The sequence below is a fragment of the Ruditapes philippinarum genome, unplaced genomic scaffold (genome assembly GCF_026571515.1).
Source record: "Ruditapes philippinarum isolate M1 unplaced genomic scaffold, ASM2657151v2 ctg2719_1_1_1_1, whole genome shotgun sequence".
In the NCBI taxonomy this organism is placed as follows: domain Eukaryota; kingdom Metazoa; phylum Mollusca; class Bivalvia; order Venerida; family Veneridae; genus Ruditapes; species Ruditapes philippinarum.
In genome coordinates this window covers 15436-87524 of record NW_026852935.1, presented here as the reverse complement: position 1 = coordinate 87524, position 72089 = coordinate 15436, and the positions used below count along the sequence as shown (strand labels likewise).

Genomic DNA, 72089 nt, shown 5'->3' with positions numbered 1-72089 from the left:
ATAAATAACACATCGCACAATGTTTAACATTGAAATCAACACAGTTTATTATAGTGTATACAGTGTTTTACAAAACATTGAGAATAGTTTTTAAAAGGACATATGAAGATCGCAATACACATTAAAATTTAAAAATGTTTGTGACTAGCTTTTAGGACAAACAAAGTTGAGTATTGTATAAAGTTATAGATATTATTCAAACATTCGCAAATGGGTTAAATGCGTTGATCATAGGATCATTAATCAATTACTGTATGTGTATTTAAATTCGCGGAAGCAAATTTTCGCGGAAAGGTCCACTTTGGGGGTCTATACAAATATTCGCGCTATTTTGAATTCGCGGATGTGACTGACGAATCATAAATTCGCGTAGATCACACAGATTAAAAAAGGCAAAATTACTGTAATCATCGTGGGAGTTCACAGTTATTTTCAATACCAGGTTTCAAACAATACGTTATTGTACAGAAAAAATATATTGTCTAGCGGACAGATTATAGCAAACAAAAGAATGCCCGTTAACGTACATAATTTTTCACAGTTTGCGTCATCATAAACGTCTTGACATCTGAACAGATCATGTTTTGGTTTTTCTGAACAAACTATTAAAAACAACACATACATAAACGATTTTAAATGATGAATAACTTTGAAAACAAATCACAATTACTCTGTTAATATTTAAATAAAAAGTCTAAAAGCATATCACACGCTGATATACATTGTTTTATAGAAGCGCGAAAATATGACTATTAAGAAATTATTGATGTAGAAATATTCACGCTAATAACATGAATTTGCGAATCGAATGTCACTGTGAAAATTGCGAAAATTTGAAGCCCGCGAATATTTCTACACATACAGTATTATGCTCCCCGAAAAATTTCGGGGGGGCATATAGTCGCTGGGTTGTCCGTCCGTCCGTCAGTCCGTCCGGGTTGTCCGTCCGTCCGTCAGTCCGTCCGTACGTACGTCCCGAATTCGGTTTCCGATCAATAACTAAAGAACGCTTAGGCCTAGGAACTTCAAACTTGGTATGGTAATTGGTCATGACCAGCAGATGACCCCTATTGATTTTGGGGTCAAGGGGTCAAGGTCACATTGACCTTGTAGGTAAAAACGGTTTCCGATCAATAACTAAAGAACGCTTAGGCCTAGGACATTCAAACTTGGTATGGTGATTGGTCATGACCAGCAGATGACCCCTATTGATTTTGGGGTCAAGTGGTCAAAGGTCAAGGTCACATTGACCTTGTAGGGAAAAATGGTTTCCGATCAATAACTAAAGAACGCTTAGGCCTAGGAACTTCAAACTTGGTATGGTGATTGGACATGACCAGCAGATGACCCCTGTTGATTTTAACGTCAAGGGGTCAAAGGTCAAGGTCATATTGACCTTGTAGGTAAAAACGGCTTCCGATCAATAACTAAAGAACGCTTAGGCCTAGGAACTTCAAACTTGGTATGGTGATTGGTCATTGGAGAATATAGTCGTCGGTTTGTTCGTCCGTCCGTCAGTCAGTCCTTCGTCCGTCAGTTCGTCCGTACGTACGTCCCGAATTCGTGCCCATAACTTTGTTATTTGAAGTCGGATTTTAAAACTATTTCACAGAAATGATCACCATATTTAGACGACGTATCGCGCGCAACATTTGGGTCGCTACTTTGAAGGTCAAGGTCACAGCATGTCCTTGAAGCAAAATAGTGTCCGGTCCATAACTTCATTATTTGAAGTCGGATTTTAAAACTATTTCACAGAAATGACTACCATATTGAGACGACGTGTTGCGCGCAACATTTCGGTCGTTACTTTGAATGTCAAGGGCACAGCATGACCTTGCAGAAAAATCATGTCCGGCCCATAACTTCGTTATTTGTAGTCAGATTTTAAAACTATTTCACAGAAATTATCACCATATTGAGATGACGTGACGCGCGCAGCATTTGGGTCGCTACCTTGAAGGTCAATGTCTCAGCATGACCTTGCAGCAAAATCGTCTCGGGCCCATAACTTCATTACTTGAAGTCGGATTTAACAACTATTTCTCAGAGATAATCACCATATTGAATCGACGTGTCGCGTGAAACATTTGGGTCGCTACCTTGAAGGTTAAGATTACAGCATGACCTTGCAGCAAAATCATGTCTGGCTCATAACTTTGTTATTTGAAGTCAGATTTTACAACTATTTCACAGAAATGATCACCATATTGAGACAATGTGTCGTGCACAACATTTGTTTTTAATTACACTTTGAACTTTGTCTGTGACATAACTCTCACATTACACGAGGTATACCTTCCTGTGTCCAAAACCTATTCGGGGAGCATCACCCGGTTCAACCGGCTCTTGTTTTTGTTATATTTCATGGAAAAAGTATGAAGTTTGTTATCATAAGATAAAAGATATAATATTCGAAATGCAGGAAATAAGTCATGAAATGTGAAAAAGATTAGTCGCATTTTAAGTGAGAGGAAAGGATGTTGAGTCGCTTTTCTAAGAAATAGTGATATTGGTTATTCTAGATGTATCACGACTGTACATCAGCTCTCATCTAAAGTGTATATTTGCCTTATTGTCTAAAGAATGGATTTATCATATTAAAGAAAAAGATTAAATTTTAAATGTGACAAATTATCCCATCTGATATATGAATTTTAACGTACGAGTATATAAATGTCGTTTAATTATTTGATTATTATAGTTATGATTAATCTCAATCTTTTACAGTACCCTTCAAAGGTATGTCCTGAAGGAGCAGATATTATAAATGTAATTATAAATGTAAGAATATAACTTATGTGGCAGTTTTATTTGTTTATTTGTTGTTGTTGTTGTTATTTTTTCTTCTTCTTCCTTCTTCTGTTGTTGTTGTTTTTTTTATAATCAAATATCGTATGCATTCTCCTTTACTACTTACCAGTATTTTGTGTAGTATTTTCTTTGACCACATTGCAGTTGAAAATGGTAACTTTGTTTACATGCTTTTCGTTTATCAATTTCTTGTATATAGTATTCCTAAATTATGTCTTTTTCATGTCTTTTTCATGTATACCTGCGTAAAAATGAGTCATTTAGGTTGTCCTTTCATCCTTATATTACCTTTGTAAAATAGTTTTCCTATATTTTGTCTTTTCCGTGTATACCTGCGTAAAAGGAGTACTTTATGCTGTCCTTTCATCTTAATATTACCTTCGTAGAATAGTTAACCTATATTTTGTCCTCCGTTTTAATAATATATAACCCTCGTAAAATAGTAGCCCTTTATGTGGTCCTTCAATGTCTTTATTACGTGTGCGTAATAGTATTGCTTTATTTTAATGGTGTAGAATAATTGTATATTGCCATTTTTTCCATTTAAAATCAACAAAAACATTGCATTTGAAAATATGTTTTATCAAGTTATATTAACTACCTTGCAAATAAGGTTATGTTCCCTTAAATATGTGTTTGATACTAGTAGTCTGTATCACATTTACTATCAATTTTTCATCAAGTAAGTATGTCTGTACACAATGGCTACAGAGGCTTCAAATGTAACGCAAAGTGTTCATAAATGGATAGTGCAACACTGGTAATTGATATTAAAGATTTACTCGCTAATATAGTAATGTCTCAGAACGTTTTGATACTTCCGATTCATGCTCATCGTCGGATACCCACGGCCGAACCATTAACATGATTGCATGTTATGTAACATGTTTATCAATCGTGGGTATCCGACGATGATTCATGCTATGGACTTCGAAAAATCTATGAGATTTCACTCGCTGGTAACGCACGTGTTCCAATAATTTCTTAATTTTCACGCTAGCATGGCCTACTTTTCACATAATGTTAAAGCTATCGATACAATTTCTGTCTAATAAATAAGACAATGTCATTTATCAAATAGCATATTGCAAGTCAGATAAAACTGCGTTTAGGTTTTCATTTTCCTAAAATTAACCATAATAATGTTCACTGGCTGGATCATAAAACTGTAACTTTGAAGATGAATGGAAATCCAGTGTAATGTTACTGTACATGATGACCGAAAATTTTCAACATTATCAGTTAGTTACTCGTGTTGGGCGATCTTTCACGTTTACGTTTTCATTAAAAATGCAAACCTAGTTCAGCGTTTGTGTCACATAAATAGTACAATACACCTGCTTTTAATAAGAACTTCACAAGTTAACAAAGATCTTTCTTTAATTATTTAAAAAAACAAAGCACACACACTCACAATTGTGAAATATATGGGATAAGTTGTAATTATTTAACATCCGAAACACTTGTTAATAATTATATTACTTTTGAAGGGGTTTTAAACATTCAAAAGTGTAGCTCCAACAATTTACATAAAATATATCGTATGTGTTTTTAATGCTAAATATGGTATGAATTCAAACTATTCATTTGTCTGTAATGAAGAATAATAATTCTGAAAAATTATTTTTCTTTGGAGAATATTTTTATTATCCATTATCTAGTGGTTTCGATGCAATCTATTTTAATGGAAAAGATGCGTATCCAAAATGATTGTAACTAGTGATGGAAATCGGATGCTCTTTTGAATTTGAGTGTTTTAAACTGAAGCTGTAATATATCTTACTTTTTTTCAATTACTTTAATGAAATCCGTTTCATCTTTTATAAATCTTCAGATCACTTAACAAATAAACACAGTAAGACATGAAATTTTTACAACAATGTGCATTTTAATTCCCTACATCATTAGTTTCTAGGCAAATTGTACATTTGGGATTTCCCGTAAATAATAGCCGTTCAGAACTAACGAGATGACAAAACAGATAATTAACTCGTATATTAAGACATTAGTCTTGTTTGTTTGGCAACGTTCAAGGAAATCTGCTCCCGTGAGTTTTATTCTCCAGCAACGCCAAAATCTACTTTATTTTGTCTCGGCACTTGGCACTTAGACATTTTCTAGATGTAGTGAAGTACCGTGTTATGTGACTTTTATCTTTAAGGTTTCCATTTTCATTAAAATTGCATAACCTAGTTCAGCGTTAGTGTCAAATCAATTACACGACACACCTGCATTTAATATAGAACTTCACATGTCTAAAAGTATATGATAATTCCTTTCTTGATTTAACAAAATCCCAAATATATGGGAATAGCTGCAATTGTTTCACACATAAGAATGGAACATTATCACAGTAACTTGTTAATCGTTTGCTCTCGAACGTTCTCCATCAATTCGATACATAAAAAAAAAATTTTTGTGTTATCAATGCCAAATAAGTTACCTAAAATTTACCCTCTTCCTTTGTCTTTATGTATTCGGTGATATTATTTATCATATTAGAATATAAATGCCTTTAATTTTACTAAGTGTATGAGATACAAAATAGCTGAATCCAATAAGATTGCCCTCTCTCTCTTTGCAATATTTTTTTTCATTAACAACTAAAACTTTAATAAACTTCTTTTTTCTACTTGTCATTAAACTGGTTGATCTCATATAAATCATTGTTTACAATAGCAATAGATAAATACACAAATACATTTATTTTAGGCAGGAGAATGTAAACTTTAATACCTAGAATCATTTGTTTCCTCACAAATTGTACATATGGGATCGTTCGTGAATAATACCAGTTTATAACAAATGAGACGAATTTACTCGTCTATTTAGGCATCGGTCATGTTTGTATGCCAAGTTTAGATAAAATCTGCTCCACATTTTTGTTCAACAGCAATGATAAAAAGCTACTTTATTTGTCTCGGCACGTGGCATTAAGTTGTTGATTTGTCTTTTTGCGCCGGAAATCGACTAATGAAATTTTAAAGACACATAGAGACATAATCAGATAAGTTTTTTGCAAGTTTATCTTTGGAGTTGTGCATACACATATGAGTATTTCAAGAGGGGAATATCCATAATGAGCGATGAAAACATGTGATAGTCAGATATTGAATTAGACTGAAACAAAATGAAATGTTTATTATGGAAGGCCAACAAAGATTTTACTCATGTTCGATTTACTTTATGTTGTCTTTTTTTCGAGAGAATCCATTCTGCCTTATGGTTTTCAAGTGGTAATTTTTACTTATTATTTCCTGTGTAAATTAAAATTTACGTATTTTGCATGTGAAAATTCATTATATTATAAAATATTTTCCAACATCGGTCTCCATCTAAGATAAATGTACATGTACATTAAACTGGTTGTTCCTATATTAATCATTGACGTTTACAATAGCCACAAATAAATAAACTAATACATTCATTTAAGGCCAAACAATGCAAACCAATTCCTTACATTATTACTTTCCCAAAATACTGTACATATCGGATAGTTTGAGTATTTGATTATTTTTTATTTTATCATATCTTGTATATATACAAGTGAAGTGTACAGGGATCTGTCTATAGATCGGAACACCATATTTACTAACACATTAGCACTTTAAAGACCGTAAGTAAATCATAGTTGAGTATGTTAAACTACTTAAGCTGAACTCATTCTTTCAACAATGTCAATGTGGATATAAAATTCTATATGTTATCATCCATCAATGTCTTGTGACAAAGAACAGACAATATCCCGAACACGCTAGAAGAATTTTCATTAAGTTGACAATAAAAAGCAATAAATCTTGTAAGCAATAAAATGTATGCTTTGTATTTAAATGATTTATTGTTATTGCTAATGCTGTGGTAGGGAAGATAATTGTCTAGAACATTACGCGTTTTAGTGTCCTTTAGTGCATTTTCTTATTTTCTTTTAAAATACCATTTAAATCGTATAAAACTTACTTTTGTAGGCTTGTCATGCTTTAATTTCCATTGCATAAGTTCGATTGTGAAAGGATAACGGTCAAGTGCCTTTCCTTTGAAATATCATATTTTTGTAGAGTAATGGTGAGGGGAAGGGATGTTTATCTCTGTAGATTCATTTCAAGATTGCTGTTAGTTAATGTATTTTTTCCATTTGGTTTTCAATAGATTTCAGTCTGGCAAAAATTGGGGTTATGTTTTATTTATATGACAAATATACTCATATATTTGACATTATTGTTTCCAAATACGAGTTGTGTGGGTGTGTTCATGATTGTGACTTGTATCAATGTGTTGAAGATTTTTAATACGTTCATAGATGTGTTGCTTGCAAGTTCCCCTCTCCTATTGTTCATTGAAATTTTACATTTTATCATTGATTGAATTAAATTAAACATAAATTTCGAACTTTAAAGTTATTTTTTTTTATATATAGAATTATTTTACCCCCGAAATATCATATTAATTTTATGATTTTGTTTATCTTATTTGAAAATAAACAGCTGAGGGAAATGGTCCACTTTATCATCATCTTTTTTGTTCTTGAAAAATTGAATTTTATAGGAGACAGTTTACGAAATCTAAAATTTTATTTAACCTCGGCTTAAAAACATTGAATGTTTTTTTGCTTTTATTTCTTTGTGTACAGAACTGTCAAGTTAAGTAGCACTGAAGGGTTTATTGAGAGAAATCCGTGACTTAGTACTATTCAACTAAAGCACTGCAAATATTTGTACATATTATATGTAATCATTAAAATTTATTCATTTAATTTTTATTGAAAAATTTGACTTAGACTTTATAGAAATTTTTTTTATTACCTCTCTTTATTTACATAAAATGTTAAATTCGGTAATATCTTTATAAATAACGCTTTTTGGAACTTACAAAATTGATAAATCTTGATTTGAGCATCAGCTTTATGATATAAAACCATAAAAAATTGTGTTACAGGATCATCAAGTATGATGTTTTGACTGCGTCTCAAATCATTAATTACGCGTAGACACCACCCGCATGGCATCCAATCAGATATGGTGTTAAGATTGATGAAAGCTAATTAAATGCCTTGATGTTCGTAACAGATAAAATTAGATACACTTATTAATTTTATGAGCTCCTAAAGTTTTGTCGGCAGTTGTCCCGGTGCAATATGTGCTTTTGAGTGTATTTTCACACGTTTCTTTGATATTAAGGTTGAGATGTATTTATGACATTCTAAATATTGATGCTTTGCGTTTTACTTTTTATATTTTAAACCTCATGTATTAATTAAAACGCCCGTATACATTTTGTTGTTTCAGGAAAAACTGAACAGTTTGTATATATAAGTACATTATCTTTTCTTTTTACAGGGTGATTTGCTCAGAACTCTTCATAAATGTTGAAATTATTACAATTATCTTTTGTCTAAATGGAGATAATCCCTAGGTATACATAAATGATAATAAGTTCAGTATATTCAATTTCCAATCGATTTTCACTCTTAGAAACTTTAATGAAAATGTATACAAATGTGATTGTAACAAGCAATGAATTTTTGTTTCCCTCCGCCTGACTGGGTTAAAAAAAAATTTCTTTCGTCAGCCAAGGTTATCAAATATACCTTCTGTCTTTGACAGCCATTGGTATCCATGTAATTTTTTAATACCGTGTACTTATTTTCATCCAATTTCCATGCGATTTATATCTTATTTTTCATAATCTTATCAAAGAAAAGTCTTATGACAATAAGTTACTATGTTTTTATCTTTCGTTTACATGTCAAACGTTTGAAATACGGTTATTTTTATTTTGAAACCACCATTACAGAAAACACTTTGTCAGGAAATATTTTTTATCGATATAACAAGAAATATTTGTTTCTGTTTGTAAAGAAATTTAACGTATTGAAGAATATATGCTGTTTTGTACTTAAATCAATCCTGTAAACCATCTTAGTACATTATGGCAGTCGGCTGTTAGTAAAATGTCTAAATTTAGGAAAGTTCAAGAATGTGAGTGTCTTACAAATGTTACCATAATGATTATTGACGATGAAATTCATATTGACTTTACTTGTTCAGTTTGGGTCCATAACTTTTTGCTTTTGTAAAATAAAGCATATTTTATACTAACATTTGCTGTTGACTTCACTCCTTTTATCCGACGAAACATTATAATATATTACTACTTTGTATTCTAATGTGAAAGGAAAACTTATATAATATGAGTTCAAACATGTCAGGTATTATAAATTCAGCGTCTTAAATTTGCATAAATTTGATTTATTTTCTTTGAAGTCAACGATGTATTCTTAATTTCCTATTATTCTTTCATTTTACATTAATTTGACATACATGTAGCATTTCAATGTCTCATTAAAGTTCACTCTTTTCAAAATATTCAAAGCGTTTTGTTATATCTAGAATCACTACTTAAGAAGTCATATTACTTTCAACGGAATTGTTCAACTTTGAGAGAGTTTGTGCTGTACATGTATCATTTTCTATTTAAATATTACATGACACATTTTATAGTGTCAAAAAGAGTTAGTCGTTCTACTTGATATATTTTATGGTGTCAAAAGAATAAATCATGCTACTTGACACATTTTATGGTCTCAACTGCGTAAATCTTACTACTTGACACATTTATGGTGTCAACCGAGTAAATCAGGCTACTTGACACATTTTATGGTTTACAATGAGTACTTCATGCTACATGACGCATTTTATGGTGTCAACTGAGTGATTCTTGCTACTTGACATATTATACGATGTCAGACGTGAAAATCTTGCTACTTGAGCATTTTATGGCCTCAACTGAATTATTTATGCTACTTGACACATTTGATAGTGTCAGCTGCGCAGTATCATCGTCCTTTTTATCCTATTACATGCTTCAAGTGGGACAATTACATACCGTTAAGATGTTTCTCTAACCTAAAAATATAAATTGATAAAGTATTACGTAAGATAACAGCAACATTAGTCTGATAAGACTACTTATAACGGAATCAAATGTCTGAGACAGACAGCAATTTTCTGGTATCGCTATAAATGCTTGATATGATAAAAATAGTTTCAGCTATTTCTGAAAGAAGAATAAAAAAGTCTACAGTGTACCCTGTAAATTTGTGTAATTAGTTAGTTATTTTGTTATTTAATTGCTTCTTTACTAGGAATTAAGCACTTACACAAAAGGTTTTACGATTGACAAGTCTGATTTCAGTATAATTAATTAATCATTAATATGTCTTTACGCTAATCTTACTAAATCATCTATATTTCAGTGCAATACTTACTTCAAAGCTGAAATAAGTGAACATTGCTATGAACTGACACCGTCATCTTTGTTAATTTAAAAAGCAATATATCTGACGGAAACCATGGATTTCACTATAGTTATCAGATATTTCAGCCATTATATAGTCCAGTGTTAAATAATACATGACCGGCTCTACTCACAGTTCGTACCAACACAATATAAGTAAAATGATGACTTCCCAGCTGTTCTAGTGGAGGAATACCTCGGTGTCCTTGTGTGCAGTATTTAGGCACGAGCGGGTGTCTGAGTAGAACGAACCATCGACGGTCCATAAGCTAGATGGATAGCTTCCACACATAAACGAATCCAAAGTCCCATGCAGGATTCGATCCAACAGTGCAAGTGGTTTGATATCAACGACCTTAAGCATCGGCCACGGACGCCCACATTTTTCGAAGTAAATATTAGTTTAAAAATAAAATTTTATAACATAAACATTACATCAAAGGCAATGGTCAACAATTCGTAAGCAGATCTCGACTCAGACAATATTAAATTTCCAATGTTGGTCAATGATTTGGCATCTGTAAAAATATATCGGCCTGTTGTAATATGTTTTACTACGAGGTTTTCATCCAGCATTAAAGCTTGAAGTCAACAAACTACTTAACAAACTACAAACTACTTGTTTCTGTGACTTAAAACTGTAAAGAAACAATGATTAATTCATTGCCATCTCATATTTTAAGGAAACATGGTATTGCCTAGGCATGTTATTACTCAGAAATAGAGAAAAAAAGGAAACCTTAAAGAAAGTGCAAAAGGCAAAATTGAAACTGTTGAAGGCTTGGTTTGATTGAGCCTGTTCATAGACGGTACTGTCAAGTGCAAACTACCGTCCACGCCCCTGACACTGGCTTAAGCAGAATTCAACATTTAAGCATGAAAATGGTGGAATTTTGAATTTAGAAACATCCGCAGATGTATACATACTGCGGTTATTATAGAACTTTCAATGTGACACTTTCGTGCCATGCTATGAAAAGCTGCGTAATGTCCGCAAGTAACAGAAAGCGTGTGACAGCCAACTATAGGTGTTTGGAATAACAAATCTGTTTCGTAACACGTTTCTACAGACTGTCAAGACGGTATTTCTATATTAATAGCGTTTCTCCTATGACTAAATATCATTTGGGATTCATTCAAAATTGCTTCATGTCTAAATGAAACAACCACCTTGGTGTTGACTAATAATTAAACTGGGCTTACAGCATTTCGTTTCAGCAGGAGCACCATGAATTAGTTCCCTTTTCATTAATTAATATTGCGTGTTAAACAGATATTATATAAAATTCATTTGTGTTTGTTTGTCAATCAATATTGTTCATTTCTATGTCATGTATGTGTGTTTTATTTTTAAGCTATTGTATACGGTTTATATTTATTACATATCAGACAGGAATTTCAGCTGTTTACACCAGTGTTAGAAAAACCTGGCAAACAATGCTCCATCCCCTTGTAAGACAACATTTGTGTTTTGAATGCTACTATTCTATTGGCGCGTGCTATTTATGTTAGGATGGCGTTTTTTCGCTTTTATAAATGAAGTTTTAAATTCATACACTGCATCAATAATAAATGCTAAATAGAAATATTAATTTTATTTATTTTTAACCGAAAATTCTTGGCGAGGAAATGAATCTTACCGCGGATGGATAACTTACTGTTTGAAACTGTTTTGCGGAAACTCGATTGAGCCTTGTTACTGCCGTTAACTGTTACTCTCAAGCTAGATTTTTTGGTCCGTACTGGCAGCAAAATTCTTTTACGATCGATGAATTTAAACCGTTTATAACATGAACCCGGTGATGATTAGTGCAACGTCTTTTTTCTGTTTTATCATAGAATATGAGGATTCAAAACTAAATACTACAAAATGAATTCGTGTATGGCACCTGTTGTCACCATCATACTGTCATACCTTATGCTTAAATAAACTGTGTCGTGTTTACTTATATTTTTACAAGCATGCATTGAAGGGTACACTTTGTACATGAAAAGTCAAAGGCTTAACGTTTAAATGAATTTTACTTTATCCTGCTCCGAGAACAAAATATAAAATGCTTATTAATTGCAAATTAGGGTTTAAATAATTCAAAAACAAATACTAATGGTTTTTAACATAGTGTACTTCAAAAATAGTATTGTGATTTTAAGAATAATCAAATAATATTTAGTAAGCACGAATGATGTTATAACATTTGTTTCAGCAAATATAATTACGAAACCCTTATTGTTTTGTTATTGTTCATTTCTAGCATTTTAAAATTACTATTTACTTAGATCCCTGACCTGTTTAATTATAATTGTCAGATTAGTGGATACCACAACATATTTGTTAACATAAGAGCACATGTCAATGTCTATGGTTAAATTTATTGTTATTCAAATAAAAGGTCAGAGAAGGGATCTATCAATCATATCAATCCATACATGGAATTAAACAAAAATGAAGATGTGATAATGTCAATTAAAAATACTTCATACCAAAAGTGAAATATGTATGAGAAAAGAAAGCGTAATGTATTACAATGACTTAACTAAACTTCGTATAAATCATAAAGAAAGTACAAAAAATAAAATGGTTTGTATTGTATAAAATTGCTTAATGGCATAAGTGCATAGCAGAAACTATTAGATTATAACATAGAAATCTCGAACGCGTCAATGTGTCACACTAATTCAAAGACAGTAAAAGCCACAAAATCTTAAACTAACACTGTTGCCGCATACATCCATCAATGCAGAACATCTGTCATTTTTATTTTGCGGTTGTTTGTAAGTTATTGTTTGTTTTTGTTGGTGCTTGAATATTTTCGTTTGGAACTTGAACTTTTATCATTTTTCTCCACAGAACTGCCAAACAGATGACTGTCACCAGCTGAATCAGTGCAAGCACAGCAATACCTATATTAGCAGAGTGTCCTGAAAGATAGTATCAAAATGTGAGGCATTCTTCTATATAGAAATATAACTATCTTAGAAATATACATGTATATATTCAATACTTCAAATTGCATGTCATGACATAACAAAGAATATGTTAGAAGATTATTGTTGATTTTTGTTTGAATGTGTTTTTTCTGGTTGTTCACTGATTTTCACAAATTTTGGTCATATCTCGACAATGATACCACTTAATCGGCTTTCTTAGATATTGCTCATTTCTCCGTAAGTCACTTATTATTTTTCTCACATGATTTCTGAATTAGCGGTGAGAGATGACATATTAGCACACAGCGTGCGAGATCAAGTATTACCACTATTAATGCTATAAGCAACTGCATTTCTGTTGATCGCTAAAATTGCCAGTTTCTAACTTACTATCAATCTTCATAGCTGATACTGATTCGGTCATAAATATATGTCATAACAGCGGTTTATCCATTACTTCTGTTGACAGTAGCACAATTAGACGGGTATCAGGTATACTCTTCTTCATATTAACGTATGAAGTAACAGGGGCTCTTTTTTGTGATTCTTTATGATACATTATTGCGTCTGTACCATTTAAAGCCCCTAAACAAACTAGACGGACGAAGAAAGCATAAAACTTTATACGTTTTATAGTTAAATATGAGTAAAAGTAATATTTTCAGAAAAATCCAAGACCTGACTGATAAGGTAAATGAAGTATGCAGATAAGATTTTATATTATTCCACTTAATTATGCATGTCAGTTTAGTTCATACAAAAACATCATTAAATTATAAACAACAAAATGAAATTTGTTTTATATACAACAAAGTTCTATGACAATTTGTAAATAAAAAATGAATATTATCTATTTTGACATGGGAAGCTGTTTTCTGTATACATTTCAACATTATTATTGATCCCAGAGATATGATTCTAATATTATATGAGTCGCATTTACATGAATATCTGGTTTATGTGTAAACCATTGTCAATACAAACCGTCACAGCTGCTGCACGGTTCATTAACTTGTGAGTATTTCCCAGCCTGATCTTGCAACATTCCAATTGATTTATACAAGTCCGATATAGATTCTTCTATGCCGTTTATATCTTTACTTGATAAAGAAGTTTCTTCAACAGTCTTTAGTCTATCTTTTATCTCATCTATATCGGCACTTGGAACGGCATAAGAGTCCTTATTTGCAAACTGTTGACCGAGCCAATGCTGCCGAAATATCACTAGGAACAAGGACATTATGATAGGTTGCAGCAACGCTATCCAGCTAAAATTAAATGAGCAATATTTTCATTTGATTAAAACATTTTGTTATTGTGATTATTCAAATGCAAGTGTACATCTGTAAGCACTTCAATTAAGCAATTGGTATATTTTAATACTTAGTATAGTAATTATTCAAACCAAACCACAACGGGTCCGGTCCATTTCAATAGCAATGGAAAAGGGAACCGGGGTCCGTCAAGGGCAATAAAACACAGAAATGAACATTTAAATATACACTGTACACGAAAGATAATTATCAGTGCACAACATCTCCCCCATTCCTTAGCACAATGTGAAGAGGTATTTAATCTTTAACACTAATATATTGGAAACAATGACTCCAAATGTCAAGAAATATATAATTACACTTAGGGGAGGTAACAGGAAACATTTACCGAAAGAAAATATCCCAAATAAATATAAGAATATTCAGTGAATATGCAACGAAAAATGCAAAATATAACTAAAATGCCTTACCATCCATCTTGCTGTCCACTTACTGATATTTATCAAAAGCCGAGTATTTCTCCATACTCAATTGTGATCACCAAAGAAAAAAATGTATACAAAAAAGAAGGTAAAAAACTAAAAGTATTATTAAAAACAAACCTTATCCATTCCATAGTTTATTTTTAATTGAATTTATGTGTAAACCTTCAAAACTATTCCTATAAACGGAACACACTGTTCAATTGAGTATTACATTCCAGCTTGTCCCAGATGGCGCGATTGATCGGGTCTTTAAGAAATGGTGACAGCTGTTTTCACTCGGATGTAGATCATCTGTTTAGTAAATCCAATAGGAATCCAACTCTTTCTCATACATGTCATAAATGAAAAGATATATTATCTTTAAAATGTAGCCATAAAAAAATTCATTTAAAGTTTTTGTTATGTCTGAGAAAGTTGTGAAATTCAATAGCCCCCATAATTTTGGTGCGCAACCAAAATCATTGACCTGGTAGTGTTGGAACAACTAAAACATCCGACTCATTTTCCCTGATTCCCTACAGTGCCTGAGATGTGATCGTGGTTACAATTGACTATTTAATTACATTCAAAAAGTATTTAATATCCGAGAAATTTTTAACAAACAATAAGTAAATAAGCATTTTTTTTACTTTATCAGTGAGCTTTGGTATTGCCTTTTACAAGTATGGACAGGTTGAATATTTTGAATACTTTTGCTTTGATGATATATTAATTGTATCATAAAAATATATTCCCCAGTTAATACTTGAAACAGTCACACATCAGAATGATTTAAAATCAAGGAAAGTATTGAAATGTTGATAAAGTACTGAGGAATGAAAGAATGCCAGTTACACTAATTAGTTTCATTTTGGAATTGAATTGAAGGGTGGGTTTACATTTATTTTCCATTTACGAAAAATAAATGTAAAGAATCAGGGCTGCAAATAAGATATTTTGTGAAATACTTTAGAATTGTTTTTAGTTTATTGAAATCATTCTTTATCACACTTCTTTAAGATCAAAATGTCTGAATAATTTGCACATATGACAAAATAATATATGTCGCTGTATAACAAGGCAATTTGATCAAGATGTGTGTTGACAATCTTGCAGTCAGTTTGTTGATAATAGAAATAATCAAAACTTCCATCAAATATGCATCGCATATCTATAAAATAAGCGCGGTTTCATTGTTGAATGCTGATATCCTTGATTCTCTCAACTGAAAGGCATTTGTAGTATTATTGACATAAAAGTATTGTTGCATTCAAAAAGCCAAGAATGAAAAGAAAATACGTTAAATTCACTCAAAACATCCTGCGCAAAAAAAAGAGAAAGAATTAATATAACCTGATCGCATAGCAGATGTCGTTCAAGCATATCGTAAATAACAAGAAATGAGCAAACGTTGAGACTTGAATTAAATTCCAAACAAATTGTCAAATACGCATATTACATCTTCCTATTTCCATATGGAATTGAAAACTTAAGGGAAATATTAAAATCACGTGTTGTTGTTGGACTATTTGTGTTCATTTAGATTACATTTTTGTAACAATTGCTAATAAACTTGTTGATTTGGGCATTCTTATATTCTTATATATTTCAATATTATGTATTTATTCAAACACACTTATTTTAATGTATGTGAATCCTATTGAATTAGAAGCTTTGCTATATATCTTTTTATTTATATATTTCTCATTGCTTGATCGTCTTGGAAACAAGTATTTCTTCTTTGAATGTTTGCCAGCTCAATCTTTCCGGAATACAAAACTATATGAAGTGCTTATTTCTGATTAAAAAAACAACATTTAAATGGTCCATTAAGGTTTTTTAATTATCTGGAAAGAAGGGGAGACATTTTGAGAGAAATAAAACAAAGTTCAATAATAATGGAAAATTGCAGACTCGGTTTGATTGAGAAATACTTAAAAGTTCGACGCCTGCATGCATCGGTTTAAGTTATACACAATTTTCAACACAATAAGGTATAAGAAATAATAAAACGGTGTTTGTTAAAATTTGTATCGGTTATAAATTTGAGATTTGTCAATCCAGTCATATTCAATTTACCAAGACTGGTCGGTTACTGCTCATTTAACAAGCCACTTCTAAGTCAGTAGAATTCTGTAGATTTCTCAGACAAATTCATTTTTGTTTCAGAACAATAAAATAAGACGGCAGTGTCAGAGTGCATATTTGTGGCAATTCAATAGTCCAGGATTTTACGATTTGTGAAACAAGAAACTACTTATTGTCTCGATGGTTGAAAGTTTTGTTTATAGCTTTCTTGTTTACTTCAGGGCAAACATATAAGTGCATACGTTCTGAAGATATTTGTCAAAGACTTTATAAGTGATACCCTGGGTCAAACAAATCTACAATAAATATATATTACTGTCTGGTCGGACACTTTTATACCAATTTTCGTTAAGTACTTTCGAGATCAGAATATAAATGAAGCAAAATTACAAGCAGGACATTCGGTTAACAGGCTGTACTGCTTAACAGTTTTACACGTTATGGCTTTTGATATATTTAGGATGTTTATGTACCTATATAAGACATAATTATGATTTAAGTTACAATTGATAATGTTAGGAGTTGATATCAACTTTCAATAAAGGTTATAATTGTGTGAAACCGCATTCCACCTTCCCTTTCCTATGCCCTTTGCAACAACTAAACAGATTTCATCGCTCAATTACGATTGTTTTTTTTTTTTGTTGTTTTTTGTTTGTTTGTTTTTTTTTATCTTTTTTATAGATCATTCGAAAATGTTTGCAGAAAGTCTTTATCATTTTGTTATAACTAGAGGACGTTGTTATTGTTAATTAAAAGTGGCGTGTGTCTGCAGGTTTTCGTGATCATTGTGTTCTAATTAGAGGACGTTATTATGGTTAATTAAAAGTGACATGTGTTTGTAAGATAACGAACCAAATATGCTGCTTATAATAAAACAATTGTTTCAATATATTACAGACAGTTGGTAAAACTTCACTTTGTAGACGATAACATATAATTAGTATATACCTCTCAAGCACTATAAGTTTCTTAATATATTATGAGAAGTATAAAAAGGACTCGATTAGTTAGTTTGTATACGCTGATTCAGCAATGTTTTGAGATCACATACCTCCTATAAGCAAGTTATTTATCGGATAGGACTTTTTACGTGGTCACGGAAAGCATGCACTCCTCATGCACAAGGTGACTAAAGCAATATTATTGAATTAAAAAGCAATGTGTATTTATATAAAAATAGCTTGTTTAAGCAACATTATTAAATTTGAAAAGAAAAGCAATGTGTAATTATATGAAAATAGCGTGTACAAGCAACATTATTGACTTCAAAAGGCAGTTTGTTTTATATAAAAATATCGTGTTTAAGCAACATTATTGAATTTGAAAAGAACAGCAATGTGTAATTATTTATAAAAAACAGCATGTACAAGCAACATTATTGAATTCAAAAAATGCTTTTTGTATTTATATAAAAATAGTGTGGTTAAGCAACATAATTGACTTTAAAAAGCAATGTGTATTTAATATATAAACATGGCGTGTTTCAGCAACATTATTGAATTAAAAAACAGCAAGATGTCTTTATTTTTTTTAAAAATGGCGTGTATAGTGATAAGAAGGTAAAATCGCAGCATTATAGTGTGTAATCAATCAAACATAAAATTTACATCAATAATTAAATCATATATTTCTATTTTTCAACATTACAATGTATAATTCACTTTTGAACTATAATCTATACAGTTTGGTTCTATATTATCTTTTCTTTAAGACAATAACGTCTGGAATTGAATAACAAAATTAATAGGAAAAGTATCATATGTTATTTTAGACATGTGTTAAATCAATCATGTTATTATCTCATTCAATATAAATATGAAATATGTTACAACTGACCTATAGCAGTGACGATATTGACTTCAGAAATACGATTTGTTCATTAACGTGCTTACGTAGAAATTCATAATTTGATTTGCAAGAAATTCAAGATAATATCAGGTTTTCATTGACCACGATGTTACTTTTTTAACTTATAATTAATCAAATAATCATGCGTTACCAACTATATCAGATGTAGTCATAAACGCCGGGAATTTTTGTCAAAAGTACCAAAAAAAACTAGAAATAAGAGGTTATGTGCTGCATCGTTTCAAAATTAATATGAGCAAAAATGAAGTTAGTGCCCCTTTGGTATCCATAGTGTATAAAAATGCACTGTTTTATCGGTAGTTTAAATTATTAATAACGGTACTCAGATGGGAATCATTGATTTCGGTACTTTTAAGTGTTGAGTGTTGAGGAAACATACCTTTTCCAGATTTTGGGGGAAGCTGTCACTCGAAATTTGCCATCAAGAGACTTTTACAAATTTGTACTAAATGGCTTGATAAAGACATCAATAAATACATGTATCTCTCACACAAAATTGATCATAGTTCTTGTTGATAATCATAATAATGAAAGCGTAAACCTTGCAGAAAACACCTCTCTGCTGCACTGTCCGAGAGCATATTTGTGGATATTCACCCAGGAGGATATTCACCCAGGAAGTAACAATTTGTGCAGCAAGAATATATTTTTATATCTCGTTCCTTGTAATTTTAATTTATGGCTTTACTTTGTGTGACTTCTGGGCAAATGTATAAGTACATATGGTCTGAAGATATTTGTTGTAGACAAAATGAGTGATGTCCTGAGTGCAACAAACCTACAATAAATATATATTACTGTCTAGTCGGACACTTTTATTATATCAATTATCTTTAAGATGTTTCGATCATCAGAAAATAAATTAAATGAAATTTGCAAGCTTGGCATTCTGTTATGGTTCATTCAGCATTACAGTTTTACAAAATATAATGCTTGATTTATTTGGGATGTTTACATACTTTTGTATTATGTTATAAATGGTGATGTTGTAGGTTGATCTTCTCTATTATAGCAGTTATATTTGTGTTAAATAGCAGGCCATCTTCCTGCATACCCTTTGCAACAACTAAGCAGATTTCATCGATTAATTATGATTGGTCAATTCTGGATAATTCGATCATGTCGTTCAAACAGGCTACAAATAGTATTATTGTTAACTAAAAGTGGCGCGTGTTTGTCATTTGATAATAAATATGCTGCTTAAAACAAATCAAACTAAAAAGGAAATTGTAAAAACATTACAGACAGCTATCAAAACACCTTCATAGAAAATATTGTACAACTGTTGTATAACACATAGATTATGCAATGTAAAGAAAGTTTTAATACACCGATTGGAAAACATATAAATAAACAGTCAAATAAATTGAAATGTTTGTTTATGATTATTTAAACGTTGTACGTGACACTTAATGAAAATTAGCGCTATTAAAGCCCTTGATATGTAGGCAAATTAGGTTGTTTAATTTCTATTTACGGCGCACCAACACAAAGACCATATGGCGCCGAAGCATAAAAGATGATTTTGGGTAACCTCGTTTGGAAAAGCCTGTTGAAGCAAAAAGGTACATAGACTCCAATAACACAAACCCATTTATCCGCCTCTAACGATTAAGCAGGGAAAAACGGTAGCGGCAATTATGATGTCTTGACCCTTTGAGGCAACCCCTCAGCTACAAGAGGAGGGTTTGGTTATATGCATGTATATTTACTTTAAATGCATGTATATGTACAATGTAGTTTTAAAAAATTCATCTGCATATTATACTGACTTAACGTCAGTCAGTCAAGAACAAAATCAATCATTCGACACATATTATATAATATAATACAATATTTTAAATAGTCAATGCTTCTATGTCACAAAAGGTACTTCCCGTTCACGTCACTTTCTACCTTGAAATATCATTCTATATTTATCTGTATCACACATTATGCTCCGGTATCTTATTATATTCATTGCAGTGTTTATACTGATATAAGAAACTTGCACTCAGACAAAATCAATCATACAAGTGCTAATCTTATAGTTCAAGTAACAAATCATTTCGGTCTAAAATGATGGTCGGTCACCAAATGTACTTTATACCGCGTGACAATACGTCATAATTGACAAAAAGTGCTTGTTGCAAATAAAGTTATATCTAATTCTCTAGAGTTGTTTTTTCTCACAATTCCTAAACGCTATATTCACTTAATGTAAATAATGGGTTCGTAATTTATACAAAATCGCGTGTAGGATATACATTTTCGTTAACCTCGAATTCGATTTTGAACTAACGATTGATCATTATTGCATGACGACATGCAACGCACCGTTTGACTATTTCAAAATAATGGAGCTGAATATTAAGCGTAAAGTACTTGGCTTAGATTAGATTGCTCCGGTGAGAAAATAACCTTCTAATAATTGAAACCACACATCACATTATACATTATATGTTTTAAATAAAATGACATTAAAATAAAAGCCTTAACAACATTATTGAAATTCAAAAAACTAGAAATGTGTCCATAGGACACTGATGCCCCCACACGCCACTGTTCTGTCAATCTTATGACTCTAGGTCAAATATTTTTTGGACTACATGTGCCACAAGTTGAAAACTAAAAATCAACAAACGGCCATAATTCTGTTAAATTTGGTCGCAGCAAAATATCCTTCCTTTTATACTATGATCTACACATTAAGGTTGTTAATCCCTGTAAGTTTAAGCAAAATCTGCCATCCGGTTTAAGAGGAGTTGTGTTCACAAAATTTCTACATAGTATAAAGTGAAAAAATCAACAAAGGGCCATAATTCTGTAAAATTTGGTCGCAGCGAAAATTCCTTCCTTTACTACCATCTACACCTTATGGTTGTTCATCCCTGTAAGTTTAAGCAAAATCTGCCATCCAGTTTAAGAGGAGTTGCGTTCACAAAATTTCTACATAGTATATAGTGAAAAAATCAACAAAGGGCCATAATTCTGTAAAATTTGGTCGCAGCGAAAATTCCTTCCTTTACTGCCATCTACACATAAAGGTTGTTCATCCCTGTAAGTTTAAGCAAAATCTGCCATCCGGTTTAAGAGGAGTTGCGTTCACAAAATTTCTACATAGTATCTAGTGAAAAAATCAACAAAGGGCCATAATTCTGTTAAATTTGGTCGCAGCAAAAATTCCTTCCTTTACTACCATCTACACATTAAGGTTGTTCATCCCTGTAAGTTTAAGCAAAATCTGCCATCCGGTTTAAGAGGAGTTGCGTTCACAAGATTTCGGGACGTACGGACGGACTGACTGACGGACTGACGGACGGACGGACGGACGGACGGACAAGTGCAACGCTATATGCTCCCACATTGTGGGGGCATAAAAAGCTTTATATATGTATCTAAATTTATAACGTGTATAGTAATAAGAAAGTGAAATGACGATATAATACAAATGTTCTATCTAATTCACCAGGCATTACATATTTCTATCTTTCTATTTTGCATATTATAATTAACTTATGAACTATAATCTAGACAGTTGGATTCTTAATAAACTTTTCTTCCAGACAATAATGTTTGGAATTGAATGGCAAATGGGAAAAGTATTGCATGTTATTTTAAGCATGTACATGTATCTATAACCGTTATTCGTAGACTCAGCACATATACTGTATTCATACAAATCTTTTAATCATATAATATATTCTCGAGTATCTATGGAGTACAGATTAATGGTTTCACGCCAAAAGTATTGCATCCAAATACATGCAGTAATGTTAATTGTACTAGTTTTGGTCAGAGACACAAGAAAGTGTTCTTCTGAAAATGAACAGCTGCTATTGTTTTGTCGCTCATTCTGTTTTTTATATTTATTTATTGTTTGTTTGTTGTAGTTTTTTTATTATTATTTTGTTGTTGTTGTTGTTAACTGCTTAACTTACAACGCACAAATTAATAAATCGATTTGCACGAAATTTTCATTTGAGCTTGCATTGACAACTAAGGAGCTAAAGTATGAAAGTCGTTGGTAAACTTTATCAAAAGGGGAAATAAATCAAGAATGAAAGAACATTTTAGTAAATTCAGCATTATCTTTTTTTTATTTACATGAAAAATACAAATATATCATTTGTACGTAGACGTCCTCGAAAAAGAAACTAATCAAAGATATACCATGCTCATTTTTGAGTAAAATATTCAAATCACAGAAATTTATGGAAATCTATGGAATTCTTACTGAGTATCTTTAATTTGAATTAAAGAATGACTAAATTATGCATGAGAAGCTATGTCCCTTATTTCATTTCAAGTAAAGTTGGTCTTTTCTTAAAAGAAGCTGCCAGTTTGTTTAAATGACACTATATATATTTATTTTTTGACCACCTATAGTATGTAGAATTTTAAACATAACGCATCTTCTTTGTGTTAAAACATGTTTATCTTATATTTACAAAGAACTGTGTTGCGATTATCAACAATACGTATATAACGTACATGAAATAAGCTCGATTGATAAACAAAAATATTGGTGCCTAAATTACTTATTATATTTATAAAAAAAGGGAAATGTACAATTATCACAAATTGACATGTTTAGTGTTTTTATGACGGAAAAGCTATTTCTCATTAAAAAATACGGCTTAAAGCTGCTGGAAATCAGATTTATATGATCAAAATGCCTTTCTGTCGCATTACCAACATGGGTCCATCTTTTGAATTAAAATTAAAAAATGATTACATGAGATAATCAGCACCGCAGGTTTACAGACAAAGAGAGATAACGTTTTGGAAATTCAAATTCTCAACTGGTCACGAGTTATCTTATGTCACTAAGCGGGACCATGCTCGACTTTTCCTTATTTCTTAAGTCAAATACATTCGAGGAAGAATATTGAAGTAGAGAAAACTCCTAGAATACATAACTGTCTTGAACAAAATATCATTCATATATTATACTTGACATTGACGGTCAATGTCATTAAAAAGTCAAATTCACATCTGAATTAATCATCATGTCAGTATTGTCATAAGAATTCTTTTGTTCAAGAATTAATCAAATCAACAAATTAATAACAATAATGTTATAGCAATTTATCATCTCAGAATAATTCAACATTTTGGTTTTGTCAAGTGTTCTTTAAAATGTGTATATTATTATAGCTTAGATAAGCCAAATATCAAAATTTGAACTTCAAGATCAAGATTATTTTAGAGTAAAGTTCATATTAAGTCTGGTCAAGGTCAAGTTAAGTCTTTTCAACTTGGTGGTCTTGTCCAAAGGATTGTTGTTTCCAAGTATGCAGGCAATCCATTGAGAAGTATTACAACAATTAAAGTTAAAGATTTTAGGCAACATCAAAGTCCATGACACTTTGTCTGTAGCATTAGATCTGATCTCTTCAAAAATGTAGAACTAAAAATGACTTTTCTGCTATATCTACAACATGGGTTGATCTTTAAAAATACAAAGATGGTTACAAAAACAATCAGCACTACAGCTGAATATATATATATACAAAGAGAGACAACGTTTTGAAAATTCAAATCATCACCTGTTCACGAGTTATCTTCAGATTTTACAACGTCAAGATAATTTCATAAGTCATTAGAATGGCAATAAAAGTGTATCCAGCCTCGAGACTCTATCCAAAGTCAGTTTCTGAGTGTGATGCCTTGCATGTTTCTAAATCTATAGATGTATTTGTTGTAAAGCGTAAAATAAAACATGCAAAGCATTTTGCAGGAAATAGAAGCACAGAGTTTTCGTAAGAGATGATATCTCTAGTACAAATACCGTATGTATATAGAAACAAATTTACGTCTTATGTTAAGAATATGAACTATAATATTTTTACAAGTATCCAATGACCATTATGAATTTATCATTAATTCTGTGACTTTGGTCTTGTTTTTCATATATCATTTGCAACTGAAACCTCACAATGTCATATTGATATAGATACATGCTACAAAGCTAAAGCAACATTTCTGAATTCAAAAAGCAATGTGTATTTATATAAAGATACAGTGTTTAAGCAACGTTTTTTAAAAAACGGAGGTAAATATTAAGTAAAAATTGCTTGACTTAGATTGAATTGTTTGGGAGAGATAATTAACGTTCTCGTAAATGAAAAAACGCATATTGTATTTGACAAAATGACATTAAAGTAAAAGCCTAAACAACATTAATGAATTCCGAAAAAAACTTAACATGTATTTGAATAAGAATCAATAATTTATAAAAAGAGTATACAGATAAATAATTTATGTGCAATATAAAACTTGGAACAATAAAATGGTGTGGATACATCTTATAGAATTATATAAAAAGGCTTCATTGTAATACCTAAAGTATATTCTGAAAATCTTCTAACTTACTATTATGTATTTCTGTTTACAAGGTAATGTATAAAGCACTTTTGAGTTTATATTAAAATGCTATTCTCTAATTAGACTAATACATGTATGTTCATGTATAATATATTACATCGACTTGGTAACGTGTACATTGTTCATGTGTTGTATATGATACATAAATAATATTTGAGTATGCAAAAACTTTATAATTATTTATACAAATACAATGTATCAATATATCACACTTTATTATTCATGATTGTCCCATTTTATTTCATTAATTCATTCTTATATTAAATTACAAGTACCAGTCCCATTCAAATACATTTATCGTTGACGTCGGTCACACAATATTTAACATTTATATTTCAATTGATACCACGATTATACATTATGCTTGTTTGTATTCATTTGCTTAAAATAAATAACCTTATAAATTCGTTGCAAAATATTTGCTTGAATTTTAAAAAACGAATACACCCGCAGTGTTTGTATTTATTTAACAATATATTTTAGTGTATTGCCTCAAAAGCGAATAGCTTATGCAATAAATCATTGTTAAACGGTTTAAACCGTAATTAAAATTAAAATAGCGGCAAAATATTTTGTTATGGGACAATTTATAATGTTTATGTACAATATTCATGTTAGTTCAGGTACACCACCCCGCATAGTCACAATAAATTACTGTACAATTGACAACATAAGACAGTTATGTACCTTAAGGGTCATCCATATACAAAATTTAAACAAAATTGACCGTGTAATTTATGATTGATGGACATTTTTCTTAACTTAAACTTTGCTTTTAGCTTGGCTCTTTTTTCAGAAATAAGGAAACTCTAAATAATCCTTAATATCATCAAAACTGTATGAAAAACTGTTTTCCTATTGCTCAAGAAACAAAAAATAACATTCGGGTAACAAATTACACAAGCAAAATGATTGTATCTAAATTAATTGTTTTAATATGTATAAAATGTTTACCCTACCCCGTCAACTTTAAGCATTTGTTTGACCATTCCCTATGTAAAAAGCGTTATTCAACATATCCCTAAAATTTGCAACAATGAGTGTCTGTTTTCAAAATTTGTTTACATTTTTTAAAGTATATTGGTTGATCAAACAAAATATAAAATACATTAACCGTGCAGTTTATATTTTATTAAACTTTGAAAATATCTTGTATCATATTTACAATTATACTTAATAGACCGATACGTTCACCAACATTAGATCTTTTTTATAATTTTAAATGGCTGAAATTCAATTTTAGAGTAAATTACGACAAACAGGTATGGTTTATAAATATCTAAACAATCTAGCACAGTTATATATGAGTACAATTTTTAGTTTCTCTAACAATGAATTACATAATTTACGCTCAATCGCTTGTTCTGAAAAATATACCTCATACTAATTATTTCAAGGATTCCTTTTTCTTATTTCAGTATTGACGTTTGGAATAAATTACCTATTACTATCAAACAATGTTCGACTTTACAATCTTTCAAAAACAACTGTTAAAATAATTTTCAAAGTTAACAGTTAGATACATGATGAAAATTAACCACTTAATATTTTGATTATTGTAAATGTTGATATCATCCTTTTTTAAATCATTACAAGTTTATCTATAATTACTATAATTAATATACGAGTGTCTGTAGGATGAATGAATGTGAATGAATGAAAATACATAACCTTTACATAATATATAAAAAAACTTGTTTATACAAAAAGATTTTAAATTTTGTATAGATCTACATTTTTTTCGTTGTTATCATTAAATCTGAAGGCCATACTGAAAATAAGTATACTTTCTTACTGAGTAAACTTTGTATGATACCTTCTATAAATAAAGAGTTTTATTATTATTATTATCATTATTATTATTATTATTATTATTATTATTATTATTATTATTATTATCATTATTATAATTATTATTTTTATTATAATTATTATTATTATTATTATTATTATTATTATTATTATTATTATTATTATTATTATTTGCTATTAAATTTGGCAATATTAAGCAAATAAATACTTACAATAATTAATATATAATTAAAATCAAACACTTTTTCTTTCCACAAGGGATCTGAGAGATACATAAATAATGTTTTAAAAAAGTTGCCCCTTCTGGGGTTTGTACCCCTCAGTTTCAAAGCAGTTGATAGTGATTCTAGCCTATTTGAATACTCTTCAGAGTGGAGGTAATGCATAAGGAGTGATCTACCTTAAATAACAGAAACAGTTTATGTTACAACATTTTCAAGAATAGATCATATTTATAAATCATAAATATTTCTTAAGATATAGCTTCATTAAAGTGACATTATACTAATATTTTCATGGTTAAGTTGAGCTAAATTAACTTTATATTTCAAAAGATTGACTGTCAAAATGGTGACCAACAGTTGATATTGGCAATTGTTTAGGATAGAATTATAAATCTGTCTAAAATTTAAAAAGACTGTCTCCATTCTTTTTATAAACTAAGCGTTATTGGTCAATTCTTATTGATATATTTAGAAATTTCGTTTGGATCTGTGTATTATTCATTTTTTATGCGAACTTTCTTGTTAATTGAAAGGAAGTATGGCAAAATGAAAACTTATTTGGACTTTCACCCGTTCACTCACTATATACACTTGGATGTGTATAATGTAACTTTAACTGATCAGATATCGTACACTTCAATATTGTTATCCTCTCTGACTATACACATCTTAGACATTTGGTGATTACAACAAACTGACTGAGGTTTGAGATTTAGGTTATCACAGTCAGCTTTAATGACCTCTCCTATCAGCTCACCATCAGATGTAAATTGCAAAACATTGTTGGAAAATTGTCCAGATACCAACACACTACCTGCTTCTGTGACATGACAGTAACTAGCGCATGTTAATAGTTTACCACTAAACGTTGTTACAATCTGACCATTGTTATCTAGGACTTCCAATCTATCCCTTTTAACATGATAAATCCTTGTACCATCCTTACTGACAGCTACTAGACTGTTCGTTAAAGAATACATACCGCCATCCGGGTCAATAATAAACTGTTTAAGTTTCCTGCCAGACATTGAGCAGATAAAGACTGATGTTTTATCTGAAATATATAAATGATTGTTTGCATATGCAAGACTATAACATTTAAAATCAGTTTTAATCTTGTATGTTGTTTTCATTTGTCTGTCTACAGAAATGAGATGAACTTCACGTTGGCAGGGTAATGTTACTGCTACTTGTGCCTCATTAATTTTACATATTTGATGTGGCTCTTCCGGTAGACTATAGCAGTCTGTGATGATATAGTTGTGACTATCTAAACGTTTTAACTTGTTGTTCGCGACATCAGCTAGCACTATTGTACCGTCTTCCATATAGCAGGCACTGGTGATACGACAATCTATTTCTTCAGACTTAACTTTGACACAATATGATTGTCTTCCTGCAATCTGTAACTTGCCAGCTTTCTCCTCTATTAGCATGCCAATGGTTTGAATTTGTTTCAGCTGTTGAAGGATGTCTCTGTCAGGTCGAAACTCTATGTAACTAACTGTTATCTTTACTTTGGTAGCTTCTATAAATTTGTTGGCAACTTTTTCAGCGTCTTCTCCCATCTTCACATAAACAAACAATTCAGCTTGATTTGGGTTTGAAGATGTTAAATTATCATTAGCTGATGTAACCTTTGCTTTGTGTGCTTGTAGCTGTTTGAGACCCTCTTCAATATTGCCTTCAAGAAGTTTGAATTTATATTCTATCTCATCTACAGAACTTTTCTCCAGCTTATCAAGTTGGTCATTAATTTCTTGTCGGAATTTTCTGATATCATCCAGTAGCTCAGCCTTTCTTTTCAGCAAACTTTGTTTATCCTGTTGAAATTTGTTAGATTGTATAGTAAGGGTCTTGGCCAATACCTTTAGCTTTGTTTGAATTTCTCTTGGAGACACTTGGTAAGAATTATTTTGGATAAATTCCGGTATGAAGAATATATCTTTACATGATCTGAAAAAAGAAGTCTAGTTTGTTTAGGCATCTGAGAGGAAAGAACAATTAAAATGATTAACGTGTTAAACTACAAGTTGCCGATTGATTAATTTATTAGCCCCCATCTTGCAAAATAAAATACTGTTTGTATTGAGCTGATTAATTAATTTGGTCTTACCTTGAAAAATGATATACTGGAAATTTGGTCTGATAATATTTTTGTTAATATTTGTAACAAAGTATTAATATTGATTATTGTAATGCAAGCAGTGCTAAGTCAGTTTGAATGTAATATTTGCTGGCTTGTCTAACATAAAACTGGTTGCATTTGTCAGTTAATGACATATTTTTCCTACAATACTGAATTTTCTACATAGGCAAGGAAACTGATACCGAGAATTTCTTAAAACTTTTCATAATTAAAAACAATTAAAACTGATATAAATTTACGGAGAAAAATAGGAAATATCATCTTATTTTTTTGGATAACCACTCTTTTGGGTTATCTACTGTCGAAAGTTTAGTAATAGATGATTAAGAAAACTCAGTTTGAAGGACAAAAAGGCTCCCAGAGCTAAAGGGATAAACAGTAGACCTCTACCTGTATAGTTATTTTAAAAGAAGTTACATTATTATAATGCGAAAAGGTACCTGTGATCAATTGCCATACATGTAGAACAGCCAACATTATCATGATTCTGACAGTACATATCAATGTGTTTATGACTGTGTCTGCCACACCTCTCTACAGGTGCCCTAGGCAGACCTTTGCTGGTTCCTGACTTAACTTGAGATTTATCCAACACCTTGTGACAAGCTAATACAGGCACTTGACTGTGAACTATGACACAGTTCATACAGAAATAATCGTGACAGTCTACACAGAATTTTTCACCTTCAGATTTTTTACCTCGGTTTTTACACATTGAACATAAAACATCAAATATTTCATCAGAAAGAATATCCGTATTTATTTCTCCACCGGTAGCCATTTTGTAGAATATCTTGTTGAAACCGGTTTACTTAGTTACTTCGTCTAAAAATAGATATGAATTGTCTTTGTTTCTTTTTCACATTTACTTTGAACATTTAATTCATTGAAGATTTTTATTCCTACTTTCATTGTGCCTCTGAATATTTTCTACTCCACTTTTACGAATAACAACTACTTTGAATAGTTAACTTTTAAAGATTAAGTTACGGTCATTAATGTAGTAACACAGACTGTCGTATCTCTCGCGATATACATTTACATTGAAATATTGATTGTGAAACGTCTTTTCTCGTAAGTCGTTAAATTATAAAGGTTAACATTAAATTTTGTCAATGTGTGTGTGTGTGTGTGTGTGTGTGCGTGTGTGTGTGTGTGTGTTCCCCCCCCCCGGGGTTCATTGATATTCAATATTTACATATAGTAAAAAATTAAAAAATCTTCTTGTCTGACGGTACAAGGCTTAGAGCTTTGATATTTGGTATATGATATCATCTAAAGGTACTCTATCAAAGTTGTTCAAATTTTGCCTCTAGTGTCAAAACTAGCCCCGCCCCTGGGGTCATAAGTTTTCCTAACATGTATATAGTAAAAACCTTTAAAAATCATCTTCTCTAATTGACAAAGGCTAGAGGTTAGACATTTTGCATTAAACATTGTGTAGTGAACCTCTAGCAAGATAATTCAAATTAAAGCCCTGGGGTCAAAATTGGCCCCGCCCCGTTTGGATATGAGCATTATAGTGACCAGACTGAACTTGATCTTCAATCATAAATTATCTTGACCTGCATGGTCAAATGTTTGAGGTTTGCTTGATTTTAGCGATAATAACTTTGTTATTTAATAAATTATAATTTTATGAATTGATTGTGTTCATACTTTAACATTATAATCCTTCGAACAATACCTCAAATCAAATTGATTATGACTTTCACTTATCCATGACCTTGAACTTTAAGGTCAAATTATTGTTCCCCACCTATCTGAAGAAAAAAGGGGTTATAGAAATGGGCTCCAACCGTCTGCCTGTCCATCCGTCTTTCCGTCCGTCACACTTTCGTGTCCTGTCCATAACTAAGTCATTAATCAAATTAATTTGAAATATCTTGGCAAAAATGTATGCTATAATGAGACGATGTGCAACACCTAGACCCTCTACCGCCAAGGTCACACCGCCTCCGTGGTAGAGGGGTTAGAGTCGAGACTTCTAATCCAGTTACCTCTCTGGCGTGGGTTCGATCCCCGGGAGATGCTTTGGTAGTTTAGCGCGGAGGAAGGTAGTCTAGTACTGGTGTAACTCTCCAGGAACGATGGTTAGGAAACTATCCGCCTATATGACTGAAATATTGTTGGGATAAGGCGTAAAATGAAACAAACAAACAAACCGCTAAGGTCATGGTCAAACTTGGTGATTTGAGGTCAATATTGCCAGTATGATGGTATTTGTCGTGTCTTGTCTATAACTTAAGGGATCCAGTAAGGGATTTTAAACTACTAAGCATAAATATTTAAAGATAAAGAGGACGATGTGTCAAGCGCAACACCCAGAGCGCTACTTTAAAGGTCAAGGTCAAAATTGGAGGTCCAATTTTCATCCGTTAAGGGATTTTGAAATACTTAGCACAAATATTTAAAGATAAAGAGGACGATGTGTCAAGCGCAAGACCCAAAGCGCTACTTTAAATGTCAAGGTCAAAATCGGAGGTCCAAGCTTAACATTGACTGTTTTAGGGTACATTTTGTGTCAGGTCCGTACCTGTTTCATAGATCAAGGGATTTGTAAATTACGTGGCACAATTGTTCACAATAATAAGACTACTAGTATGTGGCATGCGCAACACCCGGATGCTTACCTCCAAGGTCAAGGTCACACTCTGATATCAAAGCGTAACATTGTCTGTAATAGGGTAAATTCAAGGGATTTTGAGAATACTTGGCACAATGTTCACTTTAATGAAAAGACGTGTCGTTTTTAACACCCACACGCCTACCCACAGGCCAAAGCTTAGCATTATGTATATTTTGTGTGCGGTCTAAAACATTTTCATAGATCAAGGGATTTTGAAATTACTTGGCACAAATGTTCACAAAAAAAGGTCAATATGTCATGCGCAACACCCGGACCCAAACATGGGAGTCAAATCTTAACATGGTCTGTTAAAGAGCATTTTTGTGTCCAATCCCTAACTTTGTCATCAATCAATGGATTTTGAAATAACGTGGCTCAAATGTTCACAATAATAAGACGATTTGTCATATGGCCAATAAATGGTCTGTTATAGGGTGTGATGAAAAGTCAGGCCCAGACAAATAACATGTCATTGGTGAATCGACCACATACCTTGATAGTTTTAAAGTTACGGCCGGACACAAAAATACCCTGTAACAGACCATACCACCATACCCAGTATTGATTTTGTATTTGTGCCATTTTGTGGTTTTGAAATGGTGATAACAACTATACAAATGTTGTTTTTTCTGTTGACACGGGCGTTATTAAAGATTCTGTTTAACTATGTTTCTTAAATGCATTTATTGTTGCATGTGTTAATCTCACATTGATCAAGTTTTTATACTGGAAGTCCTTATTCATTCCTCAATCCTTTGAAATACTTTTGTGCTTCATGTATAATATTCCTCAGGTGGAGGACGTTGGTAACTCTGTTAAAAATTATTGATGACGTTTGCTTGTTGTTTTTGCTAACATTGGCTATCAATTTGTACCTGATGAATGAATTGTCTTCAAACTTGGACACAATCCTTCAAACAAGACCTTCTTGTAGATCTAAATGAGTATAACCTTCACTCTTCAATGACCTTGGCCTTGAAGGTCAAATTATTGAATTTGTCTTGAGTTTTACTATAATTCGTTATAACTTTGTTATTTATGAATGGAATGTCTTCAAACTTGAGAACATCTACCATAGATCAAATCAATTTTGACATTGACTCGTAAATGAACTTAACCTGAAGGTCAAACTTATGTAATTTCAAGTTTTTTTTCTTTTGCTATAATTGGTTTTAACATTGTATGTAATAAATATATGTAATAAATAATTGTCTTAATACTTGGTCAAAACAGTCTATTTGATGGACATGAAAAAAGATTTATCTCAACTTGACCATGACCTTAATTTGACTTTAACACATTATGTCAAATTAGTAACTTTGAGACTAAAAGACAAATTAGTGACTTTTAGACTAAAGGTCAAATTAGTGAATTTGAGACTTAACGTCAAATAAGTGAATTTGAAAATTGACCATATCTTTGTTATGAAATTATTGATTTGATTTATATTTAAACAAAGAACAACAAACGCATTCAAATATGACCTTGACCTTATATGACCTTGACTATCAATGTCAAATGTTAAATTTAGCTTAGATTGTCATAATTTTAATATTTATTAAAGGATTCAAACACGGATATGGTTTGAACATGGACAAAAAACCGTTACGACAAAACTTACATGTTGAATCATTCTAATTTGACCTTGACCTTATACTCATTTTGAGCGTCAAAACATAACCTTCTTACTTTACTTAAATTGACATGATAACTTTCTGTGTGATTTTTATATGTTAGGCCATGTTGTTGTTGTCGCAGAAATTAATAAATCGATTTGCACGAAATTCAAGATTTTCATTTGAGCTTGGATTGACTACTAAGGAATTAAAGTATGAAAGTCGTTGGTGAACTTTAAATACAGGGAAAATAAATCGAGAAGGAAGGAACAGTTCAGCAAACATTCAACATAATCTCCTTTATTTAATGAAAGGTACAAATATATCATTTGTATGTAGACGTCCTCAAAAAAGAAACTGATCAAAGATACACTATGCTCATTCTTGGGTAAAATATTAAAATCACAGAAGTTTATTAAAATCTATGGAATTCTTACTGTGTTTGTTTTATTTGAATAAAAGAATAACTAAATTATGCATGGGAAGCTGCGTGCCTTATTTCAGGTCAAATAAAGTTTGTCTTTTCTTCTTCTTTTTTTCTTTTTTTTTTTTTTGGGGGGGGGGGGGACACTATATATATTTATACTGTGACCACCTATATTGTGAAGAATTGTAAACATATCTGCTTTGTGTCAAAAGATGTTTATTTTATATTAACAAAGAACTGTGTAGCGATTATCAATATTTTCAATATCAAAATTGAGCATAGTATATCTTTAAATGAATTTTAAATAAGTTTGCTTGATAAATGAAAATAATGGTGCCTAAATTATTAAAGAATGAAAGGTACAATTATCAAAAAATGGGCTTTTAAGTGTTTTATTTCTTATTAAAAATACGGCTTAAACTACTGGAAATCAGTTTTATATGATCAAAATAACTTTCTGCCGCATTACCAACATGGGTTGATCTTTTAAAATAAAAGAGGATTACATTAAATAATCAGCACCACAGTTTAGTCTATAGACAAAGAGAGATAACGTTTTGGAAATTTAAATCCTCAACTGGTCACGAGTTATCTTATGTTACTAAGCGGGGAACATGCTCGACATTTTCTTATTTCTTAAGTCAAATACATTGGAGGAAGAATATTGTTGTAGAGAAGACTCCTCGAAAACATACATCGTAAGTGTATTGAACAGAATATCATTCAAGTGACATCTGAATTAATCATCATGTTAGTATTGTCATCAAAATTCTTTTTTTCAAGAATATCAAATCTACAAATATATAACAATGTTATAGCAATTTTTCATATCAGAATAATTCAACATTTTAGTTTTGTCAAGTGTTCTTTAAAATTTGTATATTTTTATAGCTTAAATCAAGCAAAAGTCAAAATTTGAATTTCAAGATCAAGGTCAATTGAGGGTAAAGATCAAGTTAAGTCTGGTCAAGGTCAAGCTAAGTCTGGTCAACTTGAAGTTCCTGTCCAAAGGAATGTTGTTTCCAAGTATGAAGACAATCCATTGAGAAGTAAAAAAAACACAATATGACCAACGTTAAGAATTTTAGGCAACACCCACGGCAACGTCAATGACACCATGTGTGTAGCAATAGCTTTTATCTCTTCGAAAATGTCGAATTAAAATGACTTTTCTGCTATATTTACAGCATGGGTTGATCTTTAAAAATACAAAGATAATAACAAATACAATTAGCACTACATCTGGATATATAGAGACAAAGAGAGACAACGTTTTGAAATTTAAATCAGCAACTCTTCACGAGTTATCTTCGGATCTGACAACATCAAAATAGTTAAATAAGTCATTCGAATGGCAATAAATGTGGATCCAACCTCCCGGCTCTATCTGAGCTGTGCTTTTGATCTATTAAATACTTACATTGATAATTTTAGGATATTAAAATGATATGATGCCTTGAAAAAATGTAACAAATTTTTTTTTGCAAAGATACAAACTCAATTGGAATATGGGAATAAAATGTAGTAACAATAATACAAAATACAATTATAACAGGATCAAAATATGGATCAATTTTTAGGATCAATGCAAATATTTGGATCAAAATTTAGACGCGCATGATCTTGAAAATTAATTATGATTTTTTTTTTCTAAAAATTAACATGTGCAAGTTCAAGTCCACTTTAAATTAATGTTGAAAATTGAATGAAAAATCAATAAAGAATATAGAAATTTCGAAATATTCATTTTGTACAGTTAAATCATTGTAAACACGAGTCTTGATCTTTTTCTACCGTTGAGCAAAGTAGTTTCAGTTCTGTTACTATTTCTAAGTTTTAAAATTTAAATTTAAAATTTAGTAACAATAATACAAAATACAATTACAGGATCAAAATATAGATCAAATTTTAGGATCAATGCAAATATTTGGAACAAAATTTAAATGTGTATCTTGTAAATTCATTATGATTTCTTTCTCTAAAATTTCATTAACATGTGCAAGTTAAATTCCACTTTAAATTAATGTTGAATATTTAATCTATGACATAGAGAATGTAGAAACTTTGAAATATTTATTAATTTTGATCCAAATCTTGATCCTTACAGTTAAATATTTGTAAACAGGTGCTTGGTTTTTTTCTACCGTTGAGCAAAGTACTTTTAGTTTTGTTAAACAAAAAAGGTGACTGTCTCTTACATCATATTGCCTACCTTAACCCAGATATTTTATTCTAAAAAATGGATTATATTCCTTCTCATGTTAAATTTAATATAATCTGATAATATAGTATTCAACTGCTAAGATACATCCTTTCACAGCAACGATATCGTTATATTTGCTAGGAACTCTTCCAATAAATAGTAATTAAATGATTGACAAAAGAACAATATAAAGCGTCAATAACAATATCGATAGTAATGTTCCAATGTCTTAAATCAATCAATGTCTTTAAAATTGAGAATTTTCTGTAATAATCTATGAAAGACCGTGAGAGATAACATAAAGATATAGGGGAGGGTGATCCCTTGGAAGCATTAATCACAACAAAATTACATGACAATTGCATACTCGGTTCGATTGAGTCTGTACGTAAGTGATAATGAAAAAGTGCAACATCCCTCACGGCCCCTAGCACCTAGAATTTCAACACTTAAAAGTGCTGAAAATCAATGATCCCGAAGGACAAGAAAAATGTTACAACACTAAAGTGAAGTACGGGGCAACATTTTACAGCTACCACACGTCACTTGAGATATACTAAAATCTGGAGAAAGGGTGATTCTTTGGAAGCGATAATCACAACAAAATTACATGAAAATAGCAAACTCTGTTTGATTGAGTCTGTACATGAGGGATAATGAAAATGTCATGCTTCCATTGACATTCTTTTTCTGTTGATAATAAGAAATATGTTATTTGTAATTCTGTTCAGAAAACAAGTTGGCTGCTACCAACAAATTAACATGTAATTCATATACATCGTGTACATTATACACATCATGTATATGCATTAAAACTAGTAAATTAGTGGCAAATATCGCAAATAACTTAAGCAATGTCTGAATAACATGTTCTGGTGAACGATTTCTTTAAATACATTGCATACTGTTAAACACCAAGCACAAAGGCTTTAAACATTTTACCAACTAGTTATCAAAATATAATATCCACATTTCTCGATCTCATACAATTAAATATTATATTACATAGATGGGGTTTTTCTGTTGTGTAGCCAATTTTGTAATATAGATATAAAATATATGTTTCACAATCAGTCATTGACTGAATAGATGTATTTGTTTGAGTAATTTATTCAGGCTCGATTCTAATTTTTGTACCACAGACGTAAGAAATCTGAATCTAATAAAACCAAATACATTTGTTTGTAATTCATCTCTCTGCTTGCAGAATAAGACGAAATACTACAGACAGTTTTCAGCAATAATGTAAATCTCTGCCAAATTCATAGCAATGTTGAATCAATGATTTCTTGGCTTATTGCCACAGAATGACATATACATAGGTGTTGTTGTAATACGTGATGGATGTAGATGTCTGAGCAGTGCGGTGGATGAGATTATAGCAACTGGTATAATTATAATAAATAAATATTGATTACATTAATACAAAATAAACGTAACTTAAATGAAAACTGAATAATAGACGAATGAGATTAGCATTTAACAGCAAGTCCCCACTCAGTAAAATATTTGTATAATTTATCTATAAAAAAGTATAATGTTATCGGTTTCTTTTCAATCTATTGTTGTATTTAAATAGGTTGACGTTATTCACGCCAGCTCTATCAGCGCTGAAAATTTGTTTTCATTGACCCTACACAAATAGAGCTAATACAATGACATTAATATTACAATCTGGCAAGCTGCTTCACTCATATCAATTTATTTCAGGCTGAAACATGTTTACGAGGCACAATGTCATGATTAGATTTATCAAATATGACTCATCAAATTATACGTTCGACATTAAAAAGTCCCAGTCAATTACACAATGTCACAAAAACTGATACATTTATTATATGCATACATTGTATAAATCCGTGTTGTTTCGTGTTGCACAAAGCCCTAAATTTCTATTTGAAATACAACACAGATCATATGATTGTTAATTTGTCACATGTTGTCAAACTAACGTAACAATTTACCATTTAAACTTACTATAAATGCAAACAAACTAACAAACTAAAGGCTATAAATACATCGATCTCGTATGTCTCAATAGGCTAGTAGACTGTGTGAACTTGCTACACATTGTATCAGCTGGAAATGTCTTTTGAATTAATGACTTTTTGGCATGTTGCCAGAGATAGTCGAGACATATGTTGTGTGACATAATTGATTCCGGCAACATTTAGTGTTGAAGAGCAGAATAGTCACCTTATGCTACGGAAAAGTTTTGATTGTGATGAGCAATATGTGATTCTTAAGTTAAATTACTGATCGGTGATCAATATCTGATTAAGTCATTATTCCCTTAGCTCTTTTTTCATAGTTATATATAAAATAGAGTTTTATTGTATATGTTGTGGTGACTTAAATGAATATATCGGAACAGAACATGATATACCTGTACTTGAACAATATAATGATGTTTATGAATATCATGGATGAAAATCGATGTTCTTGTGACAAATTTACAAATTCTCAAGGTAGACAATTGATCGACTTGTTCAAGACGTATACCTTTACATTATCAATGGAAGAGTCGTTGATGACAAGAATAAAGGCAATGACACATTTATTTCATTACAGGGATGCGGTATTACAGATAATGCGCTTTTTTCAACACTTTCAAATGAGTCTTCCCATTTTCTTTTGGTAAAAATAATCGCAGTTCTTTGTGACAAGGTTGAAAGGTTTACAGAATCTCAATGTACTGAAAACAAATATAATTTGAACTACAAGACTAAATCTAATTGACGTTCCACCAAGACCTGGAAAAGTACTTTAATAATGAAACACTCCATAGAATTATATGCGGTATAGTTGATATGAACAATAATATTAATGATTGTGTGATAAAAATTACAAATGTGTTAAAACAAGTCGGTACTGATTAAAAAATGTAGAAAAATACTTTAGTCCTAGGTGGTAAGATAAAGAGTAAAACGTATAAAATATAGTCAAGAGCAGAACGGAAGATAATTTACAGCTTTATCTACAGGCCAGAAAACAATATAAGAATATAACAGTAAAAGTAAACAGTTTCATACGAATGAAAAGTGTAAATGATTCTAAATCCAGCTAAAAAAGATCGTAACTGTAATACAATTAATAACTGTAAAACAATTGATAGCAGATAGTTTTTATTCTGTAATATCAGATGATGAGGTTAGGACAGCTCTAAGACATCTTAAGCATAGCAAGTCACATTGTCCAGATAATATTATGCCAGAATTCTTTATATACGGAATTGACAATATAACACATGTTTTTGTAAGGTTATTTAATTGAATATTTCTTTCAGGTGAGTATTCCGAAAGTTGGTCTGAATCTATCATTGTGACAATACATGTACATAAAATAAGTGATGTAAATAATGTAGAAAACCATATAGTAGTATTTCCTTAAAAAAAAGTCTGAAGTAAAACTTAAAATGTTGTAATCTTCTTAATAGATTGACTTTTTTGCCCAAATGTATAATATAATTTCTGAAAACCAGGCAGGGTTTGAAGCCATTTACTCGAAAATTGACAACACATTTATTTTAAAGTCAATTATTGATCGTATCCCCAGAAACAAAAGACGTAAATTATAGATTTTGTAGATTTCAAAAAGTATTTTTTTTACACAAGAAATAGACATTTATTGTGGAATATCTTAAACGAAAATGGATTACTTTTTAAAGCCTTTAAAGGCATGTATGTTAAAGTCAAAGTTATGTGTTGTTTGTAACTACACAAGAAGTGAGTATATATATACACACAGAACTGTGGGCTTAAAACAAGGGTACTTAGCCAGTCCGATATCGTTTTGTATCTTTGAAGATAAGCTAGAACGATGTTTGTCTGTAAATGATATTAGAAGAATTGAATTACATCCCGACAGATTTCACATATTTATTGATGTTTGCAGACGACATAGCTTTAATATCAGATACTGCAAAAGGTGTACAAAGTTTGAATATGTGCGTGACGATCCGATCTGTAGGAACCTTAATTTAATTTATATTAAGTTTGTCAACCGTTTGCGAGAAGAACAGCTGGTTCGGGGAGAAAAGCTGCGCGTCATGTTTTTTTTGCATTTGGTACGTTTTTGTTATTGTTTTTTTTTTTATCCCTGTAATCTGTTATCGCAATATGTACTCGAATATCGTAGATGGAGTGAAGACTCTATACAAGTGACATATAATTATCGTGTTTTGTGAATCCGGTAAAAAACAGGCATTCATCTAGTAAGTTATGACAAATTATAAAATATGTAATTTTTGGAAACATAGCACGAAAACGAATATGAGTTGCGGGGAACAGGTGTTAGCTTTGCCTTGTTTCAAATTTGTAAATGTCATTATGATCAAAACACTTTTTTCAAGCTCACCATCGTAAAAATATGGTGGAGCTTTTGGTCACTTAGTCGTGTTCAGACTCCGTAAACACGATATGGCACGACCACACGATGTCAATTTACAATTAAGTTGCCTGGCAACTTTCAGGTTTATCTATAATGCAGTTTGATAAAGGTTTAAGGGTCAAATCTGTCATAATTATTTTATCACAAATGACACAAAGGATTTTACACTTATGTGATAAAGATTTAAATGTAGCTTAATTTCATTGACCAGTATCAATCATTAACAGTCACAAAACTGATAGTATGTAGATTTATAATATCTGAATAAATAACTGTATATAACTGCACAAATCAGCATTTTATATTTTTCATTTTAATTTATTTTTGATTAATTTATTAATTTATTAAATTATTTATTTCATTTTTTTCTCTTTTTTATCTTACTTATTTTTATTTATTTTATGTAATTTCCTTTTATATCATTTCAATTTTATTAAGTTTTATTTTATTATTTAATTTTATTTTGCCATATTTAAACTCTTATTATCAATAATAAGATCGTTTGTATTACCTAGACATTTATCTTTCCAAGTAATAGAAAGAGCACCGAAACACGAGGCTATCTGATTTGTACGAGGGGGCGTAGCCCCCGAGTATAAATCAGATTGCCGAGTGTTTTGGTGTTCTTTCTCTTTTGTATCATAGTCAAACATAAAAACACGTTCCCTGCTGTCACAATATGAAACCCCGGGAAAAAGTAACCAATGAACGAGCATCTGAATATGATATTTCTATCGCTTTCCTTTTCTCTTCCGTCACAATATGTAAACCCCAGCAAAAATGAACCAATCAATGGGCACGCTCTGGAGTGCGGGTAACTAATACCCGCACTCCAGTTAACGCACTGTACATGTATATGTATACGATTTAACTCTGACACATTTTCAACAGAAAAGTCCCCAAACTATAATACAATCTAGGTTTAAATCACTCTCTTACAAGCAAAAATATGTTAGACTCTTTTATATGCACTGCAGTATAATACCTGAAGATATAAACGCACGCCAGTCATACAGGTTTACCAATAATTGCGTTAGCCGGAAATATCTGGTTTGCACTAATGATTCATACTTGTCATGTATGTACACGCTTTGTGTTATGTAACAACTACATTGCAATTCATTATTGTACGAATTTAACGTAGATCTGTTTTCCAATACGCGTTCTTAGCTTGTAGAACATAACATACTCGAACGAGTTTATAACATTTTAAACATCTAGATCTTATTCACTTCAATACGTTTTGTAGTCTATTTAGGCCAGGCATACAGGTTTACCAATAATTGCGTCAGTCGAAAATATCTGGTTGGCACTAATGATTCATACTTGCCATGTATACACGTTTTGTGTTATGCAACTCATTATTTTACGATTTTAACGTAGATCTGTTTTCCAATAAGCGTTCTGAATATGTAGTACATATAATATTATAACATACTCGAACTAATGTGTATATATAACACTTTAAACATCAAGATCTTATTTACTTGATCTATTTATATTTGTTCCTATTTGTAAAATACATTTAGTCTAATACCCGTGAAATTTCCACCGACATAGATAATGTTATCTACATCTCTCGTTTAAACAGAAATAACACGCACGAGTGCCTTTGTGTTAAGCTATTTAAACACATGAATGTCCCGCGGATGCATGTCTTGTCAGCGGGGTGTCTGGTTTGATCGATCGATAGTTATCGCATATAATCTACTTTGACACCGTCTTTATCATTGACATGTCTATGCGTCTAGATTCAAATTACCCTTAATACGCATAAATTCATGTCAAGAGTAGAGCTGTTCTCAAGTGGCTGTCACTTGTAAGTTGATAATGAGTATATAGTTTCTTGACGTGTTGAAACAACTTCAAACTACAAGTATAGTATGGTCGCCACGGAGCTAGATGTACAGTATATTAAAAATAAAGAGAGGGCAAAAAAGTGCGAACACGTACGCGGGATGAGCGCGCGCGTAACATAGATTTGTACAAAATGTGTGACAATTGTCATGAATCGAATTTGTGTGTACATTTATATAACGTAATTTTAGTCGTTCCTTTTGAAAATACACGTAAATATACAACTTATACCTGTCTCAATGTTTATGTTACGCTTAAGTTAATACAAAAACTAGTAAATTTCATGTCTGGTTTGACATAACATCGAATTTTTGTGTACACGCATAGTTTCGATGTGTTTTGGCTTACTGCCAAATTGTCAGCCAATCATAAATCATGTTATTTTACGACTTTTTATCGTGTGGCACGTAACAGTTTAACTTTTATTAACTGGTTTAATCTTTTCGTTTCCGTGACAAAATAATGTAAATACAAAAAAAAGATGTAGATCTATTTTCACATTATGTCATGAATTCATGCTACAAAAAGTCTGGAGGGGGGGGGGGTCAGGTAGGGGATAATATCAAAGCGCAAATATCTAAAGAAAAGTTAAATATTTATGCAATTGGAACAAATTGCTACACGAAATACTAGGTCTAGCTGAGTAACCTCGAAATTAAAACGCTTAAAGTTATAGATCTCTAAGACATAATTGATGAACTGCCTAGGTAGCTTACTGTAGCTGGGTTTCGTGAAAGTTTAGGAAAATCTAGACCTACAGCAGCCCCCTTTGGAATATACAATGTCTTGACTAACGCACATTTGTTGTTTATTTCTATGCTTTTGTTTCTTCTCTGTCTGACATTTTGATCAATTTCTCTGGCTGACATTTTTATCAATACGCCTAGAGCAATATGCGTCAATCATTTCAATGATTTATTGGCTGGCAAGACAATGTTATCAGCAATTTGGCTGTCTTCCAAATGATTAATAAGCAAAACTGACAAGAAAAACCGGTTTGTGAGCGGTTCTATCCGGTTTAATCCAGTTCTAGCCAGTTGTAAACTGGATGTATCGGAAAACTATCAGCGCAGTGTGTCAGTGTGCGGCCAAGCGCTTGCAAAGAACGGAGTAGATTGCGCGCTTATCGATGCTATAATTAGAATGCGTTTGAAACAGTAATGGCGAAAACTTTACTTCCGACTCGTGAAACATTTCGCAAATAAACTTAATCTATAACAAAAATGGCAGAGATTCCGGAGAAGGATGTTGAAACTGACAAGAAAATGGATAGTTCTAAATGTGCGAAGTGTAAGGAGGAATTAACTGTTGAAAAACAAGCTAAATTACTCCATTGTTTACATTCATTTTGTCAAGCATGTCTTGAAAATTATTCAACATCCAAGTCGAAAAATGGAAGCGAAGAGTCACAAAAAGACGCAAACGTTGACGGTAGTACTAATCAAATGAAATCTTGTGCAGAAGGTATGTCATTTAATGATGATGAGTTTTTTATTTGATAAAACTTAAAACAACACGGCTATATTCTTATCTATATATAATTATTCTTCTTTAAAAATAAAATTAAAGAAATACAATTTGTTGTAGATTTTATTTGAGTAATTATGTTGTTATAAATGGAAAGTTTTATTTATGTGACATTTGTAATAAGTATGTACTGTAATTATTTTCAATAGAAATCTACAATTTACAAAACAATATTAGAAATTAATTTTAAGGAAATAAGCCATTGCTAGAAGCCAAAAGTTCTAGATGTACATGAGTCACAGACGGCTAGCCTTTGCAGATTGTGTTTAACAGTCGCATCCTGACTTCAAAAAATACACATGTCGTTGTGAATGTCATTCATAGAGATTGACTCAATGATTTAAAGTAGAAACATCTATTGTCAGTCAGCCATGTTTTTATTGTTTTTAAACGAAAAGCACTATGATACTGTGGTATCAATTGATGGCCCTTTTTGGCTTTAGTAGATTTTATTTTCAACAGAATATGATGTCACTACAGTTTCAGCAGATGACCTTCACTTGTTAGAACATGAAATTATTAGTTTAACTGGTAAATATGGGGTAAAATAAAGAAATATTTTAAACACACACGGGCAGCTTTGGGTTTTCATATCAATGAATGAAATTTATTTGAAATGAAAATATTTCTAACAATTTCTATCCTAATTCAAAAAAGCAGCCTTTCCACTTTAATGGTGGAAACAGTGGATTGGTGGCGTGCAGTGTTTAATGAAACACATTTTCTGATTACACCGGAATGGACAAGAACGCGGTACCGTCGAGGAGTACTATATATTTTTTCTAAATAATTTTAGATATGATTTTCAGCCAATTATATTACAACAATATATAGGATAGATCTATCAGAAATAAGTTCACCTTTAATTAAAAAGTTTTCTTGAGCCAATTTAAATTCTGAGGTATTTTTAAGTTATAATCATTAAAAATACTTTGTCATAAACTAGCTTCTGCTGGAAATTGACATGTAATTGTGAAAAACAGGTGCGCTGCATCTGGCAAACAAGAAATCCTTACTGGTATATCCGTTACACTTTTAAATGGTGAGCAAACAACCGGCTTAAAATGTTCAATGCCCACTGAAAGTGTTTGAGATAAAAAATTTCAGTACAAATGTATTCCATTTATATTGTCACAAGTTTACATACATTCATTAGCGTTTTAGGTTATTTATTTTTAAAATGTTATACAGCTATCCTTAACTGTGCATATAGGCTAGTCATACATGACTTGGTTACATATCCCTAGCAATATGGGTTGGGCGACTAGCAACTGCCTTAATAAATATGAATTGGCAGTAGAATCTATTTATTTCATTACAAAATTTTTGAAATTAAACATGTTGATCAATGATGCACTTATTGAACAGGGTACACATTATTACATAAGATCATGTTGTTCTATAAGTTAGACATTTCAGATCATGATACAGATAGGGACAATTTTGCACCAGAACTTGTTATTTAATGGTCTATTTAGTTCATTGTTTAAATAATTTTTTTTTCAAAAAGAGATTATGATATAATGCTATGTTGTGAATAACACAAATGAAATTGATTTAACTTATTTATCCATGAATCCTACAATCAGGGCTGTTAGATCGTGCATCTTCAGTGTTTTTTTTCACTGTTAGGGGAAGGGGGTCGGTGCCGTTTGAAGGGGAAAAAATGCAATAGGAGGGGGAATTTTATTTCTTCACAAATGAGGAGAAACAAAAACGAATCCAATGCATATTTTAATACACCACTTACCACTGTAAGATTTACTTTTGTGTGACATTGTTTTCTTTCCAGTGAGTAGAAAAGGGGAGCAACTCTTGCAACACAAGTTTAAAATATGTCGCTTTTTATGAATATAGGGATCTAAAATATTGACAGCAGAATTTAAAGGGTCGCATGTTAAACTTGTTGGGACGCAGGGAGTAGCTCCCCTTACATACCCGGGAACAATTTGTAAACAACTTTGCTTAACAGTAAGTCTTACAGGCTTAAAATAAAACATTTTTTGGCAGTCACATGCAAAAAAAATGGTATTCATTGCAGGCAAATTTTGGCTGTCATATGGGGGGAAATTTCGGCTTTGAGATGAAAAAAAAACATACTATTTTGAGGGGGAATGGGGCCGAATTTTGCCGAATATTTTGGTGAAAAAAAAAAACACTGATCTTAGAATACAAGACACTGTGATGTATATTTGATAATGCATGTAATTAATTACATTTGTACAATGTAACTGCTGCAAAGTCACGAGTATAGCCACAGACACTTGGAGTGTCGAGGTTAAAACGCCTTTAAAATCCAAATAAAATGTATATTTGTCAATCCCAGTACTTGTACTGATCATATACATGTATATAAAAAAAAACTGAAAATAAGCCGTTTTCCAAAAAAATCATATTTCAACGTCTTATAACAATAATACACAGACACTTTCGGTATGGAGCCTAAAACACCTTTAAAATCCAAATAAAATGTATGTTTGCCATGAACCGACTTTACATACACTTTGTACTTTGTATTCGGGAACAATTTATCAAGTAATATATATCTTGTTTATTTTTACAGTTTCTTCAACTGATGATAGCAAAACAAGATGCCCAGAGTGCCATGTAGAGTATGTTGCAGCTAATGTTCTACCAAATCCATTCATACACACTTCAAAAAAGGTTGATGCTCGAATTGAGGATGGTTCCCCATCAGATGCAGAGAAATTTCCGGTGTGTACGTCCTGCGAAGATAACCAAAAAGCTTCCTCGTTTTGTGTCGATTGCCAAGAATGGTTGTGTGACCCTTGCGTGGTGGCACACAAACGCGTCAAACTCACTAAAGACCACAGCATTTCAAACAAGGTAAAACCCGATGAAGTGAAGGAAGGTATCGTCGGGGACAGTAAGCAAAGGCACGTTCATTGCCAGACACACAAGACAGAAATGCTAAAGTTGTTCTGTCTGACTTGTGAAACATTGACGTGTAGGGATTGTCAGCTGAACGACCATAAAGATCACAAGTACCAGTATATTGAAGAGACGATTGAACAGCAGAAGAAATTACTAATGGAAGGTGTGGCGGCATTGAAGTCAAGGCTAAAAACTAACCAAGAAATGGCTGAAAAAATAACACAGAAAGAGAAAGACATTAAAGATCAACAGGTTGAAGTGTTTAAGGAAGTGAGAAAAGTGGCTGATTTGATAACAAATGAATTAATCAGTTGGTGTAAACAGCTTCTGAATTTTCTTCAAGGTGTTTGTCACGGTAGAATTAAAGACTTGACATTTAAGAAAAAAGAGGTTGATACCTTCGCAAAACGGGCAAAACATACAATATCATTTGTGGAGTCAGCCCTGCAGTCAGGCGATGACTTGTCTGTGTTACACACTAAAAGCTTTATGACTAAAAATATCAAAACTTTACAAGATCAAACAATAAATTTCCAAAATACTTTGCTAGATTTGAATATCAAGTACGAAAATGATGCAAAATTTTTAACAAAGAATGTAAGTAAAATGGGATTTATCAACGTGAACGGTAAATCTTACCCCCAGCAATCCGTAGCTGAGCCGCAGAAACCAGCTATATGTACCCTCAACAACCTTAGCAAAGAAAATTTCTCGCAGCAAATAGCTGAATTAATACATCAACAGCCACACGCAACCAGAGAACAGTATAAAAATCTCCCCGTGGACCGGAAGAAACAGTTTTTAGCACAGTTAATGAGTAATTGTGGAAGGCAAAGGCCAGCTGGAGGTCAGCAGCAAGTAAATTTACAGCAACAACAACAACAGTTACAACAGCAGGCACAAATACAGAATCGCATGGGACAGTTTAACAGTGACAGTGGTGCAGTTCAAGATTTATATAAAGTTCGGCCACCGCAGCCTGTCAGACAGCCGGGACAGTTCTTTCAACAGAACACTTTCCAAACAAATTTGACCAGTACTAGTAGGCATCCACTTCAACAACAACCCTTCAGGCCAGGGCCAAGCCTAGCAACACAAAATTTACAGCACTGGCGAGGTAGATATAAAAAAAAATTACATAATATATATGCAAGTTAATTTCTGTTGGTGTTTAATTTTAATTTTTTACAGGCATTCAAATTCATGAGCTTTTAACTCTTAAAAATTGTATTGCACTAGAAAGCCAAAAAAAAGTATATAACTTTACATAGAATTATTTTTTCATTAGATTTATTACATACATGTTATTGTTTATGCATGAATATTATAAACATGTAATAAAGATTAATTTATGTCTTTTCTTTGAAAATGAATGCCTGTAAAAAGACCTAACATGCATTCTTTAACTGTTTAATGCTAAAACTGTTTGCATGATTCTTTATTTGGTTTTATTTTCTTTTAGTTTTAATTAAGTTTGTAGTGGCATAGCAATCAGTCTTGAGTGGGACTTGTGGACAATTCAAAACAGGTTAATCAGTCAAAAATTAAATTGCAAACTTGTGCACTTTATGTGCATACCCTTGACCTTGAACCCATTTTCTGTTGATTGAAAGGTAACCTATAACTAAGGAAAGTGAACAGAACCAGTCACCTTTTTATTCCCTAATTTAATTATACATTAACTTAATCCTGTGTCATTTACTGTGTAGATGCTTAGCTTTTAAGTTGTAATCAAATTTAGCTTCATCACATGATATAAATGAATTAAGAAATTTTTTAATATTTCTTCCTTTTTTTGTGGAATTTTATATTTAAAAAATGCTGTCATTTATATAAAGCCTCTAACAAGCTTAGAATAATATTGTCATAAATCTGCACAAACTTGAGGGTGTAGCCTGCAAAGTTGACAATATTTTGCATATTTATTTCCTTTCCGAAAGTAGTCTGAAATACAAATAAAATCAATAAGTAGGGTTATGCCCAACGGCCAGCTTCCATTGTGTTGGGAATACCACCAACACTGTCAGAATTAGGAAGAAATTGTCATTACATGTTCAATTGCTGACTCTGCTCTTTAAATTATTATGAGCAAATTAAAGAAAGTCCTTGCATTTTGTATAAGGCTAATTTTAAACTGAAATTTGTACCAATTACCCTTAAAAATCTAAACTATTTTGTATTTCCCTGTTTCTGAAAACAGCTCCCCCTGTCAAACGATCTACTTTGGATATATCTAAGTTTTCATATCTGAAATGATAATAATGGACATTGTCTTTATTATGATATGATTTTACATGAAATGAACTGTTATGATATTTCCAACACTTGTGTATAATTAATATTATTTTAAACATATTGTTGTTATTTTGAATGCATAGTCTCTAAAAGTAAGTGTTTCAATTGAATTGGTATTTTGAGTGATTAGTGCCCATTGAAATGAAAGTAAAAAGTATGGTAAATGTGTCTGTGTTTCTATTCAGGAACAAGACCTCCGCAGCCTGGTTATCCCAATGCTGACATTGGTTTTGGTGTATCTTCTACTCAAAATTGGCAGGATGCTTCGTACAATTCTCTGCAAAATCTGATGTCTTTTAGCAATGGAAACATTGCCTCTTCCTCTACGTACCTACCTCAAGGTTGGTCGTGTTCTGTGTTGTATCATCAGAGTAGAAAGACTACTAAAAAATTAATTACACATATATTTAGGTTGTTTTAACCTGACAGTGCTGTCAGTACTTTGATTTTGATATTTTAGCAAAACGTAAATGTCTAAGAATAAGCAATGATGTATTGTTGATAATCAACAAAGCTATATGAGTTTAATAGGGGTATGAAGCATTCATGAAAGACTTTGAAGTTTAGACAAATAAGGGTAACAGTTAACTTCTCAGATTTACGGGTCAGAATGTGTGAAAGGCTGTTAGTTCCCGAACGTCTGACGGGAATAAATCAGCAGACCTTCGCTAAGATAGTCATATTGCTGCTTGCCTGAGAGAATTCTGTCTTTGTCAGGAGACGAACCAAATCTGATGAAAGTGAAAGAAACTTAGTCAGCCAGCGACCTTACTCATTCAGTCACAGATTCCTATGCCCTTAACACTTATCATGCTTCACAGATTCCTATGCCCTTAACACTTATCATGCTCAAGCCGAAAAGAAACTTGAAGCATTTGTCACCGTTATTGAGCAAGGTCAGCCTGCATGTTTTTGCAGTCTATCCAAAAAAATTGATTACATTGACAATAAAAAACAAGAAAGCTGGACAAATTGATTTAATAAATTCATCAATTAAAGTAAATCAGTTAACTTTGATGTCTGATACTGAGTGATGTTCCAAATCCAAAATAGATTGTAACTTTGTACGGCTTTTTACCAATTTCAAGAAGAAAATTCCCAAGTCAAGGAAGAGACATCAAAAAAAAAAATCATTTTCAATTGGTGACATCTGGAGCAATCTGTGCCACAGCAAATTGCTTTTTGCATTCCATATTTTGAAATCAGTGAACCACAAGAAAAACAAAAACTCCCCACAAGTCAAGTTGTTGCAAGATTTAACTGCCAGTTGTCAGTCTGTTGCATGTTTGTTTTTTCTGTTTGATTATTTGATAGTCTATGATTGCTTGCACTTTTTTATTTGCTCTCATGTACTTTGTGTTTTGTTCTTTTCTTTGTCTTTATAGTTTCTTTTTGAAGCATATGGTTATGATGAAAATATCTTTTGTAGCTTTCCAACAAGCTGTTACATACTACAAAGTACATGCATTTTTGTTTTCACAGGTGTGCCAATCTTGCTGTGATTTTTTTTTGTCTTTTCTTGTTATTCTTCTTTTTGTAACTCTACTTTGCTTATAAATGTTACTTGTAAAATTTGAACTTTTTATATTTAATGGTATTGTTTCAAAATTTTATGTAACGTGGACTGTTTTATCAAATTCTTAAGTTTCCTGCATAAGTTTCCTGCACTGCTTTTAATTTGCAATGTAACAGTATTTATTATAATTATGTAAATACACTGTTCTGTCCAATATTTATATTATACACCATGTAAGTTGTCATTTAGGCTACACCATTTCAGCCTGAATAGTGATTTCACAAATTTAAGGTTTAAAAATAACAATCTTTTGCAAAATTCACCTGCAAGGGTTTAAACATAACTTCTTTTTTTCTTTTGCAAAATTGGTATCTTGTTTTGTCTAAAAACAACCAAGTTTACTTATGTTTTTTCTTTGGAAGAAATTCATCTTTTGATATATACTATTCATTCTCCCAGTTATCTCTCTAAATTATTAATGGTTTTACTGTTGATTACTTTTTCAGGCAGTGCCGGTCCAAACAATTCTGCAGTATCATCGTCCTTAACAAGGCCGAATTCCAATCCAAACCTCATTCCAGGGAACAAGCTCCCCCCAGGAAAATTTGAGTATGTTATTTTGTCATTTTAAAACGCAACCAGTGCAAATTAGTTTTAAAGTCTTCAAAAATACATTGAATTTTTTTTCTTCAAAATCTTACACAATTAACATTCAGATGTGATATAATGGTAATCAATACCAATCTCAAGGGATTTTTTTTAGCTGCTATTGCTTGGTGAACTATGAAAAATGAATTATTAGTTTATAATATACAAAAATGTTCAGCCAATTTGTTTATTAATAATGTATCATAATAAATCAAGAAAAATGAATTAACATTTAAAGTTATAAGCATAACAAATTCTTTAAAAGTAGCGACAAAAGTCTGTGTCTAGATATATTGTGAATTGGATTTAGATAAATTATAATTAATCAATTTATAATTCAGACAGGTTGTAATCAATATTTCAATCTAAAACTTTGGGGTTTATTATCTACATTGTATACTACCTTGTAGCACTAGCAGTTTGAAAAATTGATTCATTGTTAGATATTAAATATTTAATGATTTAGATTTTAATCAATTCAAGTTTTTTTGTGTGTGATTTGGTAGGTTTAAAGAGTATTTTCGTCCTATATTGGTTGATAAACCTCACCGGTTTTCCTGGATAACTTTTAAGCCAGTAATTACCAGTTTCTCTACATGTGACAAAGTTCTTATCTGGCATGAATTAGCATTCAGGGATAAATGACCATCAGATTCAATGTCCAAGATCGATCGTTGCAGAAAAATATCATGCACACGAAACAAACCTGTATCTCTGAATTTTACAAATTTTTGCAGATCTCTCCTGAATTAGTTACCATATAATTATAATATTATATATAACTTTCTGGAGCAAAGAGAAAATTATTCAATCTAATTGTTGTTCTATGATTCACAAGCATTTATAAGAACTGACATCAGCGGATACCCACAGCCGAACCATTTGCATAAATTTATCAGGTTACATGTTGATCAGCCATGAGTACATGTATCTCAGTTGGAATATTGTTTGAAGAAAACCTTCTGCCAGATGATGATAGTGAATGTAAATAAAGTAAGTATAACCAACATCAGAATCATCATTTTAATTGTATATTTACAGTATAGATCCGTTAAATCTACGAGGAGGCAGTGCAGAACCTGTGAGAGTCAAACAAGAACCAAAAGACCGGGACTTCAGTTCTTGCCAGTTTTCCAACAGACCACCTAACCAAACAGTATGATATTTTATGTTTTATTCAGGAATGATTTAGATTGCATTAATGTGGGGCTGGGGGGTGTCCTAAAAATACAAATATATAAAGTTTTTATCCACACAAAAAATTAAATATATATTTGAGTGTTTTGTATAAAGACGCACTTCCATGACAACAAGGGCATTGGATACATGTACATTGTTTCATTTGAGGTATTAATGTAACATAGTGAAGATCAGTGGTTCTATTCAATCAAACAATAATTAAAAATGTGTGTTATTTAAATGAGGTTAATTCTAAGCAGTCTGTAAATTTTGGGCTGTAAAAAAATAAACTAATAGTAGATACTGCAAACTAGCCCAAATATGTTTGACTGTACAAGTCAGTTACTTATAAATAAGAATAACTGTTTCTGATATTTAAGGTTAACTTCAGAATTATCTAATATACATGTATTTTAAACTTACCTTACTATTATGTAGCTTCTCAAAAATTATCAGTTAATTATTTGTCATCTTCATTATTTGTCATCTACATATCATGTCAACTTTAAATCCTTATCATTGACTGCAGTGTTGCATCTAGAATTTCAAAATTATGGGGGATTGTCCCCCACTCAACTAAAAAATGTGGGGGACAAACATTTACCTTACACTATGACTTATCGAAAAGAATTCATTTATTTTACGTTCAGGCATTTTTGACAGCTATCGTCCGCTCAAAAACGGAAGTAGAAAAAATAAAATATTGACGAATACTACAAAACACACGCGAGATGACCCAGTCGGCTGCTACACGCTTTTTAGTACGTACTTTAGTCATTACCACGAGTGAAAACAAACATGGCCGAAGCTTTCAAGACACGATGAAGATAAACTGAATAAAGTTAAAAAATTGTCAGATGCGCGACTTGGCGCGCGTTGACTTCATTAAAATGCGCGATCTGCATAAAATATGCGCAAATCGCGCGGCCTAGATGCAACACTGTGACTGTAATCAATAACTGTTTGAATGTTGAACTTTATAATCATATCATATTGAACTATTTTTCAGACACCCAAACCTCCAGATCACAACCCAAGATTGCAGTCTCCATCTACCAGTACGAATCACCATTCCCCGGGCCACACACCCAGTCCTAGTCATTCAGATGGAGGGCCTGGGGCTGCTCATCGTTCCTCAATCTCCCCAGCCATGCCAGATATTAATGTAAGTAGGACTTAAACTTGAGAAATGAATCTTGTTTTTGGCACACCGTAGTAAACATTGCATGACCAAGAGGTTAACCAGTCAGACTAGTAGTCTGTTTGTTGCAGTGTTGGTTCAAACCCTGCCAGGGAAAAAGCCATTATTTCCTCGAGCAAGAAACTTTACACTCATTCCTTAGTACTGGTTGGTGTCAGGAATGAATAAAGAGTGTTTCAGTTTATAGCTTTCAGACATAAACAAACTGAAATAAATTCATATAATCTGAACATTGCTCAATTTAAGATATAACATGATCTGCTGATAATTTTAGTCTGTTTGTTAATATTTTTCACTATTAAAATCATGTGGTTGAGTTGATGTCATATGCAGCTTTGAGGAGTTTTTGTTTGCTTCCATGGATGTTTATCTCTGTAATGATTTTTTATATGAGGAAGCTCAGTTTAGCGAAATTACTGATCATTACTGATTGATGTTGATACTTGAGAGTAAAGTGCTTATTATTGTTTGAAATTTTATGCTACTCCATATGTGCAGTCTTCCTTATGATGCAGTAAAAAGTGTCATTGTGTAGTTTAAATTTTGCAAAATGACTTGAATATGGAAATTCTGTATAAAAAGTTCGCTTTTTTTCCATAATTTAATATTGTCATAATTACAAAGAACTTCAGTACAACATTCTTTGATAATTTCTTCATTTTTATAGCCCCTTTTTTGCATGCAAGGAAATACTGAGTTGATGTATTTAATTGTTTATTACAACAGATAATTGACACTGACCGCAATGAGCTTCTACAGGGATTGGTCAATCCTAGTGGTCAAAGGTTGAATGCATATCACCTCCAGCCGAAGCACGATCCCTCTGACCCATCGGAAGATTACTGTGCCGTGTGTCACAATGGAGGGGACCTGTTATGCTGTGACAAGTGCCCGAAAGTATTCCATTTACAGTGTCATGTACCGGCTATAAGCACCAACTTCTCATCAAAGTGAGTACCTTTCTAAATTCTATAGTTCTGGTTGTATTTTCAGTTGTTGACATATCTTTTCTTGAGTATTTCACAATTTTTAGACTGTTACAGCACAAAATTAATTGTATGAGAGGAACAATGAATGATATTAAAGTAATAATATTGTTTATATTGTGAAACATTTTGTACATATATTATCACGACAAAAGTTCCGAATTCAGTGTAGCTTCATTTGTGGCAATATGAATAAGCTACTAGTCGAGAAAAGTTCAGATAAATTACATGTAGTATGTCCAATGTGTATTTATTTGTCTAATATGGTTGCTGGAGATTTGAAATATTTTGTCTTTTTTTTTGTCTTCATAAAATGTAAGTGAAAATATACCACAAAAGAGTAGGGATCATAGAATTTTGATAACATTGTAAACTTAGAGTTTACACCATTAAGTTTACCATTACCAGTTTGTTTTTGTCAATCTTAAATTGAAAAAATATTCAATTGACTGAACACAAAATTGTTTTATAAGATTTAATTATTCATAGACTTCATAAGACCCCTCCCCCCCTCCCCCGCCCTTTATAGAAAATGTACAGGTTCTGATTGTTCTTTTAGCTCAGGGGTGTCTGTGGCTGAATGGTGAAGGTTTTTGACATCACACCATTTTCTGCTCACCACTGTGGGTTTGAATACCGACATAGACTTTGGGTTCTTCCATGTGAATAAGCTATCCAGCTTCCGTATGTAGCTTGTGGAATGTTGGTGGAAATAATCCACAGAAGGGCACCCAAGGTCTTCATCCACTAGTAAAGTTGAAAAGTCGCCATATGGCCTATACTGTGTTGTTGCGACGAAAAACCCAACCAAAAGAAAGAACAAAAAAAAGAGATGAAATGATTGTTACAAATCAAAGCATTAAAAAGCAGTTGTTAAGGTTGTTCATTTAAGCATATACCAAGTTTATAATGTTGCAGTAATATAAATCTATCAATATGTTAAATTTAAGGTCCTTTGATTGCAAATTTTCAGGCATCCTCATTAATTTGATACTTAACAGGTACATTTATAATTATTCCTCTTGGCTTTTGTGCTTTTTATGTAAACGTAAGGCTAGACTCTCAATCTGATACGAATGCTTGAACTTGTTCAAATAGCCTGTGCCCCTCGTCTATAAAAGATATCATATCTTGGACACAATAAATAAACATTCAACCTCGTATAAAAATGACACTTAAAATCAGATTGCTTTTTATTTCCCATTAATTGTGAAGGTAATTTTTGTCAGTAGTATTGCTTTTAATTGTCCCCTTGGCTTGTAATAGTCATTTTTGATCAGTTTTTTACCTTCAAAAAGGACCCAGCATCATTTCCAAAAATGCTGAGTATAGAAACTCTGAAACTATTTATTGAAGAGCAAATTACTAGCAGGTTAAGATTACCTGCAGCTTTTAATCCTTACTTTACCTAAATTTGTATAATGGATTAGTCCTCCCTTGACTTTGGAGCAGTACATTGTTATTTAATGGGAAATATACAATAATGCAAACTGCTGAAATTAATAATCAACCAGTGGTAACTGTAGAGTCTGGGTGTACAGGCCGGTCAAGTTTCACACTGGTGCCATAAACAAGTAATTCCTGCAAGCATTCCAACTGTGAACGCCACACTTCACTACAAATGAAGATCATGCAATGAGACATTCGTTAGTTCTAAACCTAAAACTTGACTTTACTTTGTAAGGAAATATTAAGTATCAATCTTAATAGGTAAAAATTTGATCTTTAAATGTTCCATAATTGTCTTTTTACTACCAGTTTGTGTTAACATGATTTCCATTTAGCTTTGCAAGCAAATTGCATCAAGGGGAATTCTGAATAATGAAAGCTTTTGGGGAGAAAGAAGGAAATAAAAATTAATCGTGAAATTAAAAGATAAAATGATAAACACTTAAAAAAAAAACATTGCTAATTTTCCGTCATTTTCAACTTCAGACGAGGGATCAAACAAAAGAGTTACACATTTGCCTTGTTACATCCACTAGCAGAAGCTAAATGGTAGCTATTATATATATGTTACAGTAACGTGTTTATTTTCCTAGATGTATCGCTCGAGTCTTTATGTAACTAGCTAATTTGTTCATTACATTTCGTGGGCACATATTTTTTACCATGGTATATTAATTTAGTTATTACTGATTGTTTTTCTCTTCTTTTTTTATGTGTTTGTCTATGTGTATGGTAAACGTACTTTCTCGTATTATATAGTCAGTTTCATACAGGCTGCAATTCAGATATTTAAAAAGTAATTTTAGCTACATCTAAAACAGTTATTCAAAAAATATTCTTGGTTTTGGGTATTTTACCCACAAATACATCTTTCTGTACCCTCTGAAAGGGGTAAATATTCAACACTTTTAATTCCCCAAAGTTCTTTGACTAAAGGTTTAGTTATGTTCCTTAGTAAGAGAAAACGATCAGTAATTTATATTTCATGATCTTGTATCTTAGTTTCTCAGACAAAATTTTCCCACAAGGGCATCAAAACAATAGAATCAAATATCCGTTTACATAGGGAACTTGTGGCGTGTTGAGTGAAGGAAAAAAGCCATTGTAGAAACAAACATACCTGCTCAATATTATTTCATAAAAATTTATGAGACACAATTATTGCCGAACACTTCAACATCCATTTTGACACCTTGGTCTTTTGGTCAAGGCAGCAGATTTCAAATATCACTCTCCCTTAACCAATATTTGTTAGAATCGGGATTTTTCATGTGAGAAAGTTATCCTTGCGTGTGGAAGGGCAGTGGTTCTAGTCAGGTGCCCTTTCATGCCTGAAATAACACATAGTGATACTACCGGCAGGTTAAGCTGGCGTCACAGTTTATGTGTGAATTATTACTGCTCCCACCCCCACAAAAACAATTACATATATATAGAGAAAAAAAACTTTAAAAAGTTCTATAGTACGTTTACTGTATATTTATCTAATGCCATTCCTTGACACCAGTTTAACAGAAAAAAGCTTTTTTTTTGGCTTTTTTCATTTTTTGCTGCACCCACTATTATTTATGTTGTTACAGTCCTTTTGCATTTTGATCTTTTTATTGTACAAAACTCCAAGAAGAATAGACTCTGAACAAAAAGGAAAACAGAAAAAAACAAGCTTTTATGATTGGGACTGGATAGATTGGGGGGGGGGGGGGCAAGGATGAAACCAAGCTTGAAACCTTTAAAGGAAAAAATATTCAGTACTATGCACAAAACTTTTGTAACTGTTGTAAAAACATATTTTTGCATGTAATATGTTTTTATGGAAGACTTTATGGTTCTCAGAGATAAGAAGCTAAACTGTATATAGTAACTTTGGCATTTGAAATAAAGCATATGTGTAGTAAAGGAATGGTAATTTTCCTGCAGATGACTGCAGGGTGGCAAACCTGACTTAATATTATTGTTCAACATTATAAAAAATTAATATTTCTTATCCGTGCACTGAAGGAACAGGGTGGGTTGGAGGGGATGAGATGTGTAATGCAATTTTCTATCTGAGGGCAAGCAATTTTATATATATATATATCCTATGACAGGAATTTACTGTTTAAGGGCACGCTCTTTGCTCTCTAAGAGCGTGCAGTTTGTTGTTGCAGGCAAGCAATTTGATATCTCAGTGCAAGAAATTTGCTGTCTCTGGGCAAGCAATTTGATATCTCATTGCAAGCAATTTGCTGTCTCGGTGCAAGCAATTTGATATCTTATGACAAGCAATTTGATATCTCAATGCAAACAATTTGATATCTCACGACAACCAATTTGCCTTCTCCGGGCATGCAATTTGATATCTCATGGCAAGCAATTGATATCTTACTGCAAACAATTTGCTGGCTCAGGGCTAGCAAATTGATATCTCACGGCAAGCAATTTGTTGTCTCAGGGCAAGCAATTTGATACCTCATGACAACCAATTTGCCTTCTCCGGGCATGCAATTTGAGATCTCATGGCAAGCAATTTGCTGTCTCAGGGCAAGCAATTTGCTGTCTCAGGGCATGGTATTTGATATCTCACGGCAAGCAATTGATATCTTACTGCAAACAATTTGCTGTCTCAGGGCTAACAAATTGATATCTCAGGGCAAGCAATTTCCTATATAATGGCATGCAATGTCTTTACAATGCCAATCTCTCACATGATTAGCTAAATTGTGTCCATCCTCAGGCCTCAACTGCAAAATTGGTAAAGACACTGTGACGAATTAACTAATTATAGCATAGATATTGTGGTTATTAAATTTTGCTGTTAATATATTTAAAATAAAGATAAATATTTTGTTAGTTATTGGATAAACCTGAGAACCATATTGTTGAAAGTTATGTAGATTCCTTATATTTTTATAACAAGAAAAATAGAGATGCTGAAAAAATATTCAGAATGATTTATTCAGTAAACTAGCTGTTTGTTCTCAGTTCTCCAAATGGATGCAAAATTTTTCACTATCTTCATGTCAACATGATCTGTAGTGGTTTAAAGTTTCATCACCATCTGCACTGTTCACTATACAGTATTTATTTAGGAATTTTTCATAAAAATAATGAATGGTTTTGTCCAGATTGAAGGATAGACAAGTTCATTTAAGATACGTATATAGTGTTGTTCGGATTAAATCAAGTTTGTTGTTAAAATTTGTAGATACGTATTTTATTTTCAACTTTTAATTGGTATCAAAACCATTGTGTGACTTTAACAACAAATTGAGCACAATTTTAGATAGGATCAAGGCATCTCTATTTGTGGGACAAATTTTTATATTATTACAGTTATGTATGTAGTTTAGTTATTGACTGAAAATTGCCTTTGCTTTTGAATCATTTCTAGAATTATCTTTTGTAAAATGTAATGTTGTTTTTTCCTACCTCCCTAGTGTTCACAGATTGATGTAAAATCAGAATTTTTGTAAGGGCACTAATTTTGGTTTTTGATAAGTTAGTCATCAATCCAAAAAATTAAGATGCAGTGAAATTTCATTGCAGATCTGGTGTAACATTATTTTGCATTGCATTATTTGCAAATTGCTCTTACAAAAATAGACAATCTAAGAATTTAAGAACCCAAGAAAATAACATTTTTAATACAACCACAAAATTTCATGCATGCAAAATTAAGTGAATTCACAGTGTTATTTTTGCCCTCTTTAGCCTACTTTATTTTTGCATGGGAGTTAAGCAATTACATGGTACATATACAAGTTATGATTACAAAAGACAAAATTAAAGTGCTTTTCATTAACAAACCAAACATAACCTTAAAATGACAATTGTGTTGACTTGTATAGTGCCCCCTGTAAGTTATTTATTTCCTCCAGATTATGAAATTGATAAGATTCGGGTTAATTTTATGGGGATAATACTCAAATTTGAGCTGTATGATATTTGCTTTGAAATTTCAATTCTGCAGGTGTTATTGTTTAAATGCTAGCATAAAATCAAAATGAAATTTATTTATTGCTAAAAGTGAAATGCTTGTTCTAAATAATTAATAACAGAATGTCAAAAATTCCCAATAGTTGCATTCCACAAATTAAGCTCTCAAGTACAGTAACAAATTGTACTTAACTAACCAATCATAAGTCTCTTAATTTGTTGGTATGAAAACCTGCCAAAAACCATTTCAGCTCAAGAGTTTTACAAATTTGTTGTCACTTGGTGTCACATATAGAATAACAGCTGACACATTTACTTGGCAGCAACTTGCAAAATAGAAAACCAAACAAATATCACAGGTCTGACAGTTTTCAGATTAAGTATATAATCCAAGATAGCATGGCTTTTACCTTGCTAGTTTTTAAAGATAAAATCAAGACAGCAATTGTTTTGCTTGCATTGTAAAATAAACAATTAACATAATATTTTACATTGCATCTTACACAGAGTAAATAAAAAACTATAAGTAAGGTCATTAGATGAATAGAATAACTGTCGAAATTGCAACATAAGATTTGAACAATTTCACCTTTCCAAGAAAAAAATTGTATGATAATACTGGTTTGCAAAGGTATTGAAGCTGCTTGTTTGTTCTGTTCTAGATCTATGCTTTAAATTCGCAATTATCTTAAAATGAGGCTGTGCATTGTTACATTATATCATTCCTCTTAATGTTCTGTATCTTCTAAATTTTTCTGTTAAAGTATTCTGCTGTGTTGCCTCACCTTTGATTCCTTTCCCCTGAATTAGAGGGAAATCACATACTAAAATTACTGTTAGGTATTGATTTTAGCAATTACTGAACATCTAGGCTAAATTACCAAAGTGATAACAAAAGAACCCATGGCTGTGTGATGTGACAATTCCCTTGTTGAAATCTGTGGTTTCTTATTGATTTTACTAAGTTAACTTGCTGCAAGTTTTGCTGGAAACATTATTGGGAAGCTAGTTTTCTCCAGTTACTGGCTGACATTGTTTTCTCTCCTGCAAGCAACAAGGTAACAGCAGTGTTTGGGGTCATGTCTGGAGGACTTTCTGTAATTACTGTTAAGGTATTGATTATTGGGTTTTTACTGTCAGACTGTCAGGTCTCTCCTGGTGTCACATGGGGGGAATATTCTAGCTTCTTGGAGAGAGAGAGAAAATGTGAATAATACTTGCCATGTCTGAATGATCTTCTAATCTGTTTTGGAATGATTTATTTACGTTACTTTGAGACCATGAATCTTATTCCCAGGCATCAAGGTTCTGTAGTAATGTTAGATTCAATGTCATTTGTTAGGCAGGGTTTTACATTTATGCAGAAATGATTGAGGCTGCAGTAAATGTTCAATGTCATGTCATTTGTTAGGCAAATGTATATTAATATATCTGTCAAATTTAAGTAATTTCCATATTTCTTTTGTGGTATTATATTAAATTGGTTTCAAATGCTTTTTGTGTCCTGGATTGATAGATAGGAAGGGTATATTGTTATTGGCTTGCCTGTTTGTTTGTCTTAAATCTTAAACTGTAACCATAACAGAAAAGTCATTACACCACCAGCCCTCTTATTATGTTCTGATCACAAAAACTAAGTTCAATACACTTAGCATTCATTCGGATTGAGTGCTTGTTTGAAGATAATTTAATTATTTAATAAATGATCATTTTCTGTTAGTTATGTTTATAATTTGATTTCTCTATTAGTGATGTTTATAATTCAATATACAATGTACATGGTATTTCAACATTTGATCTTGAAGGAACTTGGAATTGATGCACCGTTATTGAAAATAAGGATTAAACTTGTATTTGTTAATGTATGGTTCGTTGTAGTAGCCTTATAACTTCATGGTCATATGTCTGAAACTTTATGTTCTTGTGTCTTAAAATCTAATGTTCTATGTCTAAGTCTCTTCATTCTTGTTTGAATGATTAATGTTAACTGTCAGGTCCTAGTTATGCTGTAATGAAATGTGATCATTTACCAATAATGTAGGCTGTCAGTTACCCTAGGACAGCTTGATAGCTTATATCCCAGTAATGTACCATTTCATGACATTATTGATAGATCATTCAAGGCTGTCACCCATGGCTAGTAATTTAAGTGTTTATTCACACACTTTTACCTGAAAATTAATTAAAGACACTTCAGTCAGAGTCATAATGTCTGACAGGAAAGTCAATTACATTTGTGTATTTGGATCTGATACTTTAAATTGATTTTTTTTTCTCACCCTTGTGTAAATTAAAGGGTCCTCTTCCACCAAAAATTGAAACTTTATTAGAATGATGTAAGCTAAATTGGGAAAACCTTTGAACTCAAGGCATAGGAGAATGACTTTGATATTACCATGTATTTTAAGACTTTTACCCGTTCAATGTGAAGTAATAGACCACACCATAATACAGCTGTGGTGTAGGACACCTGGGTGGGAATTTTGTTTAGGTTTTTTTATTTAAATAAAAAAATATGTAGATTAGAGTATGCCTTTGTGGTTTTGTTCATTCTATTATTAAGATTTGATTTTTTTGCAATATGCATACTGGTATTTAACAATTATATAGGATTGTAGACCCTCTACTAGTGGTATATTTTCATTTTCATAGTTCAGTCGTTTGCATGACTATCTATTGTATCCCTGCTGTGTCAATTTTTTGCCTCAAGTCTCTGTTTTGGGGTGTTTTTAGTTGTTGTTGTTCTTTTTTTAAAAATTATCATTATTGTTACCAAATTATGCTGTTTTGCAGAATGTGAATGCATTCCCCCTTTCTTAGCAGAATGAATTAGTAGCATTACAATTAATTTGAATAAACTTTTGTTGAGATCAGATTCATAATTAAATGATACTGAATGTAATAAGAAATTTTCTACATCTTTGTTTTGTCAGTTATATATTACATAATTTATATTTTGTGTTTTTGCTAAAAAAAATTGATCTGACATACTGACCTTCTACTCTTTACAAATTAGCTTGAGAATTTATTTGTTGTCAAAGTGTTAGAAATGATGAAACATATTTTTAGAATTTTTATAGGGCTGTTTTTATTATTATTTTATATAAAGAAAATAGTTAAATTATAAGTTAACCAAATATATTTCATTAACAATTTAGTTAAATACATTAAAAGTATCATTTATTTGAAGGGAAAAAAGAAAAAAATTGTCAAAATATTGTAATTATGAGAGATATTCTATAAGAAATTTATACATGCTTTTTTCAGTGAAGTATGGACATGTACATTGTGCTCGGCAGATGAAGAATTGAAGATCAAGTCTCCGATACCCAAAGAGTACGAGGTGACGAGCACTGGCAAGCGGAAAGCACCAAACGGACTTGTTGACAAGGAGATTAAGGTATGAATATGGCTCTTTAAGTTTTCGTGCAAAGTCATTATTGCTTTAGATAAATGCTGCTAGCTGACAGTGGATTACTGTATAAGTTGATATTACTGCGTGTCGAAAAGTTAGCGAATTTAAAATACCAGACATTTCTTGTGAAGAAATATTAACAAATTGTGCAAGGGTAGAATTTAATTAAAGATTATATCTATCATATGCTAGTGGAAATTTTTTGCGAGTTTCGTCTGTAGGCGATTGTCTTTTCAGATAAATGTTTTTGGAAGTCTTTGGAAAGTCTTTATATTGCTATTGCAATGTTGGTGAAATTCAAGAAAAATATATAGATGAAAAAATTCAGCATTACCCCGGTAGTTCCATGTTGTAATATAGACTTAATTCAATTTTTAGATATCGATTTAGTAATAACATTTAACTCCGTCTTGGATCTCAATATATTTGAAGAGAAGAAATGCTAAATATAGATTTCTATTCTTTCGTAGGTATGTGAGAGGATATTACTGGAGTTATTCTGTTTGGAGATCAGCACAGTGTTTCATGAGCCTGTTCCAAAATCGGTAAGAAAATGAAAAAGACTTTTGAAAATTTATCAAATCTTCCTAAAAAGTTTTGTGATTGACTGATAGTTTAATGACTTCAATAGTTTGTGATTGAGACATGTTTTTTTAAGTTATAAAATTCATATTTGAAAATAGTCATTCTCTATTTCCACTAAACTTAAAGGGAGTTAATTTGTTAAGATCACTAACTTCAATTTATACATGTATATCCCTTGATGCTGTGGGTTCAAATCGCACCAGGGATATTAAATTTTTTCTTCTTGTGTGGCATGATAATGAAAATTAAAAAAACATCAAATATTAAACATTCTTAACATGTGTTCTTTTCTTTCAGGTCCCGAATTACCACAAGATCATTAAAGATCCGATGGATTTTGGAGCCATCAAATGCAAGCTTCGTAGAGGGCATTTTGCCCATTACAATTCAGTAGAAGAATTTCTATCCGACATCAAGCTTGTGTTTCGAAACTGCTTTAAATACAACTCTGAAAAATCAGATGTTTATGCTGTAGGAAAATCAGTTCAAAACTATTTTGAATCGCTCGTGAAACATTTCTTGCCGTGTTATGTAGACTACCTCAGCAGGCGCACGCCTAGTCCTGTCACAACAATGGAGTCAAATGGAACTGACGGGCAGAGTCGCAATAAGAAACGCAGAAGTCCGGCACCAGACTCTACAAGGGATAACAATAGTCCAGTCCATTTTTCTTGAGAATAGAAAAAAAATGACTTTAATTTTGATGAAAAATGAAATTTCGACATACATGTGCTTTTTATCCCCCTTTATTAATACACAAATATATTATTGACATTCCAACTTACTACTATGAATTTAATAAGCTGCGCTGGTAATAATGTGCATAATTTGTATTCAATTTGGTTTTTAAGAAAGAATGTGAAGAAATTGAATATTTATCCATTTTTGATCCAAACAATTTCTGTATGACTTGTATAAATGATTGTAAATAATGTCTAGTCAGCTATTGTGTTGCCACTGTTAGATTGGTTCAATATTTAACCTTTAACCTGCTGAATTTGTGAAATGGACTCACCCTGATTTGAATTTAGAACAGTCCATTCAAATAATTAGGGATTTCAACATGAAATTGCAAAAATTTTGATTAACCAGCAGACTCAGGCTGACAGACTGGGTCTATTCTGATGACAAAGGCTAAATCATTTTTTTTTTTGCTCCAGCAGGTTTTAGGGTTAAGCATTGGAAATATCAACTAATCTAAAAAGTGGGTGTTTGTAAAATGTGCTATATTATTGAGTGACTTTTGTATAATAGCAAGGTGATATTAGTGTAATACTTAAGTGACTTGTGTGTGTTCTGCCAAGGTTGATATTGGTTCTTTCTGTAAACCCACAGCAGTATAACTTATTGCTAGATAACTTTCTCAAAACAAAAATGAGAAGATATTAAATAAAAAAAAAATACGCAGTTATTTTACCACTGGTTCAATCTGAAATTTTCATTGACAAACTTAAAACTTTATAAAGAGCACTGTGTCAGATATATGTATAATGTATAAAGTTTGTGGTCAAGTGACATTTCTAAGAAAACAAATGTTTTATCGAATTTTTTTTTGTGTTATGGTAAAAGTGATATTAATTATATGGTAAAGTGAAGTTTGTGTATTAATGCCAAATATTTATATTGACAGTGTAAAATGAAATTTTGAACAGCAGTATAAAATCAATAGTTCACGTTGACTGAGCAACAGAAACTTCCAAAATATTTCTGAGATATGTTCAAAATAATGGAATGTAGTAAGAAAACAAACAAAATGTTATGTCTAATTTGATTGTTAGTGTAAGACTGGTATTTTTTTGTTAAGAAATAGTAGGTTACTTATAATTCAATAGTTTAGGTTTGTTGCCCATTTGTCAAGAAAAGTGTGATTAATACGTTTTAATGCCATTTTTTGTATTGTCTGATTTATTTAAAAAGGGTTTGTTTTTTTTTCTATTAGAGTCTATGAGTTTTTTTTAGTTGTTTGAAATTCCAGTTATGTTAGATTAAATGTGACAATACCATGAGGTTTTTGGCATCATTTAAGCTACCTGAAGCTATTAATATCTGCTTTTTGCTGGGGATTTTTGTACTCTAAATAAAGGCAAGACAAATCTGCTTGTAACTAAAATGGACTTCATATACCCCCACAGTTCATTTGCTACAACAATTCTAGGAGTAGGTTTTAAGTAAACAGTTTTTTTATCAAAAAATTAAATATCCACTTACAAAAAGAGGTTTAGCACTTCAGTTTGAAAAAGAATGTGATAGTGATACTTTTATCATGCGGGTCAAACATTGATATATAACTCTATATAGTCGTACCCTCACAAATATATGTACGTGATTAAATTGTTAAATGTACTACATTTTTATATATATACTATTATTTCATTTGCTCTTATTTATACTTTATTAGATTTTTTCAGTTCAGTTGTTGAATTCAAGAAAATTGTATGTTGTTCATACAAAATTGTTCAGTATGAATGCAGTATTTTGGTTATTAAGAAGACTTGACTTCATAAGTCTTTTGATTGTAAAAACAAAACAAAAGTGCTAATTTAGCAATAAAATTTTTAAACTTCAGATGTGTTTATTTTCATTTTCTCTTTTACTTTAGAGCTTAACATTGTGCACAGTTGAACAGCAGAGGTTTGTGAATGCAACATTTTTTATTTAGAAAACTATTTTCTGAACTGTGGTTGTATGCATAGTAAAATTAAGCCGTCTTGGAAAAGTTTGATATTCCAAATTGTGCCCCATTTAGCTTAGGTGAAGGAACAAGGCTAATTTTGTGAGTCTTCAATAGCTAAACCTCAAGTCTCTGCTCCTCTACACAAGTTTGAATCAAGGCTGACCTGTCACAGGTGCGTTATCATGGAGTGAATTGCTCCCGCGCACCCTGCGTTGTTTATAATATAGTGATTAACTTCAGCAGTGAGAACATGGTCACGGTAAAAGGTTCCAGTTACATTACCCCTCTGTGCGACACGGGCCACTTTTCCATCACTGTCAAAAAATAGAGCGTACTACATAACTTTAATTCCCCTGCATACTGAGATTATTGTCGGGCTCAAAAAAAATTAAACCAGTGACAATTTCTCTCCGGCGTCTTGGGGTCTCGATCTTTGAACCTAGTAAATAAGGCCAGGTATACCACCACGATATAATTTTGCATCTTCATCAACTCTGGCTTTGACAGTGATAATGTATCGGAAGCTGGCCGTACAAGGCGCGGATCATCCGTAACATCTGAGCTACCTTCCCCACATGGCAATTGCACGATATGGAAGTTTACGTTGTGGAAGGGTATTTTGAACTATTTTCTCTTATTTACTCAATAACTCACGAATTAGGCTCCTCTTTCAAAGCACAATGCAACTCAACCATGTTTGCAATCAGTATACAAATGACCGGTTTTTAAATGACCGGACCGGATAAATTTTTATTGCACGTGCAATATAGACTGTTAGTTAGAAAAAAAACTTTAATCTTTCAAACGGTATATCATACATGTACATTTATCATTGTTATATTGAGTTGTTTAACTAAAATATTTCCCTCGTTATTCTATGCTAAAAATTATCTCTAAATCTACAGAAATGATTTTGACTCTAGGACAGGGTCGAATTTAGGACACCCGACAAAAGATAATGTAAATACAAACGTGAATTAATTGAAACATAATAATTACAAATGGAAGTAACTCAATGTTGTTTAATTTTGAAAGGAAGATAAAGGTTGTCTTTCTTGATATATTTCATACGTCTGAATGGACAATATTAAGAATACGCAAACCTGATATGGGATTTCGAGTTTAGTCTACACTTAAACAAGTTCAGTGTAACTTTCGAATTCCGGAACTTCTAAAATCCGGAAACTTCTGAAAACCGAACATTTTTCAGGGTCCCAAAATTTTTCCTGCTGTTTTCTATGTAATTAATACTTCTGAATTACGGAACTTCTAAATTCTGAATTCCGAACGATTTTTGGGTAAAATGTGGGTTTTTTCCATTCAAATTTACTTCCAAAATCCGGAAATTGAAAAAGGTGTAAAGGAATATTATACTTACGTTTGTAAAACATTCAAAATCTTCCAATTAGCAATAACTATATATCTTGACACCTATTAGAATCAAAACATGTCAAGCATGTCAAACACTTGATTAAATTGTGAAAATTAAGAAATTGAGAAGTAAAATGTGAAGAAAATAAAAATATTATTGGTAAATAGCAGGTACTTCATGAAATATACTAAAGAATAAATTGTGATATTTAATTAAAATTATGCTTTTATATCAACATTTTCAGTTACATGTGATAATGAAATTTAAAATAGTTATAAACTTTTTTAAAAGTCCTATAACTCTGCCTTTTTATGAACGTAATCAACTTCATATATTTTTCAATATGTCTTACTTAAACAATTGATGTTTAGTGTTTCTTCTTGTTCAGATAAGTCAAAACTTCTGAATTCCGAAACTTTTTGACTAGTCCCACAGGTGTTCGGTTTTCAGAAGTTACACTGTAATGACTGAAACAATTTCATTTACCAAGCAATGCTTCGGATTTTAAACCGAAGTTCATAGAAAACTTTGATGTTTCATAGTAAGATACCATAACCAGTTAAACACTCTTCAGGTCAGATATACCACCTAAAACGTCCTGTGTTTTTGGACTTTGGTGTATGACAGTGAAACAAGCTCAGATCAGGAATACATTGCCATTATTGATTTTGTACATTGCTTGGTACATCGCCAGATACTTTATCAGATAGGCGATTTCAAAATGTACATCGTATATAGTCATAGTTAAACACTCTTCAGGTCAGTTATACCACCTAAAACGTCCTGTGATTTGGACTTTGGGGTATGACATTGAAACAAACTCAGATCAGGAATACATTGCCATTCTTATTGATCATGTTAATTGATAAGTTGCTTGGTTCATCGCCTGGTACTCTATCAGATAGGCATTTTTCAAGCTTTACATAGTTGTACATTTATGTAAAAACTGTAAAGTTTTTTTTTGTTGTTGTTTTTTTTTCTGTACGCATAAACCAACTTACTAAAAAATGACGAATGAATAATAAGCCAATGGTTAAGATCAGAGACTGAGAGTAATTCTTACATAAATACTCTGATCTAGTCGACCTGAAACATTGTTGTTGTTGTTTGTTTTTTTTTATTGTTTTTAATGTTTTTTTTTTTTTTTGTTTCTTTTTTTCTTGCACATCATGCCTGCCGTTTCATGGTTTTTGCTCAATGCAACACATATAATTTCAGCTCCTTTCTTCTAGAAGGATCTTGCCATTGTCGGGCACATCGCAGCAAGCAAAATTGAAGCATTGAATATTTGAAAGCCTACGATGGTCATTGTACTAAGTAGTCCAATCATAAGTTTAGATATGGCTTAAATGTTTTAATGTGTTTAAGTTGATGCTTATGAAAATCAGCTGAGTATTTTGAGATAGAATAGCGTAAGTGGTATGATTGATGTCTTTACCAATATTTCAGCGGCATATTCATCCGATGTTTAAGCTGCCCTTTCTATCCGGGTATAAACTTAACTGAATTCCAAATGAAAAAGCCTTCTTTAACTTGGCGGCTATACGCCAGTTTTCATGGAATGGCACAACGGGTGTTACTAAATTCAAAGTTCCGACATATTCATGTTTCTGCTAACCAGTGCTGGGGGGGGGGGGGGAAGCAGGGCGGGCTTTGGAAGGTAGCGTGAGTCAAGGAATGAAGTTTTTAAAAATTAACATTGAAATTATGATGCCTGATTTAAAGAATTTAAACGGTATCATATTTGGTAAATGGATTATGGGGTGAAATGTATGCTATTTGAAGTGAATATTTGTAGGAATTAGTTAAAACATTAATTAAATTTACAAAATAACTTTATTATGTATAATACTATAGAATAGAAAAGATCGCGAAGGATTCCCTTTTTTACTTATAATACTAGTTGTGTTATTTACTTATTTTTATTACTATTTTTTACTATTTTATTAATTTATCTATTTATTTATTTTGTCAATTTTTGCGGAAAAAATATTCGCTAAATGTATACTTTTTGACCTTTATAGGAAAAGGGTTAAATTGAAAATATTTTTCTTTTTCAAATTTTATACGGGAAAAGGGGACAAATTAATAAAAAGTTATAAAGGAACTTTTGTTGTTTTAAATATAGACATATATATTATTTCATGAACGAAATTGTAAAATGGCCGCTGCACGAACACATCGGCAGTTGTTTTCAAATTTTAAATTTCACCATTTTCGTGTTTGAATGCTGAAATCTGCTAAAGCCTGTGCTAGGGTGTGGACGGTTACTTGAACTTTCCATTACCCTCCATTACAGTTCATGAACAGTCTCAACTAAACCGAGCCTGCAACATTTTCAATCTTGTCGTTTTTTGCATTCTTTTAAGACTCTGTTTTTCTCTCTCTCTATTTTACCATGTTAAACGCGGCAAAATATCGTTCATGCGGTCCTGGGCTTGTTCGTCTCATGAATAAGTACACATTTTTACAAATTCTTAAATTGATTGATTATTGACAATCATTGCGAGCAGAAAAGAAATTTGAATGAAAGAAATGATTTAACAAAATATATATGAAACACAATGTTCATATATGATGTTTGAATCCATAATTATAGGTATTTAAGGTCAGCAATGGAAATATTTCTTCAATTTTATCAAATTTAAATGTTCTCCAAATGTGCACAATGAATAAAGCACGACTATATCACCAAATATAAGCCACACGCAATCTCTTAATAGTTTAATGCTAAGAACTACTTATTTGCAGATACAAAATGTAAAACTACACTTAAATATATACAATGCTTAAATTTGATTTTAGAAAATATTGTTAAGTGGTACACAGCGTCTTTGTTAATATGAAATAAACATGTTTTTACTTCATACAAAGTAGTTACGTTATGTTTAAAATTCTTTAAGGATCACCACTCTTTCACAAAGCAAAGAGAATAAAAAGAAGGCGGTATAAATGAAAATGATATTAAAAACAACATTCTGTGCATATATACCGGTGTGGAGTGAATGAGAAACGTTTACAAGACTTTACGTTCTGTGCATGCGCAGGTAGTTGTCGGGCGGGGCCGTGAGGGATGTACGACTTCCTGGTAGAAAAAATTACTAATCAGTGTTAATATATTGGTTTGTTTTATCACTCTCTGTTAATGGAACCTCATTATTGATATATGGACTTATTATGGACCGGTATATGAATCCATTTGAAATATCAGCTCATTAACCTTAGACAACTCCTTTTTCGTATTTATTACCTTAACATGTCTTTATACTAAGTTTCATTTAGATTCTTGAATAATTTCATCACTAATACAATAAATTCTTTCAAATAACCGTGGTTCTACCCTCGTTATAAGTTTGAGCTTTACTTTTTGCTCTGTATATATTCTCTAATTCTCATTCAGTAAAACACCAGTGAATGTACCTGCAGCAATACCATAATAACATCTCGCACAATGAATCCAGACTTGACTTCCGGCATGAGCATATATAATGATTGAATCACCACCTGTTGCTCGTATTCCACCTTTATAAGGACATCTATCCATAAATTGTTGAAATCCTACAACGGTAATGTTTGGACCGCTTGATATTAGTGGTCTTTCTCTTAAGCAACTTATTTTGTCTACGACTGCATTATTTGTCCTTTTTATATTTGTATTTTGGAATACGACAGAATTATTGCTCCCAAAGACCGAGATCTCTACGTACATACTAGAAAGTGTTGTCTTACTGATGGTTGTTTTATTCAGTTTTAGTTCTACCCTACCATATGAGCCTTCAATTTCTATGAAATATATAAACAGGTAAACACCACTCACTGGTGCTATGAAAATGCCCGAACTATTATCGTATCCATTCATGTTATTGTACATAATCTCGTCAAACACTATGGGTTCATGATCATTAAATGACGGGGGTCTGTATATATTCTTCACCAGTCTTGCAGAAAACGTACTATTATAATCTGAAAGAAACACCTTATATTAAAATTACTTTCCTTAATCAAATACCTAAACACCGCACAA

General features: G+C 31.8%; 4 protein-coding genes across 6 annotated transcripts in view; 1 reads left to right on the top strand and 3 right to left on the bottom strand.

Annotated features, from left to right (window-relative positions):
- Positions 1-12430: 12430 nt before the first annotated feature.
- Positions 12431-15064, bottom strand: LOC132728487 (uncharacterized). Its single transcript, XM_060714119.1, has 3 exons — positions 14912-15064; positions 14020-14303; positions 12431-13026 (listed from the first exon to the last, which is right to left on the bottom strand). The coding sequence occupies exons 1-3, from the start codon at positions 14923-14925 to the stop codon at positions 12863-12865; spliced, it is 462 nt and encodes a 153-aa protein (XP_060570102.1). The 5' UTR covers positions 14926-15064; the 3' UTR covers positions 12431-12862.
- A 12694-nt stretch (positions 15065-27758) lies between these two features.
- On the bottom strand, positions 27759-30068 carry LOC132728497 (uncharacterized). The gene is made up of 3 exons (XM_060714140.1): positions 29818-30068; positions 28349-29094; positions 27759-28192 (listed from the first exon to the last, which is right to left on the bottom strand). The coding sequence occupies exons 1-3, from the start codon at positions 30066-30068 to the stop codon at positions 27759-27761; spliced, it is 1431 nt and encodes a 476-aa protein (XP_060570123.1).
- A 13400-nt stretch (positions 30069-43468) lies between these two features.
- LOC132728506 (E3 ubiquitin-protein ligase TRIM33-like) lies at positions 43469-66584 on the top strand. Of its 3 annotated transcripts, XM_060714149.1 has the most exons (11): positions 43469-43872; positions 46499-47947; positions 49311-49466; positions 51148-51250; positions 52331-52445; positions 53478-53633; positions 54396-54619; positions 56591-56653; positions 63287-63419; positions 63905-63979; positions 64317-66584. In XM_060714149.1, exons 1-11 carry the CDS (start codon positions 43632-43634, stop codon positions 64692-64694), a joined length of 3093 nt encoding a protein of 1030 aa, XP_060570132.1. In that variant the 5' UTR covers positions 43469-43631; the 3' UTR covers positions 64695-66584. The 3 variants fall into 3 exon arrangements, with proteins under 3 accessions (XP_060570132.1, XP_060570144.1, XP_060570139.1); XM_060714161.1 differs by lacking the exon at positions 49311-49466; XM_060714156.1 differs by lacking the exon at positions 56591-56653 and having other exon boundaries at positions 43470-43872.
- A 4668-nt stretch (positions 66585-71252) lies between these two features.
- LOC132728473 (uncharacterized) overlaps positions 71253-72089 on the bottom strand; it is a 5272-nt gene continuing 4435 nt past the window's right edge. The window contains exon 3 of the mRNA XM_060714112.1: positions 71253-72028. Within this exon, the coding sequence (XP_060570095.1) occupies positions 71451-72028 (578 nt within the window). The 3' untranslated portion in view covers positions 71253-71450. The remainder of the gene's footprint in view (positions 72029-72089) is intronic.

Bases quoted from the DNA above. Each gene is read 5' to 3' on its own strand.
- LOC132728487 (XM_060714119.1), bottom strand. The intron at 13,027-14,019 runs GTTTGTATTGAC...ACTATCTTTCAG, and splicing joins ACCGTGCAGCAGCTGTGACG to GACACTCTGCTAATATAGGT.
- LOC132728497 (XM_060714140.1), bottom strand. From the start codon at position 30,068: ATGGCTACCGGTGGAGAAATAAATACGGATATTCTTTCTGATGAAATA. The intron at 29,095-29,817 runs GTGTGGCAGACA...TTCTTTTTTCAG, and splicing joins CCTAGGGCACCTGTAGAGAG to ATCATGTAAAGATATATTCT. The intron at 28,193-28,348 runs GTAAAATTAATG...TATATATTTCAG, and splicing joins GGAAGAGCCACATCAAATAT to ATAAAACATCAGTCTTTATC.
- LOC132728506 (XM_060714149.1), top strand. From the start codon at position 43,632: ATGGCAGAGATTCCGGAGAAGGATGTTGAAACTGACAAGAAAATGGAT. The intron at 53,634-54,395 runs GTAAGTAGGACT...TTATTACAACAG, and splicing joins CAGCCATGCCAGATATTAAT to ATAATTGACACTGACCGCAA. The intron at 63,980-64,316 runs GTAAGAAAATGA...CTTTTCTTTCAG, and splicing joins ATGAGCCTGTTCCAAAATCG to GTCCCGAATTACCACAAGAT.